The sequence below is a fragment of the Hippocampus zosterae genome, chromosome 3 (assembly GCF_025434085.1).
Source record: "Hippocampus zosterae strain Florida chromosome 3, ASM2543408v3, whole genome shotgun sequence".
In the NCBI taxonomy this organism is placed as follows: domain Eukaryota; kingdom Metazoa; phylum Chordata; class Actinopteri; order Syngnathiformes; family Syngnathidae; genus Hippocampus; species Hippocampus zosterae.
In genome coordinates this window covers 20,133,293-20,184,097 of record NC_067453.1, presented here as the reverse complement: position 1 = coordinate 20,184,097, position 50,805 = coordinate 20,133,293, and the positions used below count along the sequence as shown (strand labels likewise).

Here is a 50,805-nt window from a genome sequence, read left to right as displayed (position 1 = left end):
GATGATTGAATGTACTTTGTTGTACTTCATTTTACTATTGTACTTGACAATACTACTATACTTCACAATACTATGAAACTAAACTATATTTAATTCTATGTATGATATGTGTAAATATTTTTTGTTTGTTTTGTTTTGAAAGTGAGTTGTTAGAGGAGGAATGTTGTCCAGACATGAAAACGTCCCTCCAACCTCGCGGTCAAGCCTGAGAGTGGGCCATGGAGCAGAGTGGAAAAATCCACAGCATTTAGGTAAAGCCGCATGTCATAAAGGCAGCACTAATGAGCCAGAGGTTTTAAGAGGGGTAGGGGGAGCAAATGGTTCGCATATGGATTTGAAAGAGCGCAGGCATCACAGCCACGTTGTGTATTTTAATGAAGCAAAGTCATCCGGATGCACGTTTGTTTGTTTTTTTCCAATTTGAGTGTTCCCACAATTCTTGTTTGCTTATTGCAAGAAGCTTCTAGGAGATTTATATTAATTTTGACAAGGAAATTTTGTCAAAGGCTCGGAGCGCTACAAATACTACTATTTTGAAATCTTTACAGTGTCTCTTACTGGCCCTAAATTGTGCCGATCATGCAATGCATAATAGATACATGATGCAACAGGCTTGATTGCTTTCTTCTCCTTTCCCGGAGCCGCATTAAATCCTCTGCTAAGCCTCATTAAAATCAATTTCCTTTTGTATCCTTATGATGAGATGCAAGCCTTAACAAGGGACAGTTGGGCGATAAAACTTAAGTGTATTATGGTTTCAACTACATCATAAAATTTAGAAATCCTGCACTGAAATAAATGGTGAGCTAACTCAAGATATTGCACACCTTATTCGATTTTTTTTAAGTAGGGTGCTCACTTCTCAGAAATGAAATTGTTTTAAATAATGATGGCAATTAGTTTAATATTATTTTACACGCCTTTTCGACAGTGCATTGGCGACATTTTTTGGCATTTTGGGTTGCCAGCCCCTGGGTCAGCAACCCAAAATGTTGAAAGAGCCATATAGGACTAAAAAAAAACAAATATGTCTGGAGCCGCAAAAAAATAAAAGCAAGACTGTTAAAAGCATAAATAATGTGTACGTTTTTAAAAAACCAACACCACAGCTCTCCTTTTTCGGAGCTGCAACATGTATCTATATCTATTTGAGCTATATTAGCCTACTAACAAAATCTTTTTCTATTTTCATAATTTTTTATAAAGCTCCAGGGAGCCACTAGATGTCGCTAAAGAGCCGCATGCGGCTCTGGAGCCGCGTGTTGCCGACCGCTGGTTAGGTGAATGTGCATGTGATCTGGTTGGGTTCGGTGACTCTAACAAGGTTAAGAATGATTCGTCTAAATGAACAACTATGCCTTGTTTTAATCCGAGTAAAGAGGTGATTGTAAGTTGTTCAGCACAGTTATGCAAACACAATTTCCCTTTTTTTTTTTAAACAATATCCTTGCACTGCATTACTTGGCCATCGTGACTCCATGGTTGATCCGTTACTCTGATGCATTTCGTCGTTCTTTATAGAAGGAATAAAACGTTTCATTCACACAACTCTAAAAGTACGAGAAACCTAAACGTTTACAGTTGCAACCATACTCATCCTAATGAGAAGCCATTGTCAGGGAACAGCATAAAAAGAGGCCAATAAGCGCTTCAACTGCCTGAAGCACTCCGAAATAAGCACGTTTTAATGTTCAAGAGCAATGCTTAATTACCCATACATGGCTATTCACAAGCATATCGCCAAAGGGCTGCGGCTATCACAATCTAATAGAAGCCGGCATTACAACGCGCAGTCAGAATTATTCACTGCATTACCCACCATTCATAGCACGTATTAACATAGGCAATTTCATGCATATGGATACAGCGGCTCTTAGCGGGGGAGCTTTCTGATTGCTCGGAAACTAATTTCACAATCATTAGTTTTTGGAGGTGGACTGAGTGATTGATTGCGTGAAGCAGATTTCGGATGACAACTTTCTGTATGAGTTTCAGTAAAGGGTGTTAAAGAGCTCAAAATTAATTTTGGGGAATGTAGGGACAGACATAGGGATGAAGGCACTTGATAGATATTGTGAACATGCCATTTTGGTGAACAGAGGCGGAGGTTTTTCTGAACGTGCAGACCAAACATGAGGCCATTTAGCCCGGGGGAGGAGTTAATGAGTCATGGCCAAGTGCTGCATCCCATCCATATGTAAGATGAGCAGATATTTTGCAAATCCTCTGATTCAAGTTAATTCTGTTATGGACCATTGTACGCAATAAACATGTAAATTGAGCTTATGGAAGAGACTATAAATCTGGAGCTTTGATTTATTGATCAAACCAAAATGAACGTTAAGCAAAGGCAAAAAGAGAGAGAGAAAAACGTGACATTCATTTGCTGCACTGAATTATAAAAGACAAAATGAAATTGTAAAATTATAGAGCGTTTAGTGTGACTTCGGTGTCAAAATAGGAGACAATGCAAATGTGATGTGAATGAAGCCAAACGATGCATAATGACAGAAATGTGAGAGTGCGTTATGTGTATGTTGTCCAATATCACAATTAAGTACACAGACACACAAAAGCACACATTTGGCTGTTAGTTTTTTTAACCTCTGTCATCAAACAGAAATATTAATGCTAAACAATGGCCACTAGATGGTAGTGTTACCTTGGTACCGTCGAAGAATTCTTCGAATATGTTATTGGTTCAGTGTGACTCCGCGGTTCATTGTATAAAGTCAATGATGCAAAACGGGTATGCATCTATAGTGTGAAGAAATAAATGTGGAGAAGTGGAGTATGCGGTAGGGGTCAGAGTAAAAAAGCCGTTTATTTTACTGCAGCAAAACTAACTAAACTACAGTGAGCAAATTTGAAGCAGTTTGTTTTCAATTGTTTAAAAAAAAAACACCAAAAGTGTAGAAAAGTCACAGATTGTTATCAGTAACAACTTGTCTGTATACAGCACAGGTCACCGACACAGGGCGCCGCCTCGAACCACAGAAGTAGAGCCCCGGTGAGATATTGTGAGTTTCTACGCATGTTGTTGATGTGAACATTTGAAAATGGAAACACTTGAAGAGATTATTTATTCATTAATAATAGCATCGCAATAACTGAAATCCGAGCTAGATATTTTTATAATCCAAGTGTGTATTAAATCGGTAGCCCTTCGCATTCATCAGTACCAAAGAAGTAGCTCTGAGTTTCAAAACGGTTGCTGCTAACTGCTGTACAACAAATAAATGACACGTGATTACTATGTTAAAATAAAAAAGGCCGCGGTTATTTACTCAAATAGCAACCAGGGGTTGTTTATTCACTCAACTGTGTTTAAAAGAGTCATCTACATGCTGATGCCTGCTCAGAATTTACTCTCCTAGAAGTAATCAACCCATGAGGTATGTTTGAGGCATGGTATAAAGATTATGCAGATAAAGGTGTGAGCTATGGTATTTGAGGATACAATATCTGGTGATGGCAGGGTGCCAATAGTTAGCAGGGGACAATGACCATGTGGAAGTATGATGTGTTTTTAAAATGACCAGTTGATTTTGGAATATAATCCAAATGTTGCAAGAAGCAATTGGTTTCATTAGAATCACGACTTGATCAAGGAGACACAATTGTCTCAGATATGAAAACAAATCTCAGGACTGTGGAAATCACCTGCACCAGTTGGAAGCCAGAGAAAAGGGATTTGGAGGGGGTAGTAATGTGGGGGGTGAGTGGGTGGGGGCAGGGGTGGAGGGGTTAATGTGTCCCAGATTTGCAGGTGCCACCATCTGGAAAGCAAGTGATGGCTGCAAGCAAGAGATAACACTTCACTCTTAAAACTGCTGGTTAACCCAAATTGGGTGAAGTAGCTTAACCAGCACTGGGTCCAAAAGGGACCCAGCCAATATTGGGTTATTTATACCCAGCGTATTAGGTTGAGGATTCAGCCATCGCCAATATTTTCTTAGCATGTTTGGTTAAATTAATTTCAACTTCAACTGTATCCAAAACGGCGACCAGCTTCGACTCTTCAGCCCACCTAAAACCAATCTTTAACCCAATCTGCTGGGTCAAAATAATGAACCCACCAAAGATGCTCAAAATACACAGCTACCCAGTGAGTGGGTAGGAAAAAAAAAAACCCAGCATTGTATGTACAGTACGTGTGTGTGTGTGTGTGTGTGTGTGTGTGTGTGTGTGTGTGTGTGTGTGTGTGTGTAAAGATATCAAATGCAGGACTGGACCTCATGCTTTTGAAGGTGTAGCACTGCAATTTCCCTTGGTGAAAATTACAGGCTTAGGCAACTAAAGTTTACATCTAATTGCACTGTGTGTATGTGTGTGTGTGTTTGTGTGTATATATGTGTGTGTGTGTATATATATATATATATATATATATATATATATATATATATATATATATATATATATATATATATATATATATATATATATATATATATATATATATATATATATATATATATATATATATATATATATATATATACACATATATATATATAATATGTGGCGGCTGCATAGCTCAGTTGGTAAGGCATCGGTTTGGCATACGGGAAGTGGTTCGAATCCCACTTGGGGCAAAAATGAGCACATAACACCATCCTTGGGCAAGATCCTTCACGCTAATGCCTACCTCATACAATGATGACAGACAATAAAACGAATGACATGCCGGCTCAGACGTCGCCCGGCCAAACAAGGTCTGCGTCAGGTGCTGGGGACCCAGAGCACCTTGATGAAAAATGGGCTACTGGAACAAAGCGGAAATGGGCGAGATGCAATAACATGGCTCTGTTGGAATGCTACTACTCAAGCAACCCTAGTCAGAGGGGTTACATGCAGAGAATGTGGGCTAAATGGTTACTTCGAAACCCATGAAACAACTAGTAGCTCAGTGTTCCAAAATCCACAAACGGCAACTGCTGTCACAACTTGAAATTAATGAGGTACCACGTAGGTTCCATGGTGAAGGACCCCAGGCTGCCAGATTAGAGGAGGAGGTCATACCAGAGATTGGGAGGCAAGCCCCAATAAATGCAGATGATGAGATTGGGAGGCCAGCCCCAATGAATGAAATGCTGAGCGAGGCAGCAACTGACCTGAAAGCTAAGATCATGGCGAGAATGAAAGCTGGGCAACCTAGAAACCGATTACAACGGCTATGTGAAGTACCATCTGAAAGTCTCATAGAAAGTGTGAATGCAGCACTGAGGGCGATCCCTACCGTAACGATCACAGAAACCAATGAGCTGATATACGCTTCAGCATCAGTGATCCTGGAGACTCTGGGCTATAAGAGCAACCATGGAAGCCATGAGATACGTTAATCACCATAGAAAAGACGGTTGGAGACTAAGATCAAGGCGGCCCGGAAAGATGTGAGTCAATTGACGGAGGCCCAGAGAGGTGTGATGAAAAGGCCGATACCCGAGAGGTACATCCAGATGACCATACCTGAAGCACTCGAAACTGCTAAACAAAGGCTCCAAGCCATGTCCAGTCGCCTAAAGCGGTACACGAAACGGAATGAGGCCAGACGAATAAACAGGCTGTTCGCAACACAACCTGCGAAAGTGTATGCTCAGTGGCGTACACTTTCCAAGACTGGAAAACTGAAAGGTACTGGAAAGGCATATGGGAGAAGGAGGTTGCACATAACAGCAGTGCACAATGGCTGTTGACCCTGAGAGAGGAGCACAGCAACCTCCCTGAACAGAACCCAGTTACCATAACAGTGGCAGACACACAGGAAAGAGTCTCAGATATGAAGAACTGGACAGCACCAGGCCCTGACATGGTCCACACCTACTGGCTAAAGAAACTCACAGCACTCCACGAGCGCCTAGTAGTACAAATGAACCAGCTGCTGAGGGATGGGACTCACCCAGGATGGCTAACCGAAGGGCGAACGATCCTGATCATTGAAGGATCCCTCGAAGGGTGCAGCCCCATCCAACTATCGGCCAATAATCTGTCTCTCCACAACATGGAAGCTCATGTCAGGCATCATTGCGGCTAAGATAAGTGGACACATGGATCAATACATGAGCGAAGCGCAGAAGGGCATTGGTAGAGATACCAGAGGAGCCAAACATCAGCTCCTGGTTGACAGAACAGTCGCACAAGACTGCAGGTCCTGTACCAACGTACCAACCTATGCACAGCCTGGATTGATTACAAGAAAGCCTATGACTCGATCCCACATACATGGATCACTGAATGCTTGGAGTTGTATAAGGTGAACAGGACCCTAAGAGCCTTCATTGCGAACTCGATGAGAATGTGGAAAACCACACTTGAAGCCAATGGCAAGCCACTTACCCAAGTGTCCATCAAATGTGGCATATACCAAGGTGATGCACTCTCCCCACTGCTGTTCTGCATAGGACTGAACCCCCTAAGCCAAGTAATCACCAAGACAGGCTATGGATACCGCCTCAGAAATGGAGCTACAATCAGTCACCTCCTCTACATGGATGACATAAAGCTGTATGCTAAGAGCGAAAGGGACATAGATTCACTGATCCACACAACCAGGATCTACAGCAGCGACATCGGGATGTCATTCGGGCTTGAGAAATGTAGTCGGATGGTGACTAAGAGAGGAAAGGTAGTCTGCACTGAAGGGGTCTCACTCCCTGAAGGAACAATAGCAGACATTGAGGACAGCTACAAGTACCTTGGTATACCACAAGCCAATGGCAACCTCGAACTGGCAACAAGGAAAGCGGCTACGGCCAAATACCTCCAGCGAGTGAGGCAAGTCCTAAGAAGCCAGCTCAATGGCAAGAAAAAGACCCGGGCAATAAACAGCTATGCCCTGCCAGTGATCAGATACCCTGCAGGAATAATAAGGTGGCCAAAGGAAGAGATTCAGACCACGGACGTTAAGACCCGAAAGCTCTTAACCATGCATGGAGGGTTCCATCCCAAATCCAGCACCCTGAGACTGTACGCAAGCCGAAAGGAAGGAGGCCGGGGACTAGTGAGTGTGAGAGTCACTGTCCAGGATGAAACATCCAAGCTCCATGAATACATCAAGGAGAAGGCTCCAACGGATGACGTACACAGAGAATGTCTCAGACAATGGGGAACAGAAGATGAGGCGCTGGAAGAGGGACCATCATGGGAGGACAAGCCCCTACACGGGATGTACCACCGGACCATAACTGAAGTGGCTGATCTCTTGTCAAGTCCTATCAGTGGCTAGAGAGGGCTGGCCTGAAGGACAGCACAGAGGCACTCATCCTGGCTGCTCAGGAGCAGGCCTTGAGCACCAGAGCCATCGAGGCCCAGATATACCACACCAGACAAGACCCAAGGTGTAGGTTGTGCAAAGAGGCACCTGAGACGATCCAACACATTACTGCAGGGTGTAAGATGCTGGCAGGGAAAGCCTACATGGAACGCCATAACTAGGTGGCTGGCATAGTCTACCGAAACATCTGTGCGGAGTATGGACTGAAAACCCCAAGGTCAAAATGGGAAACACCTCCGAAGGTGGTGGAGAATGACAGAGCGAAGATCCTGTGGGACTTCCAGATCCAGACTGACAAGATGGTAATGGCGAACCAACCAGATATCGTGATCATAGATAAAGGGCAGAGGAAAGCCTTTGTAGTGGATGTAGCGGTCCCTAGTGATGGAAACATCAGGAAGAAGGAACATGAGAAACTCGAGAAATACCAAGGGCTCAGAGAGGAGCTGGAGAGAGCCTGGAAGATAAAGGTGACAGTCGTGCCTGTGGTGGTCGGAGCACTAGGGGCAGTGACCCCCAAACTAGATGAGTGGCTGCAACAGATCCCGGGAACAACATCGGACATCTCAGTCCAGAAATGTGCAGTGCTGGGAACAGCAAGGATACTGCGCAGAACCCTCAAGCTTCCTGGCCTCTGGTAGAGGACCCAAGCTGAATGAGGGACGGACACCACCCGAGGGGTGAGATGAGGATTTTATATATATATATATATATATATATTGCGCGTCGTCCCGCACGCGGTCTGTCCTTCCGTCTGTCCCTTTTCAAAACGTACCTACTTCACCGCACCGCCACTGCGCGCCGCCACTGCGCCGCTCAGGCAGTGGCTCACTACGATCGAACGGGCATCTTAGCGAAAAAATGTTGTCTACCCACAAGCATTGCAATGAAATTGTTAGTTATTTAGTAGAGCTAAACATCTCTTTATTTTCGCGATAAGCAATGAAGATGAACAAAAAGTTGAACCAAGCAACAACACTTTTGTGGGCCGAAGGCCCACCTTACCAGCCTTCCGCAGGAACTAGCTGATGAGCCACCCAGAGGGTGGCGAACCACCACCTTACCAGCCTTCCGCAGGAACTAGCTGATGAGCCGCCCGGAGGGCGGCGAACCAGCTAGTATATATATATACACACGCACACTGTTTACGGTTTTGCTATAAGCTGTGCTATCTCAGCTACATTGTGAATGAGTCATTGTCTAGTGTAAGTCTATATCACAATAATGTTCCTATATGAGGACACAAAGGTTATATTTTCTCGAATTGCTGTTAGAATCTTGTTGAAGCATTGTTGTGACAGCAGCCCAGCTGATCACATGCTCCTTGTTTCCCACATTGCCCTTGAATGCTCCATCACAATGCCTTTGTTACACATATGATTGTGTGCACTTATTACTTATTTATATAGCCGTCCAGCCTTTTGTCCCAAATTATTCCTCACTCGCTTCTTAAGACCTTTGCTGGGCCGGCTGTGGCCCATCTGCCCTCCTGTCTCACACAACCCCCTCTGTCCCCCCTATCCCTCCTAAAATCCCTTCACAAGGACACACGCAACATCTCTCCAAACCAGCTGTCCGACTCATGTCCCCTCCCCCATCATGGCTACAAGGTGCGGGACATTTTGGCATCAATTACAGTACCAGTACCCATTTGCTCAGATGTTTTAATTTCTGCATGTATGTAGTATGTGAACATGTTATGTATCGGTTCTGAACTCCTAATTTTAAGTAAAACTAAGGTTAATTTTCAAGGAAAGTATTCGTTGGTGGTCAGAAGTGCGAGACACAAAATTTAATGTTGGAAACTGGTTGTTGCCATTCTAATTATTGCCTTTAAGCAGTGATTCTCTTCTTACTTTTTTGTATGTAAAATGTATGTAAAATATGTGTCTTTCTCCACTTACGCATGATGTGCAGTGGATTTATGTATCCATTGTACTTTCTGGATAACTCCTTCAATTGTATCATCTTGCTTTCAAGAGCGACCCATGCAAACAAACAATAAAACTTCATTATAAAAAAACACAAAAGTTTAGCTACGCAGCATGTATGAGTATAACTTAACCAATAATTACACAAATAATTATTTGCCGAGTTGTAACCTTAATGTAGCACCGTCAACCCGAACAAAGTTTGTTTTTTATATGTATTTTACATATGCATTTATTTTATATTACCAGCAGTAAAATTTCTTTTTTGTTTGTTTGTTTGTTGTCGGTTCGGTGCAGGTGGAGGGATGAGCGGTTGATGAAGGAGCGGGAGGAGGGGCAGACAGGCGGATGTTCTGCTCCACTCTGACCGACACTCAGTCAACTTGAGCGGACAGAGGCGTGAGCGTGAGCGCCTCCCGGGTGCCGGCCGTCCGTGTGCCTGAGAAGTCCGGTCTCGCAGCTCATTTAGACTGGCTCACCGGACTGACAGAAGTTGGCGGTGTTTCGTGTAACACTCGATCGGAGAGTGAGATCAAATCAGCGTTGATACATCTCGACATTTAAAATGTCCATCTTGCCGTTCACGCCTCCCATAGTGAAGAGGCTTCTCGGTTGGAAGAAGGGGGAGCAGAACGGCCAAGAGGAGAAATGGTGCGAAAAGGCTGTGAAAAGTCTGGTGAAGAAGTTGAAAAAGACCGGACAGTTGGACGAATTGGAAAAGGCCATCACGTCACAGAATGTCAACACCAAATGTTTAACTATACCAAGGTAAGGAAATCGAGCGCTAGCTAAGCTAAGCTAGCGCTCATGACAGCTGGGCGCCTGTCCGGTAGCTAGCTTGTTAGTGTTAGCAACTACTCATATCACAACCTGAAAAAAAGATTACTCGTTTGTGTGTACTCGCCTTTTTGGACTGGAAAAACATGCTTCATTGTCGACAGAAGACGTGTTGAAATTCGGTGTTATTTCATGTGCACGGTCATATGAGGTGGTTAAGTGTAACCTACTTGTTTCTCAGTTTTTGTTTCTTTGATTGTTTCATGCATCCGAGATAAATGATTGAAATTGAGTGGTTGGGTTTAGGTGCGTGTGTGCACCGGCGACGAGCGTGCTCAACAGAGGCAATTTCATGCACATGGATACAACCTCAAAAGTGTGGTGATACATGAATTCAAGTTGGCTTGGTTACATTGTAAATGGTTAAGTGTTGTACAAGAGGTGAACAAAAGTATGACTCATGAGTTGTTTAGAATGGACTTGGTATACTTTGGAAAAGATTGAACCACACCAATAGTGATGTGTGAGTACTATTATTGAGTTCATAGTAGTGAGGATATGTGGTGGATATTAATAAAAGGCTGATTCAATATTTTACACTATGGTAAGTTTGTACAGTACATGTACATTGAGTCATTGTAACTGGTTTTCATATATGCTCTTAGTCTGGACTATAAACTGAGTATCCCCCCCACCCCAGCCTTGTGTTGTATACTATACCTCCCTCAGAATGTGGGTGGTAGCCGACATTAAAATAGCCTTTTTGGGTGGGAATGCACTCTAAGCTGTGGGAGGGCGTGGGCCACTGTTTTGATTGTGGGTCAGATGCTGCAGATTTAGAGAATAGCAGCTGTCTACTGGAGACATGACTGGGAATTATTTGTTTCATTTTGCAAATGTTCGCTTTTCCTGGAAGAAATCGCTTGTCAGCACATGAAGTGGCTCAACTGAGGCCAGAGGTGCTGTCGAATGTCACATTTAAGTGGGCCGCATCTGCCTTATGCAATTGTTGTTGTTTTTAAACCGTTGTTTGGTAGAAGGGATTATTTTATTTCATTTGGACTGTTGGTTCTTGTTCAACTTGTATCAAGTAGAATGGAACCTCTAATTTGGAAAATGATACAAATAAATTACCACTGTCAATAAATCTCATTCTTCTTTGATGATAATTGAGAGACTTGTCTGGGTAATTGGAGAGGGAAGCCATATCACCTTACATAAAAGTTCATCACATTCTTAACTGAGAATGCACATGTTTAAAAGCTGTTGAATAAACAACAAAAAACTATTGTTGACCAGCACATGGGGAGATGACTGCATGTCACTGAGAGGTAAACAACTTAGAAATCAAACAGCATCAAGCAACAGATTGTGGTGGAATTTCCATTTCACAACCACAAATGATAATGATTGATGAGCGGTAGTAGCATGGTTGACCACATGTCTTGAGGCAAGAGGAACCCGTCGCGCTCATTCAAATCAAATCATATTGGATATTATTCAAAAGCTTTTGGGTTCTCTCTGCATTAAGAAGCAGCCCAATCCCTTTAACATTGGAGAGTCTTGGTTAGGAATTACGAAGGTGTGATAAGGGAATTCCATAAATGCGACTGAAGCTGATATGGTGAATTTAGGCCAAATCCCTTTGCTTGGAATTCCAAATCATGAAATGGGTGGACCGTGACACTCGTTTTGTTGTTGGCATGTTTCAGATCATTAGACGGTCGACTCCAGGTCTCGCACAGAAAAGGTCTCCCTCACGTGATCTACTGCCGCCTGTGGCGCTGGCCCGACCTGCAGTCGCACCACGAGCTGCGGGCCGGCGACCAGTGCGAATACGCTTTCCACACAAAGAAAGATGAAGTGTGCGTGAACCCCTATCACTACCAGAGGGTGGAGACGCCAAGTGAGCGGAGCTTGCCGCCGCAAAAATAGCTACCCAATAATCCAATGTGGTCCCTGATGAAAATATCTATATATTCCTCCAGTTTTGCCCCCAGTTCTAGTTCCACGACATACAGACATCCCTGCGGAGTTCCCACCACTGGATGACTACAGTCCCTCCATCCCTGAGAACACAAACTTCCCCGCTGGCATTGAACCGCAGAGTAACTACATACCTGGTGAGAACCAAGTAATTTCATTGCCCACAGAGGAATGTAAACATGTAATTCTGTTAGCTTTATATAAAAAACAAAAAGGCAATGTTTTTCAGCACCTACCGATCGGCTATAAAAAAAAACATTACATGCTCTCATCAAAACCTGGGAATACGTAACATGTTTTGCCATTGGTAAAACGCATGCAAAATGTGCCTCGTGGAAGTCATTCATAACAACGGTACTGTAATAACTTTAAATTGTAGAGCACTTTTCAAGGAATCTAAGGACACTTTTTTTGTGTGTGTGTGTTTCCAGAAACGCCCCCGCCGGGGTATTTGAGTGAGGATGGCGAGACGAGCGATCACCAACTTAACCACAGTATGGACACAGGTGAATCGGCTGTGTTCACACCATCAGACCCAGAATTTGAATCAGGTAGTCTGTTTACATATGGACCCAGTGTATTGTTTTGTATTTCAGGTTCACCCAGCCTGTCGCCCAATCCTGTGTCACCCACGAACAATAATTTTGGTAATCCTACACAGACATCATCTTTACAACTGTTTAATTTGTGTGTGTGCCATGTGCAATCACTAACTAGATCCAATATCAGAGTCTGGGTGTCATCCTTGATAGCACCCTCTCCTTCACCTCACATATCAACCACATCACTCGTTCTGCATATTATCATCTTCGAAACATCCACCGGCTCCGCTCTTCTCTCACTCCTCAGTCCACTGCTATACTTGTACACACCCTCGTCACCTCGCGACTCGATTACTGTAATTCCCTTCAGTTTGGTCTTCCTCAAAAAACCCTCCATAAGCTTCAGCTGGTCCAAAATTCAGCCGCCCGCATTATCACACTCACGCCATACATAAACCACATTACACCTGTCCTTCAACATCTCCACTGGCTCCCCATTTTACACCGCATTCAATATAAAATCCTGCTCCTCACATTCAAATCCATTCATGACCTAGCCCCTCCATACCTATCTGACCTCATCCATATTCCTACGCCTGTCCGCTCTCTTCGTTCCTCCTCCTCTGTCCTCCTCTCTGTCCCCCCTGCTCACCTCGTCGCCATGGGAAATAGAGCCTTCAGTCGCTCTGCTCCCCAGCTATGGAACTCACTCCCCGCTGACCTTCGTAATACAGCCTCATTAACACATTTCAAATCCCGCCTCAAAACACGTCTGTTTCGACAAGCCTATTCACTCAGACCATAAAGCCATTATTTTATTTATTTATTTATTTATTTTTTTCTTATCTTATTTGATGTAGTTTTTAACATTGTACTCGTGATTTTAACTGCTTGTTGTAAGGTGTCCTTGAGTTTCTAGAAAGGCGCCCACAAATAAAATGTATTATTATTATTATTATCAGAGAAGAATTACATTTCGACTTTCCAAAGATAATGCTACGTTTTGAGGCGTGACGCAGTGGCTTTTATGTTTGTAACATCATTTAGTTAGATGGGGCAAACTATATACAGTGTAGCTTTTATTAGCCACATCTCAGACATCAGTGTGTAGGTGTACCCGATGTGTTGCCAGTGGGGTGTATACCATATGTCCTCAATTAGGGGCCTCTGCTCTAAAAGATCACCGTCTTTTCACGACCATACGGCGCATGGAGTTGCAGTGTCAGATATGGGTGCTATTTCTGTATTTGTTACATACAGAAGTCGCACTGCCTTATTGGATGCAGGCATGGTAAAATGTATGCCAGCTTAAAAAAAACAAACTCATTTTCTCCTCGTACATCCAGACTTTTCGATTTGCCTTCACGAATACTCCAGTTGGAAACTTTTCTTTCGGCACAGTCTTTCTCTTGAAAAAAAATCACCCTCAGTGGCAGTTTCTGTCCATTGCTATGGCAACCAAGCACAACAGTCAAAGCCGATTTCTTGTGCCCCGTTGTGCATATCGCTACCGCGCTGGCTTCTCTTCTTTTCGACAGTGTGGTTCACCTGGATGTTGAAAGTGAGCAGCACCTTGTCCATGTTGGTGCTGCGGTTGGGTTGGATGTGTTGGTCGGCAATCTTTTTACGGCAGTAGGAGCGGAAGGAGGTCAGCTTTTCCTTGGAGTCCGCCGTAAGTTGCTGTGCCCCGATAGTCTTTGCCCGGATGGATAGTTGGCGCCGTTTCATAAAACGAAAGCACCAAGACAGACCTGCTGGAAAATGTTCAATTTTCATTTCTTCTGCAGGCATTTTTGCCCTCAGTCGAATGGTGACTGTAGAGACACTTCTTCCGAAGTCACACAGCAAGCAACATTCACAGATTTTGGAACGGTGGGCATAGATTAGGCGCCCCACATTATTATGCCCCGACATTTGGGAGAAAATTAAAGACTATTAAGTGTGCCCTATAGTTGTGAAAATACAGTTGCCAGGTGGTGCCCAAAAACAAGCGCTGCTACAAGACAATGATCTTTTACTTTGGCCGTGTTTCCACCAAGCTCTACGGTTGGGTTCCCATCGGCACGGCTGGGTACACTACACACTCAATTAAATAGCTTGGGATGGTGGTAAGTGTAAATAGTGTGACATCATAGCAGCGGAATAGTGTGTAACTCTGAGTCAATTAATAGGAGAAGAAACGCAAATGTCTCTGAAGTTGCACACAAAGCCTGAGGTCTTGCTTAAAATAACGTCATTCTTTAAACAAGACTCTCAAATGATCCCCGCTTCAAATAAACACCTGGGACTGGTACAGCTGAATAAAGAAATACCCACGCTCACCACAGAGGAAATAGCGGTTGACAAAAGATCCAAACAAGGTGTCATCCAGGGGTGAAACATTAATTCTTTGAAAAGAGTCCATTTTAGTATAGCATTTTGAATTGTAATAGCGGAGGTCAGACTATTTTTGCTGGCTCACCAGCGACAACAAAAAGGTTTTTGTGATGTAAGCTTTTGTGTTTGAGTCGACTACATCGAGTCGAATGCAGTGGAAAATGTTTGTGGGACTCAGCCTTTAAGGCGGTAACAGCGTAACGTTGGGATGAATGGTGTCATTGTGTGTGTCGTGTTCAAGTCTGTCGGGAGATCAGGTACAGACAGCCCTAGGTAATGTAATAATGGTAATAGGTATGCCAGGTAAAAAAAAAAATATATATATATATATATATATATATATATATATATATATATATATATATATATATATTTATTTATTTATTTACATAAATATATATATATAAAATAACCTCCGTCATGTCTCGGACTTCCTAGCTGGGGTCGTGGGAAGGAACTGGAGGCGACAAATCAAAGACAACCGTTATCTGTGATGCGCAGCTTCACAATTAAATGTTAACCACATTTGTTCTCTTCTTTCAGTTTTCTCTAACCACTTGTTTATTTCGATCACACAGACCTCCAGCCTGTGACGTATTGCGAGTCCGCCTTCTGGTGCTCCATCTCCTACTATGAGCTCAACCAACGCGTCGGGGAGACCTTTCACGCTTCGCAGCCCTCCCTCACGGTCGACGGCTTCACTGACCCCTCCAATTCGGAACGCTTCTGTTTGGGGCTGCTGTCCAACGTAAACCGCAATTCTGCTGTCGAGCTGACACGGAGACATATAGGTAATTGTCATCTGGGATGTTGTAAAGCAGGGCAAAACACGCCTCATTAAAAGCCGCAACAGCTCAATTTAGCCATCATTTGTGTCGTAGTAAAGTCGACTAGCTTGTCCATCCCAGTTGTATACAGGTACCAACAATCAGGCCAAATTTCAGAAAACAATCAGGGTAAACAACTGAAGATATTTTAAAAAGTAGAGATTGGAAATGAGAAATCTGATTTAAAAGTTGGCCACAAGGCTCATAAAGATAATGTTCATTTTTGAGAGGTATCGAGCCGACCAAGTTATTTTTGTTGTTATTGTGTTGGTGTAGGATGAATATAATGTTCTCCGTATTCCCGTTTCAGGCCGGGGCGTTAGGTTGTACTACATTGGTGGGGAAGTGTTTGCCGAGTGTCTCAGTGACAGCTCCATATTTGTCCAGAGTCCGAATTGCAACCAGCGCTACGGATGGCATCCCGCTACCGTCTGCAAGATCCCTCCAGGTGCGACCACACAGGAGGGCTACCTTAGTTTGAAATCTGGGCCAGTTGATTTGAAAGCAAAGATGTTTTTTTGGTTGTATAAATGGCAAATGTCCGATAAGCGCATCGTACCATCCAGTCATCTAGTTGAAGAGCAATTAATTGCTCTGCTTGTCACGCCACGTTGCTGGCAGTAGATACTGTTGATGAAAAGAGTACGGTACATCATTTGCGGTTGTTTCTTTTTTTTTCTTCAACCAATCAAGTGAGATGAGATAATTTCCCGTCGCCCACCTGATGATCACTTGAGAAGCACTGCTCATCTAAAGCCTCTCTTTGTCAGGTTGCAACTTGAAGATCTTCAACAACCAAGAGTTTGCCGCTCTTCTTGCCCAGTCGGTCAACCAGGGCTTTGAGGCGGTTTACCAGCTGACCAGGATGTGCACCATACGCATGAGTTTTGTCAAAGGCTGGGGCGCAGAGTACAGGTAAACTTGAGAGTCGGAAGATGGCCCTACTCACATGTTCTCGAAATGTTTCGGGCCCGTCACTTGGCATTCCCATTTCTTCTTTGAAAAGTGGAGTCAAATGATATGTAGCTGTCTTTGTTGTGGAGTGTGCCTCGTACTTTTGGTTTGGATGTCAACCTTCTTGGCTGAATAAGAAAAGGTGCCATGATGTTCAGTATCATGAGCACACTAAGGAAGGAAGTTGGGGCGGGTGGTAGAGGTTCTGGTAAGAGAAAGCATGAGCCAGTTGAGTAATGGCAAAGGAATGTCGCAGGCATGCAGTGGGAGGTGAACGTGTATCAGAGACACTTGTGAGGGGAATTCCCAAAAGGCCAGAGCCCTGCTTGTGTTTCTGCCACCCTCAATGACTTCAGAATAGGGATGAACAATTAATCGTATTCAAATCAACATTGCAATGTATCATTAAGGCTGCAATTCGGGGAGGGGGGGGGGGGGCTTTTGTAAAGCTTTTTTGGGGGGCGGGGGTATATTTTATTCATTTATGCAGTGTCCAGATGAGTTCAGTGCTCGAAAAGTGCAGTCCCAGTTTATTTATCATTGTTTCATAAAAAGTTGGACGTCACAGAGCCACAGATGCATTAGTATTATTGTTGTAATCTGTTTTATGGTTTACTCATTTCCTTATATTAGTTACGCCACACTCGCTGAGTTCAATAATTCATGATACATTTACCTTTCTTTCCAAGAGTAACCAAATCATATCTGTATAATGCATTTATATTGTAATACGGATTAAATTGTTGCTTGTGTTTGGTTAAAAAAAAAAAATCCCAATGTCAGACGACTGGGCTTTTACTATGTGCATTGATCAAATATTATCTCTACGTAAATTGTTTAATGAGGTCTTTTCTTCTAATGTGCAGACGTCAGACAGTGACCAGCACCCCTTGCTGGATAGAGCTGCATCTCAACGGTCCTTTGCAGTGGCTGGACAAGGTTCTCACACAGATGGGTTCTCCCACCATCCACTGCTCCAGCGTGTCTTAAGAGGCAGCCACCAGCCTACTGTGGTTTCTCGCTCTCTCAGCGCAGATAAGGAAAAGAGACGGTATTAATCGGATCATCTTCCCTTGCCGTAATGTTTAACCTCACACACGTGTTACACTTCCCTTTGCACTGTCGACCCATGTGATGGTCCTTTGTTCTGCGTCTTCTACTTATCGCTATTCTGTTCATTTTCAGACGCACACACAGCCATTTCTTTAATGTCACTGAGATATCAAGTAACCCGTGCGTCGCAGCAGTTTTGTGTTCGTGGAGATGCCACTGCGGTTCCGTCAACAAAGGCATGATGGGACATTTTCATGAAAATTGGCGGAGGGCCAGGGCAGATTGAGGCAATTTTACTTTCAGCTTTTTTCTTACATTTTCATTAATTTTTCTCAGGAAGTACAACAGGAACCTGAATACAAAATTAGCTACTTTGTAAATGTTCCGGGAATAGAGCATCCCTCCCACACTTGCCGGTTGGCGCGACAACACTATTTGATACATTTTAAAACATTGATTCTATGAATTAATTATTCTGTTCAACTGGTCGATGTGTTCCAGTACAATTCTTTTTAAAACGACTGCGTTCAAGGTGATAAAATTCATGCAAGTCTTAAGTACAAGGTACTTCCCCCCCATAATAGTTCATCATATTAATGAGGATTACTTAATTGATGTTTTATCTATTATAAACAAGATCAGGCCAATTATTTCTTGGTTTATTTAAAATAAAAACTTGTAAGAAAAACTATTTTGCGCTGTAGAAAATACATTTTCTAAGTTATTTTTGCATATTTGTCCTGCTTGGGAATATATTTTTTATTATTGCCTCAGTATGATTGTACATAACTATTTATAGCTTGTGATTTCTTGTAGTTACGCATCAATGAAAACGGGGCTGCACCTGACTGACAGTAAGGCACAGGCGGGTTAATCCGTGGCCGACCTTCTGTGTGAGTGAATGAAGCACTTTCGATTGGTGTACTGTACAGCTTCAGTTTAAGTCATTTATTGTGTGTTTGAAAATGTTATGTTCAACGCTACAGTGTAAGGCATAAGTAATTTGCCTGCAGTCTTTGAAGTTGTAATGTCAATGAATATTCACACTCTTGACAGTACACCGTCCAATCTCTTCGGTCACTCGCGCAGTATATTGGGTAGATGACAGAGCTGCGTCTGCTCTTGTGGTCCTCTGTCTCATGTACACGCATTGTTTAGTCACTTGGCTGAAATACATTCTTAGGCGGCCTTTTACTTTATGCAAAAATGTCTAATAAATGGAGTAAAAATAAATTGGACATATTTTTCTTTTTGAATATATTTCACCTTTTAGACAACGTGGAGTGGATTGGTTTAAATTGACTTGCCCCCCACCCCCCAGTTAGAAATCTGAATAAAGAAACTAGTATTGTGACTGTAACTAATTTACTCAGTCCATCCATCCAGTAATACAGTGGTTCCCATCCACCAATACTGTGGCATGACTCATTAGAATGAGCGATTAATTTGTGATTAGATTAGTTGTGAGGTAATCATCCATCCATTTTCTGAGCCGCTTATTCTCACGTGTCGCGCCGGAGCCTATCCCCAGTTGTCTTCGCGCAGTAGGTGGGGGATTCCCTGAACCGGTTGCCGGCCAATCGCAGACGAACAACCGTTCGCGCTCACACGTGGGGACAGTTTAGAGCAGGGGTGTTCAGTTTTCCAGCTTTCCCAGGAGCAACACACCGAATCAAATAATCAGGATCATTCAAATGCTGCTTCAGGGCTGGCTGATGGAGCTGATCATCTGAATCAGGTGTGCTGCATCCGGGAGAGCTGGAAAACAGGCAGGACAGTGGCCCTCCAGGCCCGGAGCTGGACATGCCTGGTTTACTGTAGAGTGTTCCATTAACCTGCCATGCATGTTTTTGGAATGTGGGAGGAAACCAGCGAAAACCCACGCAAGCACGGGGACAACACGCAAACTCTACACAGGGAGGCTGGAGCCCGAAACGAACCCTGCACCTTTGCACTGTGAGGTCGATGCGCTAACCACTGGACCACCGGGCCACCTCAGGTAATCATTGCACCACTAATTGGTGAAAATTTTGACCATAAATACAATACAGCTTTACAGTATTTGTTGTGCTTTCACAACAGTCAAGTCAACAGTATTTATAGAGCACTTTCAAACAGCCATTGCTGCATACAAAGTGCTGTACATGGAGCGATTTAACATACACAATAAACAGTAAGACGAAATGGTAATAAAGGCGGTAGAAAGCACCAAGCAGTAAAATCATGCCGAGTCGAACGCCAAAGAATACAAGTGGGTTTTGAGGAGGGCTTTAAAGATGGGCAGCGAGGAGGCTTGCCGAATGTTCAGTGGGAGGTCATTCCAGAGAGAGGGACCAGCAACAGAAAAGGCTCGATCCCCTCTGAGCCTCAGTTTAGTTCTTGGTACTTCTAACAAAGACTGGTCCACAGACCTGAGGCGCCGGGCAGGTGTGTAGGGGCGGATGAGCTCAGAGAGGTAAAGTGGCGCTATAGCTGTACCAAAGCACTCGAATGTAAAATATGTACTGTGGCTCAATACAGGCTTATTTACTAGTGACGGTGAACAGTTACCCACAGAGCCTCAGGTGGAGTCAGAGAAATGAAAAGAGCCATTCACACCCGCTTAAGACAAAGTCCTTATGACGACATGACAGTTTATTTGCTTGACAGATCATCTTTTGTGACTTGACAGAATAGTCATTATTATAACATTTAATCTTAAAATAAGGCACATTATGTCACCTCTAATTATTTGTGACAATAGTACGCCAAGGATAAACACATGAATTAAATGTTCTGACTTTATCATTTCTTAAATGTCACTGAGGAACACCCACGAGTGCTTCCAACCCTTTTATTGCCTTTCTTTTCTGCTAAATCAGTAATGCCACGTTGAAGGAGCCAAACGTGTCTACAGTACAGCATGTCCACGAGCACTTTTGTCTTGCAAAGTGCAAGCAACCCTTCGAGGGGGGCACTGGACCCTGCACAACAGCCAGGAAAGGTAGCAAAGAGAGATGTTGCTGATGTCACACTTCAATGTCTCTTAGCTTTCCTCGCCTGATGATAAGCCATCTATCTCATCATCATCACCACCAATGGCCATCCAAAAAGCTTTTGCAACCTGGAAGGCAGAATTTGGCCTTAGTTGAGATGTATGCTTGTTGGTAATCGACCGGGGGTTACTCCGACTCCTAAGGGTTGTTGAAGCAGTTGTTTACCTTCTCTGCGTGAAGCTTTCTCTGGTCATGAGGTAATGATGAAGCTTTGTCTGAGTTGGCAAGGAAGACATTGGATACGTTACAGATAAACTTGTTTCAGTTTTAAATGTGTTTCGTTTCATTTACCTTTCATCTCTTTTAGTTTGGTGAAGAGGCGTTCAAAATTATCCACGTCTGCATCTCCAGCTGTGAGATTTGCAAGTTCCTGAATGTCCAAATTTGTCATTGCATCTGAAAGGATCACCAGTTGATTTTGTAAGCAATGCCATTGCATTGGGGGGGGGGGGGGGGGTGTAATCTGCTCACTGAATCTGTAGCGTCAGGGTCCTATAGGTTAAGTATCAAAAACAAACCAGCGGCAGCCTGCAATTTGTAATAGAAACAACCATTTCCTCACCGACAACTGTGTTCTCCGTTGAGCTGCGGGTCTCTGTATGAGTCACTTCATCAGCAAGTGTGCCCTCTGCCGGTAGACTAGAAGACTGTAACAGAATGACAAAACAATCATTTCCAATAAGCAGGAGAATGTGTATAAAAAAGGTGCTACTGACTTGTGGATCTTGACAGCTCCGAGGGTGGTTGTGTCGAGCAGCCACCAAACTGCTCATTAGGCCAAAGCTCTGACTGTTCCCTATTATGTAACAGAAAGAAAGACGGCGTTGTTTAATGCCACTGAAAAGACCTCAGGACAATTAAGTTTATCAGACCATCTTTCATCTCCACACTGGTCCACACGTTTGCATTGAGTGCCTGGACAATTCTCTTTACTCCTGTGGATTCTGGAAAGTCATCTGGACAAAAAAAAGGTAATGATACACCCAGGTCACAAGATTAGGGACACTATGAAAGTATAAAAATAGATTTATAGTGTTACATAAGACTTAATCTTTTGTGGCATTTGTTAAAATCTCACATGTATTAGTGTGTATTTGGAAATGACGAGATGTTCACAGGTCAGAATATGGCCAAAACTTAGCGTTAACGGAGTCAAGCTCAGAGAAAAAAGGGCAATGATTTACTGTACCTCCATTGACTTTTCTATAATAGTCTAATTTATTTCGATACTGCTGTACATACAGTAAGCATAAGAATAGATCTAGATTGTCATTTTAAACAGCTCTAACAGGTAGCCATTAAAATTAGATCATGCATGTAGAAAATCGATGTCCAAGGTCTCCCTTACCATCTTCATCAGGCAACTCCTGGGGATTGAGTTCCACCAGCTCAAAGCTGTGCGACAAACACCATTGTTGGGCTTCATGTCTGGTAACACCTTGAAAATAAATCCAGTTGAACGAGACACAAATGCCACACAGAATCGTATTCACAATTTCACATTGCGAAAATGTAGACAAAATGTACCGTCTTCACAAATTCTGTCACACACGAGAATCAGCACCTCTGGAGCAATGTCCTCTACCACTGATATCCATGGTTGGAGCTTTTCCAAACCATCCTTCTGCAAAATGTACATTACAATCCCTTTCAACACAACAACGATCGAACTGGTTAGTTTCTAATAAATTATAATCACAGGGTTCCACACCTTTGTACTATCAAAATACGCAATGAAAGCCTGCATGGACTGTGCAATTTCTGACGACATTAGAAAAGTGCTGGAGACGGTACAGAGCCGGACATCTGCTGTATAATACTTGTTGTTGATGGTCCACGGGTACCACACTACTGTTTGTTCTTGTTTGGTCGGCTCTGGCAACGTCTTCACACCGAGAATTTCTGTGACAGAAAAAAGGCACATACACAAATGGCAGTTTAATAAATAAATTATACTTATACAGCCAACCCGAGTCTATTTCTTTGGCTAAGCTACCTCGCCGTTCGCACGACTAGCTCCAATTTGCATCACTATTTATATTAACTCAGTATGTATGAAACATGTAGCATTTGGGTTATTGCCCAGGTAACCAAATGTAAATCCTGTTCCCTAGCACTGGCATGTTTGAAATCATTTCGATAATTCCCAAAGCTAACAATCTCTTTAGACACTTACGTTTAATAATTTCTTCTTCTTTAAAGGTGGCGTCGCTGCTAGTGACAACCACACACGGAAGAGACATTGTAGCGTCCTCCGAGTCTGACATTTTCATAAAAATGCTCCAGCTAAAGCTAAGCTTCGATAACTATGAGTCACGTGACGAATGAGATTTCACCCCCGCCCCTCGGGTGAACTTTGAACTCTGACGAATCTTCCGGTTTAATGGCAGACGAACGAAAATACAGTAGTGTTTTTAAATTAACGTTTACATTTGCCTCGCCAACGTTATTAACATATTAATAATTTCCCTTTGTTTTTCTTCAAGTTAAATGAATCTCACCCCAAAACTCGTTCATTAGACCTTTATTCTATTAATTCCTTAACTTCCCGCCCAGTAAAATTGGTTATTTGAAATTGACAAATTTGTGCATTTTTCATTATTTTAGCCATTGAATTATTTGTTGGTTGATTTAGAGTAAACACTGACATTAAAAAACATTGGTAAAATGAATAATTAGTGAATATTTCGCATTTATTTGAAATTATTGGTCAGTTGGATGTAATTGTTTTCCATCCATCCATTTTCCGATCCGCTTAATCCTCACTAGGGTCGCGGGGGGTGCTGGAGCCTATCCCAGCCGTCTTCAGGCAGTAGGCGGGGGACACCCTGAATCGGTTGCCAGCCAATCGCAGGGCACACAGAGACGAGCAACATCCACGCTCACATTCACACCTAGGGACAATTTAGAGCGTCCAATCAGCCTGCCATGCATGTTTTTGGAATGTGGGAGGAAACCGGAGCACGCGGAGAAAACCCACGCAGGCCCGGGGAGAACATGCAAACTCCACACAGGGAGGCCGCAGCTGGAATCAAACCCGGTACCTCTGCACTGTGAAGCTGACGCGCTAACCACTGGACTACCGGGCCGCCCATCTAATTGTTTTAATTTTGTTAAATAAAACAATGACAACTTACATTGGTAAGTATTAGGGTATATTGGATGAAGGATGTGTGTGTGTATAAATATTTCTTACCTATTATTGTTATGTTACTATAGTACTTCATGTTCATAATAGAAACATCAAGTACCTGTAATTACTTTTTGGGGTTAAGACATTTTAGTGTTTCCACACTTCTTTCGAATATGTACAGTCTAATTTCATTTTATGTTAGTTTAATTTAGTCTGTTTAGTTGTTCTCGTGTCACTCTCACACGTTCAAAAAAAAGGAATTCATTCTTGTACACATACGTACAGCACATTTGACAATAAAATTGAATTCAATTCAATTTGCCCTAGTTACTCATAATGATCAATGTGAAATACTTGTTAGGGGATGATATTTATGGAAGTGTATGTACAGAAGCGTTTTGCTGATTTAACTTGAAACTTGTCACCTTAAAACACGAAACATTGCATTAAAGTGATTATATTTATGATGTCGAACTAACTTTTTGTTTTATTTTGGTTTGGCAGCAGCACACCTCCGTACCAGGCCCTCTTAAAAATCAAATGTGACCCTTAAGTACAAAATTTCACCCACCTCTGATTTAAATGTTTGAATTCTTACTGCTTTAAACAGTGATTTCTTAAAGTGTGATACGAGTGCCACGTATGAATCTTTAACATTCATTGTTCTTTAGGTCAGCACAAGTCCATGTTTACAATAGTTCTTGCTTTCTAAGTTCAATCATGTCTTTCTAAGTTCAATCACACGTTCGTGAGATGTAAATCAGTATCCTTGTAGATGTGTGTAACAGAGCAAGCAAAGTAAGAACGATAAATGTAGGTTAATGTAAGATTAATGTACTGTAGTTTAATGCAGCATGCATCCATGGAACCTACTTTTGCAACCAGTATCACCCCTTTACACTTTGTAGAAATACATAAAGCAGTGGATTTTGATATTGTAAACTGGCAATATGACTTAGAGTTATTCAAAAGGAAAAAAACACACACCAATGATTACATAAACTATGAGAGTATAACCTTGGAAGAATAAGACACATGCGCACCATTGAAAAGTATTGTCAAAATCTCAGCTCCCTGTGTGGATTCTGCATGTTTTGATACTCAGGGTTTCCAGAAGCCTGCATGTTATTTGAAATAAATTACAATGTCCACAACTGAAAACGTTTTTTTGTTTTTACTTGTATGGCCCAAAATTATCTGTGCTACATTCCATCCCACCTGTGACACCATCAAGTACACACAGTATAGAACATGGATGGATGAATAAAGGAACATCATATTTCTTATTCACTTTAAAAAGGTTTACATTGATTCCATTTGTCCAGAGTATGTTTTGATATTAATTGCACATATAGCCAAGCCCGATACCTCAAGACACCAATTACCTTGTGAAATAACGAAGATGGATTGACTATCATTGTTCCTTTCACTCATATGTTCTCCTTTAATCTGCAGGATAGACTCTTCATGCTGGAGTGAAGAGTGATGGTAATAGATGCTTAAAGGTCTCACGCACAGACCAATGGTGACATAAAGGTCGCCAGGCTTAGTAGCACTGACAGCCTGCCGCTGTCACAACAAACACATCCATCTTTGAAAAGGTCGGTATTCCTTTTAGATATAGTTTACACACTTTCGATTGATTCGATTAATGATTTATTTTTGGGTGACTCAGTGCCTGAGGTGACGTGACAAGGAAGAGGCTGAGACTGACACTGTGATATTGTACAGATGGAAGAGTTGGCTGCAGAAAGCAACAGACTGCAGCACATCAGTATTCTTAGAAAGAAACAGGCGCTTGATTGCCACGCTATGGGCTAGTGCTCCACAGCTGTCTCAGGACAGACGTCCGTACCTGCTCTGGCATACCAATAAGACAGCCATAGCGTCCCCAACTGCTAATCACTGGCTATCTGCCGACTCCTTCTCCTTCTGAGAGTCACACGAGCTTTATGATGCACTGCACATGTGCCAGGGTGTGGGCTTCTCTGTTTTAGCGACTCAAAAAATATATAGTGCCATGTTTTCACAGCCCGGTAGGAGACAGATGTGTGCCTTTGAGCGGAGCATTCCTCAGTCTCTTCTGTCAGAGAGCTCAGTGGTCTGCGGAGAACAAGGATGGGGCAGTGGACATTGGGTGACATCAGGAGGATGTGCACAAACTTATGTTTTAGGAGTGATGACACATTTGAGTCAAAGCGAGAATAACTATTCGAAGGCATAAGAAGCTTCTCGGTTTAATCGACACATTTGCACCTCTGGTACTGTATAAGCTTAAAACTGCTGGGTCAATTTTGTAATTCAAATGTTTGGTTGACACTGATTTTTGCATTCTTTCCTTGCAACGAACCCCCCTCACGCCCCCCCACCCCAAAAAAACCCCAAAAATGGAAACAATGACCTTTATTTTTTTTCAGTTTTTTTTAAATCTGTGTTTTTAATCCAGAAAAAATTGCGAATGTGTGGATGCCAAACTGCGAATATAGTAAAGTCAACTGTAATTTTATGTTGTTATATCACCAGCCACCACTAGATGGCAGAGACGTCTTCATTGCACCTACACTGCATGTCTTGTACTGCCCAATACTACAATGCAAGTAGGCCTAATGTTTTGTTTTGTGTGTTTTTTTTTTTTTTTTTTTTTGGAATGGCAAATTTGGAATGGCATACAGGACAAAGATAGTACCTCAGTATTATTAACATTTTGAGTGAGTGGATGTTTTTGAAAAATGTCCCAAATAAGTCTGTACGTCTGTTTCTTGCTCAGCAGTTTAGTGCTTGTCCTAGTATGGTAATTTGTAGGAAGAGAGCCCTTCTTTTGTTATTTGCTTCAAACTTTTTGTTGTTGGGTTAGAATGGTGGATGTTTCATACATGCATTGAAAAAACGTATGATCGAAAATGAAAACGTTGCATTTTTCATTTTTCATTTCATTTTCGTCAGAGTTAGCTCACGAAGTGGACTCTTTGGTGTTCGCTTCATCTGTGCAGCAAAATTTCTTTCTTTTTGTTTACCGTAAAAGGACTGAGTTTGTATCGTTTATGTTATGATGTCTTAAACAGTGACATGTCTTCAATTTACTGTATGTCTTCCTTTGTGTTATTTCTTAGTGGCAATTTGGGACCACATTTTGTCCAAAAACCATCGTTGAGTATATGGACCGCAGATAGTATTACATCACTACTTACATCAAAACTTTCCATGTGAAGGGATACACTATTTGACAGCTTTTTAGTGCTCAGTGTCAATTTCAGGTGGTTCAATAATGCGGTTTCATGTTTCCCCTTATCAGCACCTATCAAGGTTGCACATATTTAAGAGTACTTATCAGCACCTCTAAGTTCATTTCGTTTTAGCACCACTCTGTGTGTGTGTATACATGCGCAAAATGTATGTTCCCCCTCTGTAAACATTCAACGCCTGTTAATTAACCTGCTTATCTTCCCCTGCCAGTGGTATCATGTACCTCACTGAATGGATTAATTGTGAGAAAATGTTTCTCAAGTCAACGCCGAAATTAATGAAGGTGTTTTTATGCTTGGTTTGCTTCTGTTATCCCAGAGAGAGGTTGGTTTGATGTGTTCCAGCAACGCGGCAATGTGATGATTTGTGCGCGTGTGATCATTCCCTTTCCTCTCTCCATCTTCAGCATCTGGCAGCCAACTGGAAACACTCTAGTCTTTCAAGTGAACCATTATACACATCGCTTCATGAGGTAGTGTTTTCTTCTCTTCACACACACACACACACACACACACACACACACACACACACACACACACACACACACACACACACACACAATCTCCCGTCTCACCACCACGTGTCCACGGAGGAACTCGGTCTCATTCAAATAATTCTCTGCAGGAAGATGACTGTCCTCATGCCGGGGAACTGAGCAATTTTGTCTCAATTGCTCTTTAATTTGCAGATTAGGCAAATGAAAAGCCATTACATGAAATATTTGCAATTGGCACAAAGGTGCCGTTTTCCCGCTGTGTACGAATCTAATAAAGTCAAGACAAAATTGTCTTTGCATCCAGCGCAGCACAAACTATGATCCCTGTTCCAATTGAACCGCCATGCTCACATTTAGACTGTAATCAGGAATGCGCATTGTAAATCATTTTCGCAAGCGTCTAAAATTATTAGGCCTAATTACAAGCAGATGGAATGCTTTATGGGCACTCGGGGTGGCTACGGAGAGTGCTGTTTGAACAAGGATAATTAGAAAGTTGAACCCCATTGTTGTTAATTAGCATGAATCCAATCATTTAATTACCTTGATTCAGTTGAGGATTGTGGCTCAGGCAGAAATCCAGAATGCAGTCCTAAAGGTGTTGCAGGATGGAACCCAGCGGTGGCTGGACATGATGCAACAGGTCCTCCCCTGCTGAAATATTAACCCAAATTAATCATCAGTCTACACCTCTGTATGATTAGACTTAAAGACCCCACCCCCAAGGTCTATTAGCAAACTCAACAGGGGGTAGTTGTGCCGAGATACAGATTCCGAGTAAAGGCAATTAGAGAAGATAGGAAACAGTGGTGTTGACATATTTTGTGGCCTTGTTCTGACAGGAAACCCTCAAGAGTCGTGTGGTTGAGCTTGAGGCAATTTGCCTTCCTGCGGAACATCCACACAGGCAGACTGATCGAGAAAATAAAAGCCTTTGCACTCTAATCTTTGGCATGTCATATTTTGCGTTGTGAAATATGCTCCATACCATCTGTTTGATTCATCAGGCCACTGTGGGCTTGGACTTGCGTAGCTTGATCTTTAAGACAAGCACATATTAATGGCGGGATGAACCAGGTGTCCTTGCTCTAGTTGACATACGTAATTGTGGCTCTGTTCACCGTCCCTCTGCAGTGAACTTAAAATGTGGAAGAATCCCACTGTGATTAAAATTTAAATTGGATCAGCCAATACCATTGATTCTGACAGCCGCGGGCAGATTAGATTGACATGGCAGCACATATCGGCTCTAATGTGACTGGCGCAAAAAAAAAAAAAAAATCTAACATAATTTTACACGTAGTAGAAGCAGTGCATCCAAGAGAAATACATCCATATAAGTTCATGGCGCAAACATTTGAATTTAGGTTGTCAATCTTGGTCAGTGGTTTGCCAGAAAAGGCCTTACTGGCCCTGACGGGCAACCACTGCAATTCATAGAACAGAATAAAAGCATTCTGTTCAACTCAACTGGCCCCAGATTTTGAGTTAATTGTTTGGTGATATGTCATGAGATTTTTCTAATGGAAATACAGTATGTGCCTTGGCTAAATAAAAATTGGGAAACACTGGTTTGCAAGTTCCTGTAGTTTGTGGATCATCCTCTAGGGGGTGGTAGAGTAAATGATAACCGCATACTGTACCGTTTGTAGCTCTACACACGGAATTTGCAATTCCCTTTTACTAAATAGAACATCTGTTTTGTTTTGGGGTAAACACATCAGAGCGTTATAGTTTGATTTAATTATTATATGTTTAATGGTTTATATCCCGCTTTCCTTGTTTTGATTAACTCCATTTAACTGCTACATTTTTAGAGTTTGTGCATTGTTTTTTTTATGGGCTCAATATGGTAAAATTGCTGCATGAGCATTTAACATCGTGTCTGTCTCTGCATTTATTACACCCTTTTGCATCGCCACTGAGTAGTATTCTTCATTTATTTCTATTGATCTTCCCACTGTTTTGTTGGTACACTGCGCCAGACGCGTTGCTGAGATGAATCACTGCTACCTATGGCTGCCAGCACATTCTGCCAGTGACAGAAGGGATAATTCCTTGTGGATCAAATAAATACAGATGTGGAGTAATTAGTTGTATTCCCAAGGAGCTCGTTGCTAGCACACATTAAAGACGTGAAGGATAGGATGGGCCTCCCATTGGCGGCTTTTATCAATTCAACCTGCTGGAAAACAGAGAGAGGTCAAACGCCTGCTGGCTCTTACAATAATAGATCTGTTGTGTGTACACAATGATAAATCAGGTCAAGAAAGTAACTTTCTGCCCTTCTCTCCCGCAGACTTGTAATGAGTATGTGTCTTAGCATGCTCCTGAAGTACAGTCCGCTTCTCCTTCCCCGAGGAGAATCAAGACCCCTGATTGTGGGAACCAAGGACTGCATTGTAGATGGAGCCACCTACAATAGCTGGCCGAATCCCAGGACCACTCCCAAATAAGTCAAAAGCACACAGGCTGCATAGCAGATGATTTTTGAACCAAGGTTTTGACCTGCCTGGCAGTGTAATATTTACCCCCTCAAACTGATTACAAAATCTATGTTGAGTGCACAGACCTCAACAACAAGGCGCGCATCCATGTGATTGCAAAATTCATTTCATATCGAATTATGCTTCTCCTCTGCAGTCACTTTTCTTTTCAGTACACAACATGTAATCCTGTTTGTTTTATATTTAATTTGAAAGTCAAGTTAATCTGTGAAATACATTGAAAAAGCTTGAACCGTCCTTTTTTTAAAATCACGCTCTTCTAAACTGCTGCTTGTTATAAAGGGAGTTGAGTTCACTGCCAGCGCTTGTATCTTGAATTTGTACTCGCAAGTCAGAGCAAGAAAAGAAATTGTCCAAACAATGGCTGCTCTCTTGAAAAGATAGTAAGTTGGGTCAATCGTATCTCAAGGTGCAGTCCAAACTATTGGCGTCACCTCTCAGTATGAAACGTTTCCCTAATGGTGCGAAATTATTCAGCCTCTCAGACAGTCTCAATCGAAACTCATCATAACTAAATTGTCAAAAAGTAATTTTTTGAGGAATCTCTCATGTTTGATCTCACACAAACTGCTGCTTTGCCTCATTGCTGCCATGCGGTGTAACTGTATATTGACTCTCATCCGAATGGCTTCATTTCAGATCCATGCAAGTTGTTCCTGAATAAATGATTTTAAGAATCACACTTTATTTTTATGGCTCACTCCAAAGAGCATGTTTTGGAAAAGCTGCACAAATTACAGTTTATTGCCATTATTACAAATATATATATATATATATATATATATATATATATATATATATATATATATATATATATATATATACACACACACACACACATATATATATATAAAACCCTATTATAGGAATGAGCCACTTAAAGTTAACATCTCTAACATCTTACGAACTAGATGAACAGCAGTCGACATTACAGGAACAGCTGGATTTTGAAATGAAGATTGTGCCTATTGTTGAGATGAGGCAGCTCAAAAATAGACCGGATTCCCTTCTGCTTTTAAAGGCACTAGAATAGATTGCGCTATGGTCGGAAGGGCATTGTGATTCTCCTCAGGCTTGCGTTCTACAACTGCTTTGGATTTGCCATATGAGGATGATAGAGTTGACATTCCCAAAGTAAATAACTTGGACACAAACTTGTGTCGCTGAATCATAGCTGTAACACTAAATTGATGTCAACAAACAAGAAAAAAAATAATACAGTCATCCCCCCCTCTAACATGGGTTTACGATCCATACCACCCCTGGCGATAAGTGAAAGCCGCAATATAGAAATATTGTATTTAACTACACTATAGGCATGCTTGTATACCATAAACCGCATTTATTATGAAATAGGTCTTCAAACACACTTTAAAAATAACGCAAATACATTTTGAAACATGAAATATTGAGAGACAAGGCAATGCCACCGATAACAGAAAAATATTGTACAGTGTAACACTGTACTGGTCCTTCTATGTATTTACTGTGAACAAATCTCTTTTTTTTTAAACGACACACTTAACAGTATACCGCAATAATCAATCATCAAAGATGTACATTATAAGATGAACCTACAGTTGTCACTTTATGTAGGCTTAAAAAGCAGGATTATAGCAGATAATCAATCATTTGCAACAAAAACTATGTTGTGCTGAAATTCAAACCGTCTAAACCAGGGGTGTCAAACTCATTTTTGTCATGACCCACATTTTAGTTCCTGCTTCCCTTGGAGGGCCGTTATGACTGAAACCATATAAAAAAGTTGATAATAACAGTTTATTCAACTATTGTTTAAGTTACCGTACTGAGGGGTTTGGTAACAAGAAAATGCTGACAATATGTCACTTATTTATTACACATGAGAATTTAAAAATGTGGTCGAGATTTTAGCAAGCAGCACAGAAGTTGACATGTTTGATTTGCTTTCACGGGCCACATAAAGTGATGTAGCGGGCCAGATCTGGCCCACGGGCCTTGAGTTGGACACCAGTGGTCTAAACTAACTAAATAAGTGTGCTGCAATCTTAGGTCAAAAATTGAATTACAGAGCAGCCAATATACAGGAGAGTTGAACTAAAATAGTTATGAACTACACTAAAAAAAGAAAGTAAACTTGGAACCTCCTGTAGCTATTAGCAAATTAAACAGAAATAAAAGTGAGCACATCCAGAGCCAAAACTGTGCCGCTGTTATGATTCTAAACGATAGCGACATTTCTTCTGCAAAGCAGTTTCGACCAAAACTCGATCCAAACAAATAAAATGTGTTTAATGATTGATAACTATTCATTCACTGCAGTTTTTAATCTGTGCACAAGCCCCTAGCTCTCATGTCTCATATGCTTACAAATAGCCTTTGATTTTCTGTCATGTGTTAATTACCGCATTTTGCCATTTAATGGGGAGCTTTGTGTAAACCATTTACAGCCTAATGACTGTGCGCTTGCAAGCACAACCATTTTACTTTTTTAAAATTTTCTTTTGAAAGGAGGAGCATTCATCTCCAATTTCTTGTTCTCTGATTTTGTTCTCATTAGCTTGTCGCCTCGTTCCTGGCGTATGCGCGGCACGTGGCTATAATTGTTGTGGCATTGGCGCCGTTAATTATGGGAGAGAGAGCCTGAGCCGCCGCCAAGGTCCATAATGGCGGCCGAGGCAGCACAGGAGCGTAAATGGGGTTTGTTTCACCAGCTGGGGTCCCACGGAGAGGGAAAAGCACCGAGGCCCCCCAAGTGTAGGCCCACAGCCTCGGGGCCTTGGGGCCATATGGACACAACACTTTAACTGGCCTTTATTCTAAACCTCGCTCTTTTAATCAAAGCAAAGCCCACATCCTGTGTTCTGCATTGCCTGAATCGTTTTATCATCACAACGTTGTTTTCTTATAAACTACATGAACCGCTTTCATGATTTGTGACGGCCTTCTGCTCTTCTGCCAGTTAATATTCAAGATAGCAATTTGGAATGTGTCAAAAGATTATAAAAGCTCAAACAAACAAGCATGAATATTTGATCCGTTCGCAGCAGAAACTGCAGAAGGATGTTTTGCCGTTTATTTGAGATACAACTCTCATTAGTCAGGCACTCGGCCAAAATATACGTAACAACACAGATTCCAATTAGATTCATGATTTGGGGAGGACCGTTATTAGTTTACCCTAAAATAATAATGATGAATATTTCATGAACAACAAATTATTGCCAATTAATATTTAAAATCCAAATGTATTTTTCCCCGCCAAAGTAATTCTTCACCAAAAAAGTGACAATTAAAATTGCATGTTGAAAAATATGTTTTCATGGATAGCAAAACATTTTTTTTGGTTGGGGGAGGGGGCGGTTTATATAATTTTCATTATCTTACATAGACACATTTGTTTAATTATGACTTGTTGATATCCCCTCTGGCTGTGTACAACAACGGTCCAATAAAGAAGAGGAGGAGGATGAAGAGGTACAGCAGTGGGGGAGGGGGGGGATCCCCCCCAGCCTCGGGCATGATGTTTGAGCCTCCTAAAAAGCCCCGGGGCCTGGTTGAGCTTTTACACACACAAAGAGGTTGAAGACATGTAGATCTGCAGCCATGCAACGCCTGAAGGGGGGCCATGCACTCTTAAGCACTCTCACAGCTTGCTTATGGATCATTAGGCACAAGAGGGTAAAAATTACACCTAATAGCGTCAACAGATGGAGGCCTTCATTTTTTTTTTGTTGCTCACAAACTAATCTTGAGCAATACCTTTTTTAGGTTGGGCTTGTCAGTGAATAAGCGACACCACTAAATTATTGACAAAGAGTTCTGATTGAGTATTATGGAGCCAATTTTAATCAATTGCAACCCCCCCCCCCCCCCCAAAAAAAAACAACTTTGAGTTTTTGACACCGATCCTAATGAAAGTGGGCATAAAATGTTTTTGTGGCGATCGTGTTTTTGTATGTGTGTGTGTGAGTGTGTGTGTGATTTAACCAAAGATAATACATTTAAAATATTTTTTCACTTGTCCCTACAGTTGGCTCAAAATTAAACCACTTATGGGCCAAAAGGCGTCTACTTGGGTCAATTTGGTACAGCTTTTTTTTTTGACACAAAAACAGTCCATTTTCACTGTAATTTTTTACTTTTTTTATCTGCCCTTGTTTTTTTTTCTCTATCATATCAAGTTTACATCCATCCATTCATTCATTCATTCATCTTCCGAACCGCTTGATCCTCAATAGGGTCGCGGGGGGTGCTGGAGCCGATCCCAGCTGTCTGCGGGCAGTAGGCGGGGGACACCCTGAATCGGTTGCCAGCCAATCGCAGGGCACACAGAGACGAACAACCATTCACGCTCACACTCACACCTAGGGACAATTTAGAGTGTTCAATCAGCCTGCCGCGCATGTTTTTGAAATGTGGGAGGAAACCGGAGCACCCGGAGAAAACCCACGCAGACCCGGGGAGAACATGCAAACTCCATACAGGGAGGCCGGAGCTGGAATCGAACCTGGTACCTCTGCACTGTGAAGCCAACGTTCTAACCACTGGACTGCCGGGGCGCCTTACATCCATCCATCCATTTTCTAATCCAGATACCCTAACCAGCAGTCTTAGTAGGCGAGATACACCATGAACTGGTTACCAGTCAATCAGGGGCCACACTTGCATTAGCCTGCCATGCGAACCAGCGTGGGTTTTCTCTGGCAAAAATACAGCTGTGTCACTTTTAAACATTGCATGCTTTGACAATCTCTGTCAAACATAATGGCGGTACGCCTTTAAAAGTTTGTCCGACAGTTCCAAAAATAGTCAATTGTTCTTGACATTCTTCACATCACAGGAGAAATTTACAGTAAATTAACATTTAGACAATAGACTGAAGCCTTCAACACTCATGAGACTTGCACCGGTTCGCCGGCGCTGTTTTTTTCGCAGTGTGATAGAGAAACCCAAGTGGCAATCAAGGCGGGAGGGGGAAACATCTGTTTTATTTATGGGCAGATTGCAGGGCTCTACGTGGCTACCAAGCAAAGTCGGAATCCCATCACAGGCTACTGTAACGCAGTTTAAGTCCGCAGAATTTATTGCAAAAGCATCTCCCTCACTGCCTCCTGTCTTTGTGGCCTGCTGTTTGGGCAAACTGCATAGGCAAAGTCTCGGGGTGGGCTTGCTCTACCGTAGCAAATGACAACAGTTCCCTTACACTTTTTGCCGCACCATTGTGTGCTTTATGGTTTGTACGGCGGGGGGGGGGGGGGGGGGGTGGAATCACTGTGCAGCATTTGACCTCTCCTCTTACAGTACTTGAATATGATGATGGCTCTTACATGACTGGAATATCAACAGCATAATCTCCAATGAAGCCAGACAGAACCCACTCAAAACACAAAGAACACTCGGGATAGATCAATGAAAGGATGAATAGGTTGTTCTCTGATGTCACAATGTGATCCTTTTCATGATAGGTTGAGAATGGCGGGTGTTTTATGGTAGGTATACTGTGTGTGACCAAATATAGTAACACCCCGCCCTGCCTTCTGTTTTGATCTTTTGATTAACTACTCGTTGGAGAGCACTTAAACCTCAACCAAATCAATATAAGACAGAAAGGAACCTTTGTTGTCGGTATAGCTTTCAGCATATTGGCAGTAATGTACCTCTAGGTCGTCGCATTTTATGCAACTGCAACACTTTATTTATGATTGGATATGGTTATGATCCATCCATCCATCCATCCATTTTCCTCTCCGCTCATCCTCACAAGAGTCGCGGGGCGTGGTGGAGTCTATCCCAGCAGTCTTGGGCAGTAGGCGGGGGACACCCTTAACCCATTGCCAGCCAATCACAGGGCGGCCTGGTTACAATAGTTTTTGACTTTTTATTCTAGTTGTTTGGTTTTTTTTTTTTACTTTGGTTTTAGAAACGGCTTCATTTTCATTTATTTTATTTTCAGTTTTAGTATCAGTTAAAGTTTTTCTACATATGGCACATTTTGTCGAGTTATAAGATAAAATAAAACATTAACCCTTTCGGGGACAGTGGTTATTACAATGGACATCTTATCATACAGGGTGCATGACGGAGTTAACACTTTAAAAATAAATAAATAAATCAACATTTAAAGCTCATCTTTGGAATTAATTGGTGAGGACAAAAACAGTCCATTTTCACTGTAATTGTTGTTAGTTATATGAACCAAAATGTAGTTTCAGTTATCATTTTTATTGTGTGTCGTTTATCATAATGTTTTTTCCAGATGTAATTATTCGGTTCATTTTCGTTAAATGTAATAACCTTGGTTGGGCGTAGTAAGGTCCAAGTGGACTACTGCTTCCATCATATAAGGGACACCATTTCTTAGCACCTTTTTTCTGAGGGATTCACCATTTCAAATGAAGTGGAAGTCATGGCTTACCAACAAAGGTTTGGTAGGCGCTTTGCCTGCGAGTTCACACATTGTCAAAGCAAAGCATGCAACCAAGTTCGAAATTGACAACGTAATTAAGTGGCCAAACCATTATGGCGCCTCCTAGTTACAGAAACAAGAGTGCTATTGATCCCAGTCGCGGTCCTGATTGATCCCCAGATAGATGGGCTTAGCTTCAGTATTCATCAGCCATCCAGCGGAGAGAGAGTTGCTATTGAGGGCAGCTGCTGTCTCTGCGCTTGTGACTTTAAAGCCATTAGACTCCGAAGGCCTTCTGATAATAGGTTGTCACTCACAGATTGACCCCTCCCATTTCATCCATCAGTTGCCCACTCAGAAATTGAAGCAGCCACCTCAGGTCTCAAAGATAACAAGAAGTTACTAAAGTCATCCGGATAATTCAAGGGCATTCAACACTTGGAGAGTGATGATAAAATGAAACTTAGCTAGGATTTAGGTTATCGAGAGGGACTTTGCTTGCTTGTTAATAGGGATGGGTATATACCGGGTATCGGTATCGGGTGGACACCGACCTTATTTCAATGTTTCGGATCCACACGCCGACAGCCGATACCAGTTATCAATACCAAGGCATACTCTTGTGTCCGTTTTACTGTCAGGAACTAAATGGCATGCGTGACTGTTTTTCCCAATGAACTACTGTATATCTCAATCCTCTCATGTGTCCATTCAGATACAATTTTTCTAAGTATGCCTATGTTTATACTGGTTCATATTCATGCTTATAGTGCCTTATTCGTGTGTTGCTACCAACCTTTGTTTATTTGCCAAGTCCATTTCTACATAGCTGACAGCGTTTCTGTGTTTTTGAGTTCTATCCATATCATATGGCTTTGAGTCTATGTATGTTTAAAAAGATTGATATTTATGTTTAGAGTGCATTATTAGTGTGCTGCTATCAACATTGTACATTTATTTGTTAACTAAATTTGGATGGTATGATGACTTTTTCCAATTATAATATTTCACGCATATACTTACTGTATATTATGGCGACCGATTCTGGGTGTAGTGTGCCTTTCGCCTGAAATCAGCTGGGCCAGTCTCCAGTAAAGTGACCCTATTCAGGATAAGCGATGTTGAAAAGAGATGGATGGATGGAAATACCATGGGCACATTTGTTTGCTTTCATGGACTGAAAATGTCATGCCAGCAAGCTCAGTGACAGTCCGACTGTAGTTTAACTGGGCCTGCTTACAAAACAAAGTGAGATCCAAATTCTGGCCAACCGGCTAAGCATTGGGAATATATCCGCACTGATTTGCTTTCTTCCACTTGTCATCAGTATGTTATTTAAAAAAGGTTTCTGAGGGGTATCACCCCCTGTGTTTGACTCGCTGTGCTCTCAAAGATCCGGTTCGTACTTGGATCCGTGGGTCAGAAGGTGAGAGCGTGTAAGGAGGCCGCTGTAATGGATGCAATTTCGAGCGTCGCAACACGTGGTGTCAAATTGCTCCATTTCACTATATTGTAGAAGCGGATCAATGTTTAGGCAAGATCAGGGAGGCGTTTGAGCAGATAGGGGCCTCTCTTACAGCCCCCCTGGGATGTGGAAAGAGGCAAGTCAGGGAGCAAATGTGTCACATGACCCTCTAATAAACTGTCAGGTTTTATTGTGTCGATACACTGATTCAATTGTTTAAGGGGTGCCCTTTAACCTCACAACGCCGAGACATTCCGAGCGCCCCCCATCTTTCAGACGATAGGTCATTCTAAAGTGATCTACTCCAGAATGCCCTGTCATTGGTTAACTAACCCCTGGCTGGTTGACGGAAAATTGTTTTGCCACGGAAAACCAATCTCACTCATCAGGATTAACTTTTGCTGAAAGCTGCATGATTTACGACACTGGAAATGTGCTGCTTTATGATGGTTTAACCTCTGCTCCCATCGGCACGTGACTGCACTGACCTTCGATGGATCGACAATCTGTAAAATGAAATGCTTTGTTTATATCGTCTGACCATTAAGACTCTCAACCTCCTGAACAGAAAAGGGCATTCATTTTCCATATGCACTATTTGAGCGGAAAATTTCAATTAAATCTTCAATGATTAAATCTTGTTTGACTCCGATCTGGGGCGGCCCGTTAGTCCAGTGGTTAGCACGTCGGCTTCACAGTGCAGAGGCACCGTGTTCGATTCCAGCTCCGGCCTCCCTGTGTGGAATTTGCATGTTCTCCCCGGGCCTGCGTGGGTTTTCTCCGGGTGCTCCGGTTTCCTCCCACATTCCAAAAACATGCATGGCAGGCTGATTGGACGCTCTAAATTGTCCCTAGGTGTGAGTGTGGGCGTGGATGGTTGTTCGTCTCTGTGTGCCCTGCGATTGGCTGGCAACTGATTCAGGGTGTCCCCCGCCTACTGCCCGAAGACGGCTGGGGTAGGCTACAGCACCCCCCGCGACCCTAGTGAGGATCAAGCGGTTCGGAAAATGGATGGATGGATGGATGGATGGACTCTGATCTGTATCAGATAAATTGAAAATGAAAAAAATAAGTCAAGTCTTGCCGTGGAAGGCATTTCTTGAATCGAAGTGAGTTTTGCTTAAAAATAACACCATTTAATTTACTTCAAAAACAATTGAGTGCATGTTTTTATTCTAAATTCTATGAGTTGCTTCTTTTTCAGTGCTGGAGTAGCTCTGAACGACATTACGAGAGGCTGTTTTTTTAATGTCTCTGTGGAAAGCCAACATTTTCCCTGTTGTTTATTTATTTATTTATCTGTTTGTTTACTGATGTATTCATTTTGTGGCGGATCTTTTCACGCACGCATTTGATGTCGACTGATGTCTCAGTAGAAGCGAAGGGAATGCTCGCCACTAGAGGGTAGTATGTAATGGAACACACAGTGGTGAAAGCAGTATTCAGACAATGTCGTTTCAAAGTTATTTATTTAATTTTTTATTTTGTTTGATATTTTTTTCTCCTTTCACTTGCTCCATAGCCTTTTCCTGAGGGCCTTTACCAAGACCCCGCTAATAGTCAGAACTGAGCAAATCTACAAGCTACACAAACTAATTTGGTCCAATACAAGAAGCGACGCATCCAAAATGCTTTCTTGTTTTTCGTTTGGTATGACCGTCTCTCTGATCGTATTGATCATTACTATTTTTACGAAGGTGTATTTGAGAGTTCCGTTGTGGTTTGTGATCAAAACGTGCACAAGTGCTGAGCTCACGGTATGTGGAAAAGACATTGTCCACAGCAATGGAAGATAGAATTTCATTCAGCACTCGAGGGGAGATCCACTGTACAATTTCATTGACAATGAGAACACGGTTTAAAAGGATACGATGACACTCTTCAAATCAAATTAAATTTTTTTGTGTTTTTCCATCTTTGAATGGGATCCACTGACAGCATAATTACGGTCCAGGGACCCGAACAGTACATGACACAATGGAGGCAGCTGCATTAAAGACGCATCTTCCGTGAATTGGGCGCGGAGCCACATGGGCAAACATGTCTGGATTTAAACATCAATTTAGATTCAAACCTGTTGTTGAAAGCTGCATACTTTATTTGATGGGAAGAAGTGGGTCACATATGTTTGCCCTTGCACAGTCATTCCTCACATTGTACAGTGACGGGGGCCTCAGCTGCAGCATCGGGCTTTTTAATGAAAATCCAAGGCAATAGGACACAGGTACAATCCAGACTTACATTTCTCACGGCTTTGTGAGGCGCAACAATGGAACATCAGAGGTAGCTTTTTAGCGAGTGGAGTTACCATGCACTGTCGAGTTTGGCTGTCACTCAGGTAACCGCCTGATATATAGAAACCGCGATTCGTTGGCAAGGGTTTGCTAAAGTTGGTGTCACGCCGTCACTTAAAGAATTCATATCATATCCACGGCAAGAGTTGGGGTTCACTCTCGACTGGTCACCAGTCGATCGTACATATTGACAAACACCCATTCACACTCGCGTTCACACCTATGGTCAATTTAAAGTCTTTAGTTAAGTATGTTTTGGGATGTGGGAAGAACCTCCAACTCCCCACAAAGATACTCCAATGAAGAATCCAAACTAGATCTGCTCACTGTGAGACAGACCCAACATTTCACCATGCTGGCATGTTTTATACTGCAAAAAGGGTTAATCACACACACGCACGACTATACTGATAATGTGGCAGCCCAGTTCTTGGCAACCTTAATTCATCAGTATCTGTGTTTTTTTTTTTTTAATCATCCATCCATCCATTTTCTGATCTGCTTTATCCTCACAAGGCGCGCTGCAGCCTATCCCAGCTCTCTTCGGGCAGTAGGCGGGGGAGACCTTAAACCGTCTGCCAGCCAATCGCAGGGCACACAGAGACGAACAACGAAAGCCCAAACCTTATTGATGTTAAAATGCAAATAAATAAACATGAGGAAACTTGAATGAGAATCAGTAAGTGCAGCCTAGACCCGATATATCCATCATCATTTGACCACATTATACAGCCTCACAATTATACCAAATGGAACATACGGTATATGGTCAGGCCATCATTTAATAGTGAAGATGAAGTGGCCCGGTCCGAGAGACTTTGGATTTCTGACAAGCGGCCATTTGCATTTACTGGCAGAAGGTGTTTACATTGACAAATAGGAACAGCGAAAGGAGGCAGTTGACTGCCATTTAGTTATTAACAACTCCTTCACTGGTGATTTATTTGCCACGTTTAGAAAGAGGGCATAGCTATTAGGATAATACTGACAAAATTAGCCCTATTGAAGTCGGAGACGACGACCAAACCTGACCCCTTAATATACTTCTAATGATGCCATTAACCTTACTTGCATACATACTCGGAGAACCTCACATCACACTTGAGCATAACAAACTGGCTCAGGGCAAAGTGGGTCTACATACGCAGTCGAGAATCTACTGGAGGTTCCACAGCCAAAAAAAAAAGCCCATACGTGTCAAGCCATCCCCTGCTCAACTTGGATGGCATTGGTGACGTGAAACTTTTCAAGAAATGTTCAATTGTGGGGACTCGATTGAGTATTTGATAGTCTGCATTCATTTTCATCTTTCTTTTATCACAAGGTGCAGGTGCATAAATGAAAAAGTGCTGGACACTTTTGCTGGACATAACAAAGCAGCCCCAAAGCAGAACCAAGCCCCCTCCATTGCTCACAGTACGTACCGTGTGTTTATTCTTTTCTCTTTATGTTTCACTTTTGTTTTTTGTAAACATCAAGCTGATGTGACTCCAGATTTTAATACATCAGTCCCAAGAACCTTGTCCCAGAAACGTGTGGCATGTTAACAGTCATTTTGGCATAAAAGCTATAAAAAAAAATAATACATACCTAAAATGACAAACACACCCACTCATTCTTCATTCTTTTGATGATCACGGAACTGAAGTGACGTGATGTCATACATAATGAAATTTGGACATTTCTGCAACTTTAAGGGCAATAGGGAAAAAAATCAACACCCAAAAAGTATATTTGCAAAAAATAGCGGACAAGCAGGCTGAGACTTTGGAGAAGAACAAACTAATAAGTACCAGCGTAATCACAAAGATAGATCATTGCTTTGATCTTCATTTTGGTTAAATACAACTAAATACTGTAATTACGCAAAGAGCTCAATTGGTGTTTAGGTCCAGCCTTCATTATCATTTTGATAGATGAGTCTAAATAATCAACACATTAATAATTCATACCAGTTTCATTATGCACGCTTATGCATGCCTGAACACCTCATCAACCTGGTGCCTTTAAACAATAGATGTCTTTTATTAGCACGATGCCCGAGTTTACGCTTGTTAATCCGCAACTTGTATTATTTTATCAAACATTCATTCAGTTGGTGGCCTGGTGCCTCAGCCCAGCAGTTGAGTCACCACCGTGGTTAATGGTTTTAGCGGTAGCCATCATTAGGGGCCCGCATATTACAAACACAATTAAGTCCCCGTTGGACACTTTTATTGTTGTGTGAGGCGCATGTGGTTGACAAGAGCAGAGTTATTGGCTCCCATCACATGTGCTCACACGGGCTTTGGTCAATGTGTTTTGTCCGCTAAAGGTGCTTGAGTACCTGGAACACTTTTATCCCCTTGAGCCTGAACAGTTTTAAGTAATCACCTTATCAGTTGTTACTTGCACAACACGCCATTGAGGTGCAGTGCATTGTGCGATCACATCCTGAAATAAACCCTTGCTGGACCGCTCAAAGTTTCTTCGATTGCCGTCGTACAATTAAAGTCATCTTAAATTTGGCACATCTTCTGAACATTAATTGCTCCTTCCAGCAGTTAATTAAGAAGGCCCAACCATTTACCACATGCGCCCCTCCACTCATCATGTACTCTAATCATACACGCTCTTCAAACTCAGCGGTGACCCTAAGGACAGATCCGTGGGCTACAACCACCAACCATGTTAGCGTTTCACCACTTAACACACCATGCAACGCATGTGACACACCTGAACCTCATACAGAATGGGGTTGTGTCTTTGGCAGATTTATCTAAAATAACGTTCTTTATCTCCTTTTTAGAGTGGCCCTTTTACAGCAATTTAGGGGAATGTGACGGGGGGGGGGGGGGGTTGAGGGGGATGTGGAAATATGCCATTATTTGTTCCTAATGTGCAGGGATAACAGCACAAGATTGACCACATTTTAAAAAAGTAGACAAGCCAACCAGTATGTGAAATTATTGAATTATTTTTGACAGCTATGGCTACTGATGAACATGAAACAGTTATTTGTCAATTATCTATTCAAGTACATTTAATCAAAAACAAGTCATAAAGTATCAGATGGAGAAATATATTTTTGTGGATTAGTACTTGTCGCTTATTCTTTATGGTTCTTTGAACATTTTTTTCTGTCTTTGTTTCTTGTTCAGTCAACTTTGCTCATCCCCTTCATCACCGGGAATTAAGTGCACTTCAATTTTAAATTCAACCACAATCCTCAAATGAAGATGGTGAGTGTTTCTTATTTCGCAACGTTGGGTTCATTAGAAAACGTTTTTTGTTTTGGCCATCATTATTAGAACTGTCTCAGCGAATCTCCAGGGAGCCCCTATGACCTTTACCCGCAATCTGTCATCTGTCATTCATCATGAATATCATCCTCTAAAATGCAGGGGCTTTAAGGTAGCTTGCATATGAAAGTTGCACATTCTGGGAAGCAAGCAGTCAGAATTACTTTTCCAAAATTCAAATTGTCACAAATGTATGAGTGAGAGTTAACTGTGAGTAAAGCCCGTTTTATTTGTCTTTTAAAAGATGCTAGTGTAATGGCTCCGTTTTTGTGTAGATTAGATTTGGTTTTGTTTCATAGTTTTGTTTCCAGATCAGGTGTCGCACCTTCCAGTTTTGACATCAGATGTCCTGCGGCAGCCAATAGGTGACTTTGGGATGGCTGTAATGTACTTTTACAAATAACAACAAAACATCTCACGCCGTGTAATGCGTATATTATTCTATTTTTTTAGATGAACAATATGCCGCCTCTATTTATTTATGTATGCATTTATTTATTTGTAATGGGGGATGGGGGGGGGGTAGGACTATTATTTCTGCCACGTTTGCTTCCACCCGGACGACTGTAATGTGAGGACCCGTTCACCGGTATGTAGCAGCAAGTGCAACTCAGGTCAGCTCGTTCCCATGTTTGTTGTCCTTGATGGACAGATATATCATTTACACAGTACATGTATTTAAAACCTTTGTCTTTGTGCATGTAACTATGTTTTAAGTAGCGTGTGTCCTCCAATAGGAGGATAGTTTCTGCTAACTTTAGCTGACCCAGTCTTCTAGCCTGGGTTTAAATATGCAGTAGCTCGTTAAAACCCGAGTACTGTACTGTACTGTACTTCATTTTGAATCTCCAAAAGATATGGTAATATTGAACATATCACATGAATTCAAGGTATGAGGGAGTTTCTGAAAAAAGCACACCGCGCCTTTGTGAAAGTCACGCAGTTTCCGAGGACTTTTGGCAAATCAATGCCTCGCCCCACCGCCTCGGAGGTGCTCACCTGCCACCTCGAGCAGCGGAACCTTCCGCCGTGGACTTCTTACTGTGTCCGCTACTCTGCCGTCCACAATGACCAGTTTGGACTGTCGAACTTTAACTGGAGCGTTCGGGGATCCAACTACCACATACTGAGAACAGGCTGCTTCCCTTTCATAAAATACCACTGCACCAAAGCACCTCCACAGAACCTGGACTTCGAGGACAGGTTTTTCACCATACTCAAAGTTATCAATCTAGGTCAGTAATATACATTATGTAAGATTATCTGATCAATAAATACTCCAAACAATACAGCAGTAAGCATTGTGTCTTGCAGGTATTCCCTGTTTGGCGTATGGAATCGGTTGCTGGATGGTTGTGGGTGCTGCAGAAACGGTCCAGACGAGCGTCGGTCCTGTCAAAGTCTATTTTGCCTACAAAGAAGAAGAAGGTGCTCAATATTGAGCCCCAAAAAACAAACAATATTCCAATGCAAGACAATAATGTGTGCGTTATTTACATTTACTAAGGAGAGGCGCCAGTGGTTAAACTGACAGGTGTGTCAGCCTGTGTCTCAAGTGGTCATTTTCTGTTGAATTATTAAAGATTTGAAATTGTAAGAGAATAGTCGGTTGTGCATGTTATTACACTGACACACAACACTAACAGAGTTTATTTAGAGAGCACTGTTAACATTAAAAATGAATGAAACGTCTCCTCCAAAATAGCTACTCTGTTATGGTAGCTTTTTGTAGCTTTATGCATGTGGCATCTTTAACAACACACAGTTGTAGCCACGTACTCCAATTTGGCGTGGCCAATACAAAAATTGGAATAATCCCTGTTCATTTATTTCAACGTGAATTAGTGATCAGCCTCCATGCAGCAGCTAGTCAATAGTGTTACTGTGTCAAGACAGGTCTGATAAAATAGGTTTTAATCACCAAAGTGCGGCCTTTGTCCGCAGACACGCGCATGTCTTCCTTCAGGCCCTCCTCAGCCTTTGATTTCTGGTAATGTGCTTTGCTGACAGGGCAGCCTCTTACCTTCTGCTGCGCAGTTCAGATCCCCAGGAGAGGCAGCGTGACAAACTGCCATATTGATTTCCTCACCCCTCTGCATCTCCTCCTAATAGGATTCATCAGCGACCTCAATTTTCTGTCTTAAGCCTCTTCATTTTCAGCCGCAATGTGGAAAAAGGTACCATTTCTTATCATCCATGTTAATCAATGTCCCCTTTCGACCCTTTCTTTACAGTGGAAGGCTAGAAAATACCTGACATGCCTACTTGCTTGTCTGAGACCACTTAACTGGGTCGCTGATTGAAATACGAAGAGGAGTTGGATATTATTTATTTTATGGGACTCATCTGGCGAAGAGGGAGTTCTCAGTTTTTGAAGGACTTCCTTCCATTCATACAAAGACGACATAACCCGTAGTTGTACATTAGTCATTTCAACAAAAGTTACATTCTTGACCAGCCTCGCAATAAGTGAAACATGATTAAGTACTATCTCGGTGTGTTTTTATAGCATTCCGAAATGTATTTTATTTAAGGTCTTTAAATACACCTTTAAAATAGTACAATCACATTTAAAAACAGACTAGATCGTTAATTGTGAGAGAGCAATGGATACGACAAAATTATTGTACAGTGCTTTATTGTAAAGTGTATCGATCCCTTTATGTCTACGGTAAACAAGTCCTTCCTAGTCATCTGACAGTTTTCATCAACAAATCAAATACAAATAACCAGAGATGTACATTATAAAATGAGCTGTCACTTTCTGTAGGCATAAAAAGCAGGATTAAAGTGACTTTCACGTTCACGAATCTCCAGCAGACTCATATACTGCCTGTTTTCACTTTAATTCATTAAAAAAAAACTGCAAACCCAGACCCCATGATGGAGGGGGTATTACTCTATATTTAAAACCTGTTTTGTTAAAATAGTTTTGGTTTAGTTGTCACAGAAAATAAATGTTTCTCATTTCCAAGCGTTTCCCGAATGGGTTTCTACTATACAACAACTGTTGCATCTCTTTCCCCCAACTTCGCTTTTTCTGCGTGACCCGGCTTTCGCTGTTCTCCTCACATGTCAAAATCTCATGCATCATTCATGTGTAAAAATCCCCCTCAACAGTGCGATGACACCACACTATCTTAATCATTCTAATTGCCTTGAATGAGGAACATTTACTGAAATGTGATCTGTGGTGTCAGGCTACACTGAAACCCCCCCCCCCCCATTTCATTTGCAACCTTTCATCAGGACTCAAAGTGTGCATGGGGAATGCTCAGGCAAGCATGTCTTAATTACTCATTGACCCTTCGACCCCTTAGCCGCATTGATACTGCCGCATGGCCAGACGCAGTCGTGTAGTGTTAGCTGCTGACTGCGGCTTTATGAGCTCTTTCCAGGATGATTTGGGTCGTTGAAATCCAAACTGTGGCGCATGCGAGTGAGCTGTATTTGTTTACAGGGCTTCACCTTTTCAGACGTTCTCAAATACGGCAGTGTTGGGTTGGGGGGGGGGGGGTGGACACAGCTCCCCATCAGTGCAGCGCCGCAAATGAAGCATATTTGTCTACATTTGCCACAAGATGGATGCCTTGCAATAGCCGCGCGAGTCTAACGCTCTTATGAAGCGGCTGAATTAGCCAACGCGCTCGACTCGAGTGCTAATGAACAAAGAATTAAAGCTTCCTTGCCAAATTTAATTGCGTGCAGATGCCGGTAATACATTTTGTCAAGGTGAAATCTTTAAGTACTCGTACTGTTTAGGATTTGGGTAACTAAAGCGAAGCAAGTGTTGAAATTGTGTGCTGCGGCGATGTGTTTAACAATTTAATTGCAAAGTCTAATTAGATACGTACTGTCGTCTTAAAAAAATCATCTTGGTCACCCACTTGAAATAGTTCCAGCTTCCTAAATGAATTATTTAACAGGGAAAGTTGGACTATTCCCCCCCTCTCTCCTCCGCTCCTCTTGTCATATAGATGTATGATTTGGCGGAAACAATTATTGTGCGAATAACCCCTGCAGCTAACACTTTAACTCTTATCATTATGCAGTTTCCGGATGGACCGACGGCACCGTCTCCTCCGCGCTTGCTCCATGAACGGCAGGGGTTCCGATCGCGTCACGTTGGAATTAGGTGTGACTACAGAGGTGTCATCGCACGTTGTCACAATGTTGGGCGTAATGGCACTTTCCCAATTTGAAGACGACTGAAACGCAAAACTCATTACGTTTCAACCTACAAACGTCTCCACCAGACAGACTCACAGACAGACAGAGGCTGCGAGAGAGCAAAACATTGCAATTTGGTTCAGTCAGTCATGATTGCTTTTGATTACTGTCTTTGGTAGTTTTCCATTTTGTCGGGCAGGACTCCAGCAGAAATCAATTGTGGTGTATATCTTAATTCAACAGTTGACAAAGGGGTGGGTGTAATTCTTTTTTGTTTTTTTATCTTCCTCTTTTTGGCATGCAATACATAATACACGATAAACGTATCTATAGACGCTATTTATTCAGCAGTCATAACATTAGGCACACAGTGGATGGTATTCAAGAATTGGGAACAAACATTGTTTTAGATGTCATATGTAGGTGTCGAGGTAGGGTGGCAACGCATCATCCTGAGAGCAGTTTCTAATATTTTGCTCACCTCTTTGGGCTCCATGAGGCTGACAAAATGGAAAAAAAGCACCCACCTATTAGTGCGCTACAGTTTGCTTTTACACCACTGTGATTCTTTTGTTTTATTTGAATTTATATTTTTAAATTGGAAGGCTCAGTCATGAGTTCCATTTATCTGTTGAATTTTTGATGAAGGTCTTGTGAAGGCTCTCACTGGCCTGCGCATGATGTGACCAGTCAGTGTGCAATTTGGTAGTGGTATACTACGAGATGTGTCGGAAAAGTTTCGGGACTGGTGTCACAAAAGATATTTCAAATCCAAACAAGTTTTCCCCTTCTTAATAATCCCCTGGATACGAACACAAAAAAGTATCTGACAAAGAAGAAAAGAAGTTGCTCCAGCACATTGATGTTCTTCTCAGCTAGGAACTGTCAGATGCTCAGGGCAACAAATCGTCCTGCCACAAGTGACACATATTCTTACGCATTGAAAAAAAAAAACCAAACCCAAACCCGTGCTGCCATCACGTATACATGACAGACACATCTCGAGTATCAAGGCCGGGTTCAAGCTACACTTTGTTTGAGTAGGTTTATACTGTATATACACGAGACTCCATGATACTATCGCCATTGTTGCACGCGCGCATGTACCCATCATAGCGAGATCCTTTTGTTCGTTCAAAACAAAACTGATCTTTTGTTTTGCTTTTGTTTATGATGTGTGATGTGCGCCTCAGTCATACTTAATACTGTGTTGACATGAAGAGTGTAATGAACTTTAATAGTTTTCCTCTGACTTATTCTCCAGCGTTAAATGAACGATCCATTTTTTGTTATATATTATGCAGTATTTAAAGTTTCAGCTCATTTAAAAACAGACGCCCTCCATCACAACCCCCCCCCCCCCCCCGCAGGCCATCTTTTACCCCCCGCCAGCTTGCAGTCAGGCGCCTCTCGCCACAGGCGCCGCTTGATCTGTTTTCCTCACTTAAAATTGAAGTTGTCTTGAATATTTATTTGCTTTTGCCTTTTGTTTTAGCACATTCTGGGATAAAAGCGTGTTGTGTTTGGGGTTGTCGTTTGTTACCCTGCATCATGATTCTCATTGCAGATCAGGTCTAAATAGCAAAAAGTAGATGAAGAATATGCCCGTATGTAGATTTTTGCCATCCCCTTTTCAAAGCTGCACTTCCTTCTTGCGTGACAAGCAGCAACCCTTGAAACTCAATCCTCGACTGGGGATTTACATTAAACACACCGATACAGATGCTGCATGCAAACATCAGAACGGAATAAATCAATTTGGTCGCCGGCAATTCTTCACGTGATACAGCATGATCTCCAATCTCTCTGCAAATGAGCTGCGGTCCCCACGTAATGGTTTCTGCTCCTCGCGGGAGGCGGCTGTTGGTGAAAAGATGCTGATTGAGGGAGAAATGTAATACAGGTGTAAAGCGCACTTGATGGGGGTCTTACACGGGAGGGTATGCATTTTAACAGTGATATACATACCGGTACATATTTGTCAATGAATATTGAATTTGCCGGGTCGACTCTTTCCGGGCCTGCAGAGATTTGCGGGTTACTGCCAGAGCGCTGTTAATTCTGCCAGCGAGGGTGGCCATTATGTTGAATTCATAGGAATTAAGGGTTTAAATTGGTTAAGTAAGCACTTCATTAATCTTGAGTGGATTGCCCTGTGAAGCGGCTTCATAGGTGGCCCCTGAATGTCCAGAATCAAGAGCTGCGACTTCCACAATAAGACGAGCTGTGCGGGGATCAAATGCTGGTGCCGGTCGCCCGACCTGGTCTGAAATCAAATCTACGTCGCTGCCGTCGGTAGAAACGGCCGTTTGCCTCAGAGGGGAAATGGCAGCCTGGTGTTGATGCAACGTCCTCATCAGATGTGGACTAATTGCGATGTTGTTTTATTTTATTTTTGATCCTTGCCTGCTAATGTTGATGAGGGTGCGGGAGAAGCGGCGTTTCCCCTCAGGCTGAAAAATAGTGTGACTTCTCCAACCTTCTGTAGTTATTGTCCAACAAAGGGGGAATTCACTTACTGCAGTACTTCAGAAAAAGTGGGTAATTGCGGTCGCAATCGATAAACTAAGAGAGCGGAAAATGAACAAGTGTGCCGTGTGCAGGTATTTGGCGGAAATCTGCAAGAGCCCTCATTTAAGTCGTACAAACCGAACTGCGGTTTGTACGAAGGGGCTCTCTGCAGGTTTGCTGGGATGAGCCACATTGCCGGTGTGCGGCCTGTAGTGACATCGCCGGAGGGCAGAGAGGGATAGAACCTGAGAGGGCTGACAGTGATAAATAGCCCTTTTAATAACATCTGCCCCCACTTGGCCGTCTAGTCCAAGTAAGCGTCCTCTGTGTATTTATGCCCATGTTTATTTATGCATCCGTAGCATGCAGAAAATCACTACCGCAGGGGTACGATCAGTCTTTATTTTTTGTGCTAGGGGGTTTGGGGGGGGGGGGGGAGTACGCCGATCCTTAGTAATATGTAAGATCATTTTAAACTCAGCATGCGCAGGTCTTTTGGTTACAGTGGACAGGATTCCTCATTTTGATGATTTAGTTGGTTGCTCCAAAAGCATCCTTAACCA

The 50,805-nt window shown here is 42.2% G+C and overlaps 3 protein-coding genes and 2 long non-coding RNA genes across 5 annotated transcripts; 3 read left to right on the top strand and 2 right to left on the bottom strand.

Moving 5' to 3' along the window:
* Window positions 1–9,549: 9,549 nt before the first annotated feature.
* On the top strand, window positions 9,550–18,952 carry smad3b (SMAD family member 3b). The gene is made up of 9 exons (XM_052061904.1): window positions 9,550–9,972; window positions 11,694–11,887; window positions 11,970–12,104; window positions 12,399–12,473; window positions 12,564–12,614; window positions 15,464–15,676; window positions 16,023–16,160; window positions 16,483–16,627; window positions 17,533–18,952. Exons 1-9 carry the CDS (start codon window positions 9,770–9,772, stop codon window positions 17,654–17,656), a joined length of 1,278 nt encoding a protein of 425 aa, XP_051917864.1. The 5' UTR covers window positions 9,550–9,769; the 3' UTR covers window positions 17,657–18,952.
* A 1,380-nt stretch (window positions 18,953–20,332) lies between these two features.
* On the bottom strand, window positions 20,333–23,102 carry aagab (alpha and gamma adaptin binding protein). The gene is made up of 10 exons (XM_052061913.1): window positions 22,931–23,102; window positions 22,466–22,656; window positions 22,282–22,378; window positions 22,103–22,192; window positions 21,627–21,710; window positions 21,471–21,550; window positions 21,317–21,401; window positions 21,046–21,150; window positions 20,920–20,969; window positions 20,333–20,822 (listed from the first exon to the last, which is right to left on the bottom strand). Exons 1-10 carry the CDS (start codon window positions 23,025–23,027, stop codon window positions 20,745–20,747), a joined length of 957 nt encoding a protein of 318 aa, XP_051917873.1. The 5' UTR covers window positions 23,028–23,102; the 3' UTR covers window positions 20,333–20,744.
* A 745-nt stretch (window positions 23,103–23,847) lies between these two features.
* LOC127598250 (uncharacterized) lies at window positions 23,848–30,813 on the top strand. The gene is made up of 3 exons (XR_007961886.1): window positions 23,848–23,895; window positions 25,343–25,488; window positions 29,926–30,813. It is a non-coding gene; the product is annotated as an uncharacterized LOC127598250 (long non-coding RNA).
* Window positions 24,706–28,629, bottom strand: LOC127598248 (uncharacterized). Its single transcript, XR_007961884.1, has 2 exons — window positions 28,170–28,629; window positions 24,706–25,990 (listed from the first exon to the last, which is right to left on the bottom strand). It is a non-coding gene; the product is annotated as an uncharacterized LOC127598248 (long non-coding RNA).
* Window positions 30,814–44,114: 13,301 nt separating the features above from the next.
* Window positions 44,115–45,165, top strand: c3h15orf61 (chromosome 3 C15orf61 homolog). The gene is made up of 2 exons (XM_052061921.1): window positions 44,115–44,796; window positions 44,876–45,165. Exons 1-2 carry the CDS (start codon window positions 44,454–44,456, stop codon window positions 45,001–45,003), a joined length of 471 nt encoding a protein of 156 aa, XP_051917881.1. The 5' UTR covers window positions 44,115–44,453; the 3' UTR covers window positions 45,004–45,165.
* The last annotated feature ends 5,640 nt before the right edge of the window (window positions 45,166–50,805 follow it).

What these genes read in the sequence shown, in the direction of transcription:
- smad3b (XM_052061904.1), top strand. Translation starts at nt 9,770, where the DNA reads ATGTCCATCTTGCCGTTCACGCCTCCCATAGTGAAGAGGCTTCTCGGT. An exon ending in GCTGACACGGAGACATATAG is followed by an intron (nt 15,677 to 16,022) that starts GTAATTGTCATC and finishes TTCCCGTTTCAG; the next exon opens with GCCGGGGCGTTAGGTTGTAC. An exon ending in CGTCTGCAAGATCCCTCCAG is followed by an intron (nt 16,161 to 16,482) that starts GTGCGACCACAC and finishes TCTCTTTGTCAG; the next exon opens with GTTGCAACTTGAAGATCTTC.
- aagab (XM_052061913.1), bottom strand. Translation starts at nt 23,027, where the DNA reads ATGAAAATGTCAGACTCGGAGGACGCTACAATGTCTCTTCCGTGTGTG. An exon ending in TGACAGAATTTGTGAAGACG is followed by an intron (nt 22,193 to 22,281) that starts GTACATTTTGTC and finishes TTTATTTTCAAG; the next exon opens with GTGTTACCAGACATGAAGCC. An exon ending in GGAGTTGCCTGATGAAGATG is followed by an intron (nt 21,711 to 22,102) that starts GTAAGGGAGACC and finishes TTTTTTGTCCAG; the next exon opens with ATGACTTTCCAGAATCCACA.
- c3h15orf61 (XM_052061921.1), top strand. Translation starts at nt 44,454, where the DNA reads ATGAGGGAGTTTCTGAAAAAAGCACACCGCGCCTTTGTGAAAGTCACG. An exon ending in ACTCAAAGTTATCAATCTAG is followed by an intron (nt 44,797 to 44,875) that starts GTCAGTAATATA and finishes TGTGTCTTGCAG; the next exon opens with GTATTCCCTGTTTGGCGTAT.